Raw genomic sequence first — 68,656 nt, forward strand, 5'->3', positions numbered from 1 at the left:
AATGTAAACTAATCTCACAGAGAAAATATCGATTTTATAAATTACTGTAATGTTCGACTGAAAATTTGCTGAAAATTGCCGTGAAAGAAAAGAAAAGAATAATAAATAAAATTGTACATTTGCTAAAATGGAATACTTCTGCTGAACTGTATCTGTTCATCTATCGTAATATATTTATGCAAATATTCGACAAAATCATGGGTCATTATGGAAAATTGTAAATTATAGATACTTTTGAAAAGTTTCAAATGCAAAATACAAATGCTCAACATTGTAGTTGATAATTTTTTTTTTCTAGATTAATATATAAAATTAGATTGGTGATTGGAATTTTCATTTTGCACAACAGATAAACTCCATTGCGAAAAGTAATGCAATGAGGGAAAACAGCTCGAATTCAGCGTTATTTCTTGAACAACACCAAATGTATACTTTGCAATGAACATGGTGATTGCAGTTGAAAATTTGATAATTATTTTCAAGAAAACGGTTATTAATAATAAAAATAATATTTTTCCTGTGAAATAATTTCAATATCAATAAACTATCCTGATGAAGGAATATTTGTGTTTTTCTTTTTTAATTACAAAATTTACATTTGTCAATACATTAGGATACTGTTTGTTTGATCGATGTTCGTTTTGTGTAACCTAAGTTTCGTCGTTTCCATGGCAGCGAGTGTACAGTATGATAATAGAAATGACCCAGTTGTGAGCAGCCTGCCCTTTTTTATTGCTGATACTGTCAAGTGAAAATTGTGGAGACAGTTTGCCATTGTGGACAACTTTTTCCCGTTGTCTAGTGATTTGCATAAATATATTTTTTGATTTAATAAAAAGAAAATTACATTTGAATTTCTACCAACTGTAATTTGCTTTCTGCTTTGAAAGTATCACTGACTGCATGAAAAGTTGGAATTGTTGTCGAAGGCAAATTTGAAATTCACTTCCAGTTGTGCATGATGCATTTGAAACGACGCGTGCAGCCAACGCTGAAGTGACGCAGTTCAAACTGGTGACAGTTGTGTGTACAAAAACAATTGCAATAGACCAAAAGTGAGCAATTGAAATTCCATACTTATATTCACATTATTATAAAGTAAGCATTGTATATATATTATTTTTTTATTTGTAAACTTATTCCAATTATTCATAAATTATAAATTTTTAAACGTACAACCGTTACAGATAATGAAAATTAAAAAAAATTTTTTTCTTCCTCTACAAATACAGTTTGTTCATTTTCATTTACTGTTCAACTTTTCCAACTGTAGAATACAGTTTAAAAGAAATATTATTAAAAATTAACGGTATATTTGGAAAAATTATTTTGTTTATCATATAACTTTGGAAAAGGTAGTTTTTGATTGGATCAGTTTTCAATAAAGACCGTACCAAGGACATCGAAGGTTACATACACCCACAAAACTGGTCCAATTGAATGCTTCAATTTCGGTTATTATTTATGATGCTTCCCACTCTAGCTACCCCTACTTACTTTCAATTGGTTAATATTTGAAATTTTGTTTATTGTTTTTAAAAATATTTTATCAATCAATCAAGTTGTTGTTGTTGCTGTTCAGTGAACAGGTAAAGTTTGCATTTTGAAAACTGGCTCCCATTTTCTTGCATCAGCATGCATGCTTGACTAGGTTCTTTTTTCAAGATCGATGCATTTTCCTTGTGCGGATTGTCAAAGTATCCAGTTGATTAATGGGACAAATGAAATGAATAATTCTCTACCAGTTTTGTGTTGGTGATCGATTGTAGATTTTTGGACATTTCTTTCCCATATTCAGTGCATTCTTCTATCTGAGTTGTGGAAATTTTGTACTACAGTATGAATTGAATTGCAACATTCCACTGATTCATACGTCAACTTTACTACCTCTGTCAATCGGATGTGGGAGAATTTTGCAAATTGAATTGCAATTTTTAACAGTGTACACAATACAGCTATTATCAAAGCACGCAGTGCAATGATGATTGTTCCAGTTGAATATATTTGCCGCTGCGCGTTTTCACCATTGATCATTGTTGACATTAGCGAGATTAATTTCATTTTGTTTGAAAATTTCCCCATTGCAGCCCAATCGAGCGTTGTTGCACAAGGGGGAAAACAAATGATTCTAAGCGGTGCAATTTCCCTTTTCGCCTGTACAATTATCAATTTCACCCTGGCCAATCACTTGCTAACCGAACTTGAACGTATCGATGATTTATCCGAGGTATGAGATGAAAAAAATTATTTTTCCAATATTGCATACATGTGTAGGGTTGAAATTTCAGTTTCGACGTCTTGTCAAAGAATACACCGTCTCGCAGTCTTATTTGGAAGATTACCACGCCCAGTTGACCATTTTCGCCCCGGTCGACGATGTGTTCATACGATTTCCAGAATATCGTTCCATGACGTTGAAAGAACTGCTCGAACATTTTGGTAACTTTTTCACATTTGCATTTTTATCATTCATGTGGAAAAATATTTTCATGAATCTCTTTTTTACAGTTGATCAGCAAATACCGGATGTTGTCAAAGGATTTAAAGAACGAAAAACTCTCTATTTGAATACCGTAAGAAATGGGCCAATGTACGTTTCTCAGTTTGAAAATAATCCAGGAAATATGGTATTGTTATTCGGTTATCTTTTTTTTATATTTTATTGGGAAAAAAAAAATTTTTTTTTCCCCATTAGTCATATTTTGCCAACAACGGCCGGGTCTGCAATCACGTATCGAATAATTGGGCAATAATAAGTCAAAGCCAATTTTTGTACAAAATTTGCTCACCAATTGGTCAGCAAGCGTTTCCAGGTGTCGCTTTCGACTTGATCAAGGTGAACAAGCAGGAGATGTTCGAAGGGAAACGCTACGACAACCAACAGCTAACGTACCGTATTTATTATTATTATTTTCACGTGATTGCCAATGATATTTGCATAATTTTGCAGCTATTTGCGCGATGTGATGTTACGCTTTCCGGACGTTTCGCTAATTATCTACGGAGGTTCAGGGTGGAACCAATTTCATACATTTTTTCTGCCAGTCAACAAAGCATTTCACAAGCTCTACAAACGAGATGCAGTTGATCGAGATGTAAATTTATGAATTTTTTGCATTGAAATATATTTTTTAATTTCAACAAATAGGTCTTACTGGCTCATGTGACCGGTGCTGGTAGAGTTCTGTTCACAGAATCTTGGCTGTACGATTATGGTCTTCATTATTATCCTTCGCTGAGGTTGGCCATGAATGTTATCGAAGACAATTTCAAATTGATGCTCACGATGCGCAATTTGACTGATCGTAAAACCGGCCGATGGCAAAGTAAGCTGCTTTTTCGAATGTTGCTTGCATTTGGCCCATCTGAAAATTCCAATCCATTCCAGTATACGCTGTCAGTACACTGTTGGAACGGTATGAAAAGTTTCGGAGGGGTTCAGTTTGGGCAAAAATTGTCGTTCCCAATATTCCGGTCCGAAATGGCGTTGTGCATCTAATTGACCAAGTTTTGGGAGTCGTTTCCAACACTATCGACCAAATTTTGATGGAACACGACCAAGCTACGTATGTGAATAATTATTGTAGTTTTTTACATTTCCAAAAAAAATAGAAATTTTCTTTTCCAGCACACTCATCACCTATATCCGCACCATTGGCAGTGCTGTGCAAACGTTTCTCACCGCTACTGGAGGATTGGTCACATTCTTTGCTCCAATTAACGAAGCATTCGATCGCATTCCTGAAGCTGTGGAAAGGCGACTACTCCGGGATCGTGTTTGGTTAGAGCAGGTGAAATTGTTGTATACAAATTTTTATTGAACTTTATTTTCTTTTTTGTAATCTGTACTTGAACTGAAGTCGAAACAATCTCGACAAACATTAGATGATAAAATTATTTCCATTTATAGTTAACATGTTTCATAGTTGAATGGAACAATTTTATTTTGATTTTTAACAAATTTCAATTCAGATATTAAAGTTGCATATTGTTCCGTCGAAAGATTTTACCACTGATCAGATAACGAACGAAACATTAGCGAACACCATTGACAATATGCAACATTTGCGATTTATTCGTGGTGAATGGCCAAAAAATAACATAAGTACATTCTTGTTGATTATTGTATATTTTGAAACAATATTAGATATTTTAAAAAAAAACTAATTTGATCAATTAATCATTGCAGCGTATTATGTAATTGGAGGCGGTGTTAAAGCAGCAATTTGGCAAGAAGATGTATCGGCCGTGAATGGAATTATTCATTTCATAGATCGTGTACTTGGTGTCCCTTATCAAAATATGTACGACATCATTCAAAACGATTCGTCATTACAGTAAGTTGGAACATTTGGTTTTTTTTCTATCGATTCACACATAATTCATATTTTTCCAACAACACAGAACGACATATCGAGCATTGAGCAACATGGAATTACGTTTCACTTTGTCTCCGTGGGAAGTTCTGAACACTAGGCATAATTTCACCTTCTTTGTGCCAACTGACGACGCGTGGGCCAAAATACCGGCACCATTGCGGACAAAAATGTTCGACGGTTCCAATAACAGAGCGTTGCAGTTTGTTAGTTTTTTTTTCGAAAAAAAACAAATCAAATTTGCATTCAATTAAAATATTATTTTTCATTTTACAATATTTCCAGGTAATGAAGCGACATTTGATTCAAGGTTCCGCCCTGCGATTGCCCGACTTGCGAGAACGAACGTACATCATGATGAACGATCAGAGGGTTATGGTGAGACGAGTTGGAAAGCGTAAGCGAATGATTGAATTAATTAATTTTTAATTATTGCTTATCCGTGTCGAGCTCCCATTGGTCATATTTAGATTTTGAATTGTTCTGGCCTTATGGAAACATTGTCGCTCAACTAGTCGAAGGAGGTGAAATAGCGGCGATCAATGGATTTATGCACAAAATCGACAACGTTATGATTTTGCAAGAAGATCTTCACGCGGGCACGGCTACGCTGTCCTGCAATCTGATGATACTTTTTCTCCCATCACTGCTGTTGATTCTCAGCAATCAGTTGCAGTGAGAACCTAATTACCATTATTGCTGTCTTCACAAAAAACAAAATCAGGTGCGATAAATTTATTTATGTTATTATTATTATTATTATTGTTGTTTTTATCTTCATTATTCAAATTCTCTTTTATGCTTGTCCGCTATCGGAAAGCTTTTACTTTTTCAATCAAAATTTATTTACCATGCCACAGTATAATATTAAAGAAGATAAAGTTTTAAAACATGTTTCACTTTTTTTTCTTCTTAATTGTTTTTTATGGGGATGAAGTTTTTCATTTTTCGTTCATTCTATGCAAAACTTTTCCACTCCGTTGTACCTAATTTTCAGTTTCAGTTACATTTCTTTTCTTAAAGATTTCATAGCGTTTTCGATATCAGCAGTATGGTTTGAAATCAATTTTACATTTTCAATAGCTCAGAGATTATTAATTTTCACCTCACATTCCGATATGCTAGATGATTTGGAAGGATTAAAAAAAACCTTTTTTTCATTTAATCTTTTCAGTTCAGCAGACGTCATATTTTAATTTAAAAAAATTCTGCATAAACTTCACCTCGAAAGTGGATGTATAATTTACGTTAATGCGGGTGTTAATGTTCGTGAATAATATGATTTGATCATTTTCAAAATTGCGCACAACCTAGTTCGCTCAATTGGAAATATTAATTTCGAGTCCCATTTTAGTTCATTACACGAACATTTGTACGAAATGAATAATAAATAAGTTTAAATTTCACGTCTACTGTAGACGCGGTCGGATAAAAGTACGAAAAATGAATTTGAGATCAAGAAAGAGAAGAAATTTTTTTTATTTTCAATTTTCAGCTAAATTTATGAATGAAAAAAAAACTTTTTTTTTCATTAAATCCACTCGTGTAGGTTTTTTGTTTTTCACTTTTTTGTAACTTCTTTTCAAATCTATTTGATAAATGCGACAAAAAATGATTTGTTGTGATCAACGGGACTTTGTTTCAGGTGAAAAATTCAATTTGAAACATTGTTGAACTTTATTTTTTTTTAATCAGATTTTCTACAGAAAACGTGACCTACAAAAATTGTTCAATTTTTAAGAAAAAACAGGGTGTTTGCAAGTGGATAGTCCAATTTGTTTGATCGCGGCAATTCTAGAGAAGCTTGCACGGTGTTGTTGTTCACTTTGAAAACTTGTTGAACTGTTTTAAATTCCGTGAACGATTGCATTTTTTTACCAATCAATAAGAAGAAATTTAAATTTGTTTAGTTTGTATTTGAATTTTCACCAAACGACCGTGTTGGTTTAATATTGTCGGGCTTGGGCCGTGTCAGCAATTGGGCAAATAGTCAAGCGGTTGGTTGAACAAGTGAACATTTTTGTTCGATTAAAATAAAAAAAATATGAAATTGAAGAAAAAAGCAATGGATTTTATGCAGTATCAAATTTTCGTCCATCGACTGGCGAGAAATTATTCTCTCCCAGACAAGGGATATTGTGGATGTGAATGTAAATTGTTTTTTTTTTGGAAAATGCGGTTGCAATGGAACTATGGGATAATGATAGTTTGAGTTTCGAAAATGACACACCCACAGAGCATTGAATTGTGGTATTTTGAAGAAGTGAAAATTTCCACTTGCCAGTTTGCTGACCCCGGCTGCTCTGCCGAATGTCGAATGCAAATAATGCTAGCATGATTGATGTATATGTCTGCAGCGGAAAAGTTCTTTCTCAGTTGTTGGAGGTCTTAGTTGATGTTTGCATTGTATATGAGGTGATTTTCTTGAACGATTGACCGAACGGAATTGAGCAGCATTGGCTGACTGACTGGTCGGTTGGGTATGTTTGTTGTTGGAATACTCTTGAGAAATACTGGTCCATTGCAGAAATACAGAATACAGCTTTTTCCAACAATACTACACTCGACTGAAATGCTTAAATTCAATTCCACTGCTTTTCATTTGTTGTTTTTCTATTTTATCTTCGATAAATATTGCCGAATATTAATTTTTAATTTTTATGCTGAATATAATTATTCTATTATTTGTATTTTTTTTTCTTATTTTAGACTCTGTCCGGTGAACAGGATCCAAACATTTCCATTTGCAGGTAGTAGTAGTAGCATTTTTATGTTCTTTTTAAAAAAATAGTTCATTTATTTACGAAAATTTGCTTAATTGAGATTTGATTAGAAAATTCACTTCTTTTCATCTCTTCATTGTTAATTCTTTAGGTGTGAATGAAAAAAAAACTTTTTTTTCTTTCAATTCATATAGAAAAGTTCAAATGATTTTTCTAGCGAATTTTTTTTTCATTAATCCATCTTATTAGTACCAATTTTTCAATAGAATAATTCATATTATTTTCATTAGGCATTCATTTTAGCCTCGTGGATGTTGGTCACTTTTAATTTGTACAGTTCAATATTGGGCACTGTAATACTGTAATGTATTGTAATGCAGGGAATTGATTGTCCAGTGGAAGAAAGTAAAATTTTACTTTATAAAAAGAAAATTACTACAATTTAATAATGCGTTTAATTTCATTTAATTTAATTGTAAAAATTGGTCGAATGAAATGAAGCGAAGAGAATTGTATTTTAAATTTGAAAAACTAATTTTAATATTTGAACGTATATTTTGCTTGGTTTGCTGTCTTTTTTCTCTTTATTTGCTTTATCAGATGTCCGATTTTAGAAAATTTGCGCAGTTGTCGTTGAAATGAGCTTGACAATTTTTGCATTTTACTGCCAATTTTTAATTTTTCCTAGAGAAAATTGTTTTTCTTCTTTATTAATATAATTCAAATGGTATTAGGATGATGAATTTAACATTTCAGCAATGTGGCGCAACTTGTTGTCTATTCTTTTCTTCGGTAATTTTCTGGTGCTCAGTCAAGCCGACGATGCTAACACCGATCTGTACAGTCTGCTTGGCGTTGATCGAACGGCTAGTTTGGAGGAAATCAAGCGGGCCTATAAGAAGATGGTTTTAATTATGCATCCGGATAAAAATTCGGTACAAAAATGGATAACTTTTTTCACGTAGATCATGCTGAATTGTTATTTATTATTTTTTAGGCTGATCCTGAAGCGCATTCGAAATTTGTGCAAATTACTCGCGCTTACGGAATTTTGAAAGATCCTGAACTGCGCCTTACTTATGACAAATACGGTGAAGCAGGTCTCGATGATCAAGTAAACTTGAGGAAAAGTAACACGAACAATTTTTTATATGATTTTATTTTATTTTTGAATATCTTTTATTTTATTTATTTTTAAAACCACACACACGCAAAGAGAAATATATATATAGGTATCTGTATTATCTACTACTTTGAAACAAATTTTGAAGTTCTTTTCTTAAAAATTTCATCCTTTTTGAATTATTATAATTATTATTTTGTTCGTTAAAAAATTTAATTAAACTTTTTTCAGATATATTTGGCGGGAATACAAAGATTTTCATGATGACCATGATAGATTTTTCCTATCTTACCGCCGACAACAAACATCACTGGTTCATTTATTTCCATTCAGACTTGTGCAGTCGTTGTCACGATTTAGCGCCTATCGTAACTTTTTACATTCATTACTTTATGATGCTGAAAATTGTCGTTTAATTTGCGTTTTATCTTTTAATTTTAATCAGTGGCTTGAAATGATGGACAAATTGGACGATGTTATTAGTATTGGCGCTGTGAATTGTGACAATGAACCTCTACTCTGCAGGGATATTGGCATTCAAATGGTTCCTTCGTTCAGAATGTTTCCAGGGGTGATATTATTTTTGTATTTATTCATAAATGTTGGTTCGGTATTTTTATTTTCAGAATAAACGCTATATTGGAGAAGTTGCAGTGGACCAGCTTGTTTCTTTCATTTACAGCACTGCTACAGTAAAGCCACTGGAACTGACTGTCAGTAGTATTTATCATTTTCCGAACAGACCGATTCTGGTCCACTTGTGCAACGATACCGAATTGTGCTTGATGAAGCAGTCAACATTAGCACTGGCTACTTTTCTGGACGAAATTGTCACCGTTGCTACTTTGAATTGCATTTCAAACAAGCAACTGTGCGCAATGTTCGATTTTGATCCTGTTGGAATGGTGAGTAATTAATTCATATTCAGCTTTTCAAATGCTGTATTTGTGCTATAATTCACAGTAGTTTGTTTTGAATATTTGATAATTATGAATAACGAAAAAAAAAGAATTCAAATAATTATTTATTGTAAAATGCGACATTGTTTTTGTTGAAATAGTTGTGAGAGGGAATGAATCGCAGAACAAATGCTTCGCATTTTCAGTTATGAAATTGACAATTGATAAGTAGTGGATTTTTTGTAGACAGATTAATTGAAATTTTGTTTCGCTTAAACTGATTGATTCAGTAATGAAATTAACGTTGTCTGATGTCGTTATTGTTATTAAATTATGGTCATATTTTTTGAACATTTATTGCTCCTCTGCTATAATAGCTGAGAGGCATTAAAATGGAAATGATATTGATTGCACCTTTTCCTCAATTTTTGTTGAATAGAAAATGAAAAGAAAGTAGGAATTCCCTTTTGTAATGTTTTTTTTTCAAAATTAAACTATTGCTTATGAAAAAATATTCTGCGGCAGTTGTGCTTTTTAAGGATAGAATAACATTCAGTAGCAGTTTGGGTGTTTTGTGAAAATTGTTAAAATTTCAATTTTATTTATTTTTAGATACTGTTCAAAAGCAGATTTAATTTGTCCGATTTTGTTCAAGTTCCCTCAAATATGAGCGCCAAACGAATCGCAAGCTATGTGTTGGATCATTTCCCAGTCAAAGCGATCGAAATGAGCATTGATGAAATTGAGGTAGGACTGATTTGGATGTTGAATTTTTTAAAATTTACAATTTGCAAAATGAATTGCACTTTATTATATTTTCACTAATGTCAGTAGTGATTGTGCAAAAAAGTTCAATCTAACATTGCTTTGCTGCTGTGTAGTAGAATTGTTATGCAGATTATTGTCGATTGTTGAATAATATATATGTCTGTTTTTCTTTTTTGCATTCAGAGATTATTGAAGAAAAAATTCTTAGCGGTTAATATGCTCGTTGAATTTTCGAACAAACAGTCGACTGATTTTCATATGCGAAAGCTTCCATATTTATTAGATAAGAAAGAAATTGTGGTAAGATTAATATTATTAATGTATAAATAAATGATAATTGTTGTTGTTGTATTTGTTTTTTCAGTTTCGACAGTTCAATTGCACCATTGCTCCACACATTTGCAGAGAAAAACTTTTCATTCAGAAATATCCAACGTTCATTATTTTCAGCAAAAACGGTGGTCGAGAAATATATTACGGTAGGTGCATTGCCGTTCACGTGAAAAATTGTGCAAGAAAGTGATTTCAAGATTTTTGCAAGATTATTTATTAGTCAAATTTCTGTGCACTGTCGATAAGATAAGCAAACGTTGACATTATTTAGGGCCAATTGATTTGCATAGTATAGTGCATTTTGCTGTGGAAAGCAAGAGTTTCAATGTTTTCTCATTTGGGCCTGACCAATTTCCAATGGAAATTGATTTGTACAAGGAAAAATGGATTGTTGATTTCTTTTCACCGGTATGCAATTTTACAAAGTTTGATAATGCTGCATTGGAAAATATGAAGTATAAATTTAATTGAAGTTTTGTTATTTTTCAGTTCTGTTCGCCGTGTATGTTGTTTATTCCTCAGTTTAAATTGGCTGCAAAAAAGCTGAAAGGTAAAGTCAATTTTGCCACGATCAATTGTGCGGCACATTCTGCACTTTGTCAGCAGTACAACATCAACCGCTATCCAACGACCGTTTTCTACAACAAGTCCATTCCATTTCCATATTTTAGTTATCACACTGAGAATGATATTGTACAGTTCATCGAGGTTTATTGATTTTTTTTCATTCTTTATTCTCGAGTTTTATCTATTTTATACTTGGTTAATTTAATTAACTTGTAGAATATTCTGTCACCATCTGTGGTATATTTGACTTCTGAACGTGAATTTACTGAAAAAGTGCTAAATCGTCCAGAAGAAGAGACTTGGCTTGTGGAATTTTACTTGCCCAACTGTTACTGGTGTATGAAAGCCGACGCTGAAATTCGTCATCTGGCAAAGGTTGATCAATTTAATTGTTGTTCTACTGATTTTAAATGGTGTTTTTCACTTAACTTTGATTTAAAATTTTCCACCAGTAATGGTTCTCCAGTGCAAATCACGTGAAGCTCATTATTAATCCAATTAATCACACTGTATTTTTATATTCATTTGATCAATTGTATTTCTATTTTGATTCTTCTTTTTGTTTCGAGGCTACCATAAATTAATTAATATATATATATATATATATATATATATATTTGTATGTGGAGTGAGAATGTGAGTGTTGCTGTAACGGTATTTCTATTTTATTAGATGTTCGACGGTCGGAGTGATATTAAAGTTGCTCAAATTGATTGCAGTTGGTTGATTTCATTTTGCTCCACGCTAGGCATTCGACAGTTTCCACTTGTACGGGCATATATGCGAGGAAAGAAAGATCATTACATGTAAAGAGTACTGTTTTCGGTGATGTTGATCAATTTTTATAAAGTTCCTTTTCAGAATTTACCAAGCAAACATGATGGACAGCAACAGCTTGAAAATTTGGCTACTCTCGTCCATGAAAATTAACATTACAAAGTTGACACCGGATAACTTTGACAATATGTTGTTGAATAGTGATGAACCTTGGTTGATCAGTTTCTTTTCACCACGTTGCAGTTATTGTCATTACTTCCAGCCGATATTTCAAGCGGTGGCTGCGGTATGTATTTTCAGAGTATTTTTTTTTCAACAAAAAAAATACATCCTAATGATACACAACAAGAGATCCTAATGACACTGAATGTGGAACAAGCAGTTTTTTCAGTGCTTTTGTTCATCTGAAATTAAATATAGCAACTTTTAGCCATGCATATATCGACCGTTTACTTTCATTCTGTGTTATATCCTTGAAACCTGTTGTTCTTGTTTACTGGATGTAACAATGGATGACACACGCACAAAGCATGCATGCGCAACAATATAAGCTGAATTTTCTCGTAAAATAATTTTAGCCACATACTTGATTGTCAAAAGTTATTATAATAAGACCAAAAACAATGCAAATTGTTCTTGTTTAGGAATTGGTTTATCGTGTCAATGCAGGAACGGTCGACTGTGCATTGTACAGAGAATTCTGTCACTCTTTACGCATTTTCGGTGTACCTGCTGTACGATTATTGTACAGTGGTGGGCCAAAGTCGGACGAAGCAGTGCAGTCGGAATTTGGTATACCAATACCACCTTCAGAATTTAATGAGTTTCTGGCAACTGTACTGGCTAATTTACCTGCTGTAAAATATTCACATATTCATTTGACAGAGAAGGATGAACTTTAGTAAGTTTGTTTGCACAACTGCGATATGCTTGCCCGTATAATTTAGATGCCTTTTCGATGACAGTAAAATACAAATTTTGTAATTATGGTTGGTTGTTGTTGCTGTTTACTTCTTATTGTATTTTTAGCAAACAGCTCGACTGTTCTCTTTTCTCATATTTGCTTACATCTCGCTGAATAGAAATGTATTTCAAAATCTGTATGTAATTCATTGCCCAGTTGTACATGAGAAATCATGTTGTAAACTTCTTGATTACCATTCACGACAAAACTTTTTCTGTCATTTAACACAAAATATGTTTTTAGTAGAATAAATCGCTGAAGTTAATCAAATGTAAAATTTCAAATTCTTCTATTCTTCTTCTATCTATCCTTTATCTTCTTATCTTATATTCTATCTTCAAAGTCTTCTATTCTCTGCGGAAAAGCATTTTCAATTACACAGTTCAAGTGAAACTACACTATACGTAGTTGTTTAATAGAAATATTAATTTGTGTAATTTTTCATTATTTCACCCAGTTGATAAATGAATGCTTGCATTCGCTTTTCACAATTAATATGTTACAATTTTCATTTTGCCAGAAGCATACTGTTCTTATTTGTCTCTACGTTTACTTGTTAGTGACTACTGTTAGTGACTTTGTACGCTCTAGCTAAGTTTCGGAAAGAACAGTAAATGAATGATAATTTCCATTTTCCAGCATGTAAGCATCGCTTTCAATTCATCAGCATTACAAACTTTATAAGCTTGCTACAAATTGGATAAACTGAGTATCGTTTGTAAGCATAATCCACTAGTGCAAGCAAAATGTTGATGGAAAGTTTTCAACGACTAATTCGGCAACAGATAAATCCACTCATCGATCAACCGTATAATACTGTAGGTAATAGGGATTTTCAAGTGAAAACAAAATCACAAAAACTAAGGCGTTTCCAACAATTTTTTTCGTTACCTATTAATTAGTTCTATGATTCCACCTGCACTGGAAAATGTGAAATAGAAATTCTACTTGCTCGTTCCAAGCGTGAAAATTTTTCAAAGTAATATTTACTAAATTCCAGTCTTACTGTAAAAATGAGGAGTTCATATTTGTACCTGTATTTCAGTTTACTGTAGGTGACGTTTACTTGCTGACGTTGCGTTTCGCCGGTGCTTTGTTCAATGAATTCATTGTGGTCGTTGGAGGGTTTACGCATAAAAACCCCGCGATATCATGTAGTTGGTGTCTTGCCTATTACAATTTATTTACGACTGTGGTTGCTTCAACGTCACCGTTTAACAATTTTGTGATGCAATAGCACTGTATACATTTATAAATGATGGCACGTGAGTAGATGATATTCACGCCCGTTTATTACAATATATTTTTTGATTTATTTTTATAGGAAGTTCCAGCGAAGTCCCACACGTTATTGTTACCCAAGAGAATGTACGGTCGTGTGGGAGAGCATGAATTCACTGTCTGTTCCGTCGGTTCTATTTGTAAGAAGCTGTGTCTAGCCCAAGACGCCACGAGCTATAAATGCGCCACATTTGATATTGCGCAAACCAATGCTGATCAGTAGCAGTTGAGAGTCATGCAGTGTTTACAGCTAATGGCATTGAATTTATCATTATTATGTTGGTAAATGGATTCAAGGTTGAAATACCGATCGGTACTGCAAGCACGTCCAGCTTTATTCATGGAACTTCAGTGCTCACTCTTCAATTGAAACGTTCTAACGATAAAGAACATGCAGATGAGGCTTTCCTCAGTTTTCAAATCCTTTCTGTTTGTGGCTGATTGCTGACACACAAGTTTATTTATGCAGTGCCATAAACAGAACAGAACTAGGAAGTTGAATTGGAACAATAACAGTTGGGTATTTCATCTTCTCCTACGGAGTTTGTATGAAATACAAAGGAAAGCACATCGCGCTTCAAAGGTTCTTCCATATTGGCATCAGTAGAGAAGACGCTGTGGTCCATAGGTTATTGCAAGCGAAAATTCCGGCAGTGACTGCTCTCTGGACTTTCAGAGTTCGCCAGACACCAGTTGCAATCAATACCAAGAAAAATATCAATGGAATGTGCCTAGTGCGAAGCAGCAAAGAGCACACCTATTTCAGTTTTTCCATCGATACTGTTCTAAGCCATGGGAAATGAGATTTGACATTCATAGAGAGGCAGAAAGGTATGGAAATGCTGATTGACTACAGCAAAGAATCCAGTTCATGTGATTGTTGGTTGCGTGAATGACGTGTCATTTATGCTGAATATGTTCTGAAGGAAGGCACTAGGAAAATTGCTGTGCCTGAGAAGCTTTATTTTCAAAAGTATTGCTTGCAGTTTATTGGAAACTGATAGCTCAGATCATGTCATCGCTGCAACGTTACTTGCTACTGTGATATTTCCCTTTTATTGATGATTTCATGATTCACCACATTTATTTTTATTTGTTTAATTGAAATAAAAATTTGTTTATAATTAACTTGTGCTGGCATTCAAATGTATAATTTGGCGTTTAGTGCAATGCGAAATGGCAGCTGGTTGCTTATGCTTTATCTTGCTTTATCTGCTTTGCATTTTCAAACTTTGCATTTAGTTTTATAATTAATTACTTTTGAATTCTATTCGTGTGGTTTATTAATCTTATTTAAGTTCAATGGAATTTTTGCAGAATACTTTGTTTCAATTACTTCATTTTCTCATTTTGATTTCCAGCTGATGGACAGTGTTGTTTTTTCTTGTTTGCGCGTTTTGCTTTTGAAAATATGAAATTGTTTAGATAATGTATTATTTATGCCGTGAACGTTGAAGCATATTTGAGATGATCGCATTTGTTAGCATTTGAAGTGAAGCATTCCAGGTTTTCATGCGATATTAATCCTTCCAGAAACAAAGTCGAATTGCCTTGAGCATGGTTGATAACCGAAAGCACATTTGGTTTAATTCTGTCAAAGCAGTGACACCAATTCTGCTGTTATTCTTAATTCTGCTCGACAGACGCATCTGCGGTTCGACTGAGTGCTTGGCACGAAACGTTTCGCATCTCTGCGTTTCTTATTTTCCAGTCGAAAAGGTGTCATCTTTTGCAAATCTCTTCCGGCTTAAGTTCATTGCAAGCTGTTGTTGTTATATATATATATATATCTTTTTGTCTTTTCTGGCATATCTTCAATTATTGAGCAAGCTATTATACATTTGTATTGCAATTTGAATCTGACTTATTTGGCCTGCAGTTTTGAACTTTAAATTGCGATGCCGGCGATAGCAATATGTCAAGCTTTATCTTATTAGTAACTAGCAGTTCAAGAATAGTGTTGACATTTCCCTGTAGAATTTGATTCGCAAATGTTAATGCACATTTTCCAAATTTGAGCAATTTGAAATTTAGCGCCATATCATCCATGTAGGATGACATAACTGTGCAGCAAACGCAACCAAATCATTTTCTTATAACTCAGGTGCAACTTGAAGAAATTTGTATATCTGCTGCTGACTTTATGGGATTTTTCGAAGCCAGTTGATAACTTGGACAGTCAAGCCTAAGTTATGAGCGTTTCAACTTATTATTCATCCATATTCGAGGACCAGAGTCGGATGAATAAATTTTTATTCACAGGAAAGTAGACTGTTGTAAATTTTAATTACTAAACAAAAACTGCTATGAGAAATGACATGAAGAAATCGATTTTAATTCTATCATTTTCATGTACATTTAAGAGCAAACTTCTTAACCTACATTAGATTAGTGTGAAACGTCTCCAATAAACTAGACAGAAACAGTTCAGGTGCATATCTCTATTCACACGCACATGCGCATACTTATATCCATTATTATTTATTAATGGAAACTACAAAAAAATTTTTAAGGCGGCAAACTTCACATACACAATGTGTCATAGCTGAAAAATAAATGCCTGTTGGCCATTAATTTCACGGAATATGTTATTTGCATTTCCGCATTATTTGCTAATATGAACAGTATATGTCCTATAAACTTTTGATCAAGGTGAATGCTATGTTTTTGAAAGTTTTCAAATAACATGTGCTTTATTGTTTTCTGTCTTTATTGGTGTGAACCTTGAAAAACAAGAAAATAATTGCAACGTTTTCCATCTTGGAATTTTATTTGATAAAATATTTGGTAGGAAATGAATTGTCATCACATTACTTCCGCTTTGTTGGTTGTTTTTCATTTTGCCATTTTGATACAGTTTAATTTTTAGTTTAATAAATATCATCGCAGATCGCTGTTTTCAAGAATTATCAACTTTTGAAAAGTGCGAGTCATTTGTAATATTTATAGGGCATTTTATTTTATGCATACTTGTTTTGCATAATTTTGCATATATGTATGTTTTAGCATTAAACTTTTCCACTTTTTTAAAAATATTTTCTTTTTCTACCAAGTTGTTGTTTATGTGAAATGCATCTATTACAAGCGTAAAATGATATGAAATGTAATTACTGGTATGAACTGATTTTTTAAACTTAAAAACTTGTATTACACAGATTGCATCGAAGCAGTAAATTTGGAATAAATGATTAATTTTCGATGTAATTTTATGCGAGTTGATTTGTCACTTAGTGAGAAACGTGATTTTTCATTGTTTCGTTTGCACAATGGTAATAAGCTGCTTCACTGAACTTGGTCTAACAGCTAACTGCTCCAACTGAAAACTCAAACAGCAATAATTAATCTTCACATGATAAATTATTCAACAAATTGTATGCTTAGATCTTTGCCGATTCTGATTACATTTTATTTGGGCAAAATTTTTCCATTTGTTTGACAAGATCTGTCAATTTGGTTGAAAACAAATACAACTACTAATGGCATATGTTTGACGGTCCATACACGACAAGAAGCACAAGAATCATGTTTACTGAACACTTTCCGGCTTCTTCTGAGTAAATCTTTCTTAATCAAGTTTACACTGTTTAGAAAGCTGCAAAATGTAAACAGCTAACCAATATTTCTTATCATCAAAGATGCACTACACTCGACAACAATTAGTATCAAAAATTTCAAGTTGCGATAACTGTTCAACTGTGAAGGGAACAATTTTGAATATGGAAATTATGCACAATTATTGATATAGCAAAAAATTGCAATTATTCAGTGGAGAGGTGTGATTTGAACATTATTTGAACAGGAAAACTGTTGTATGCAAATAACTGTGCTCAAAATTGGCTTAATATTAATGTGATATTTGACAAAATTTGAATTTTCTGAAATACTAACCATTTATATTGCAATCCGATAATTGTTATTTTTAAAGAGTGCATTCTTGATTGCAAATTGTAGGAATATTTATAATAAAAATGCAAATATTAATGCATCTTGCTTTGAAGTTACATTTGTTTACTTAAGTTGTAATAATTTATGTATTAATCATTCTGAAGTATATTCAAGAATTGATTAATTGGCTCTTAAAAGTGCTCTGCCAAAATAAAATAATAATGAATTTCATCCGTCAGTTTATTTTATAAACATGCTAACTTTCGAAATTCTTTATAATATAAGCTGACGGTATTTTGTGTTTATGTTTATTTATCTTTTTGTGATCTTTGTGCTTTGTAACAAAAGCTCTCAAAAAAAATTACAGTTTGTACTGAAGCAAGTAAGCCAAAAATTTCTTGTTCAAAAATGTTCAGACGTCACAGAGATGATTAATATAATTGTAGAAAGACTATGTTCTAACCCATTTACTTAGTTTTACAAGTCTAATTTGGTGAAATGTGAAATATGGTGTTTTCTAAAAACAAATATACTGCTTATCAGTTTTGGTTAGTTTAAAGTTTTTAAGGAAAAATATTTTGTGCTGCATTATCAGTTCAGAGTATGACATCATGACATAATAATTCATAGTCAAGTTTATACACTTAGATAAACCAATTTTGAATATGATAGATTGGTTAAGAACGGCAAGCGCTTGTTTTCTTCTCCTTTCTTCCGCCAGACGTTCAAGTGTGCTCAATTTAGTGTCAACACATCTGCAGCTTTCAAGCTAGCTTCGCTGTTCGCATTCATAGTTTCACGAAGGGTTTATTTTGATTGGTTGTTTTGCAAACAAGGGCGGGGTTGCCCTAAAACAATTTAATGAGAATACGGTAGTATCCGCCTGAGCATGCCCGCCTGCTTGTCAGCATTGATTATGTGAATACGGTAATAGTGGCCTGGTGGCTGAAAATGGTGATGCTGAAATAGCAGCAGATGGATGATGATTTTTAAGACATAGAGAAAAGAGCTCCATTTAAACTGAAGTGGAATGTGAGGTGATATTATACTGCTTATCATCAGACAGCCCTAGTCTGTAAAGCTGTGATCGATGGGTTGCGTTCAAAGTGCTTCAGACAAAGGAGCCACAGTTGCCGACCAACCATCTCTCAAACCTTCTGCTGATAGATGCTTGAAAGACGCGCTTACGTGCACAACATTGCCTTGTGCGTGTGGCCAATACTGCTGTTCAAGTTTTGATGCCCCTCTTGTGGAACCGAAACTGGATTGTGAAAATTCAGCTACTGCTGCTTTTGGTCAGCAACTTGGAAAGCGACGTCGGAATCGTAACTTTGATTCTCGTGTCAATTACAAATACGATGTAGTGTCATTAATTGGCAAAGGAAGTTTCAGCGTTGTGTTGAAGGTGCGTCATCGATTATCCGGAGGTACATATGCAATGAAAATGATGCCGGCTAAACGAGGAACTGGCTCTTTCGAGAATGAACTACTCATTTTATCCAGAGTGCGCAATCACAATGTAATACAATTGATTGAAGTTTTCCGTACATCCAACAGGGTGTATGTGGTATTGGAATTGGCAAATGGTGGTGAACTTTACGACAGGATCACCAGGAAAGGATGCTTTACAGAAGCAGAAAGTATTTTTGCTGTCCGGCAAATTCTTCAAGGAGTTGCGTATTTACATCGGGTCGGTGTCACTCATCGTGATTTAAAGCCTGAAAATTTACTCTATGCAACTTGCAGTGCCGATTCGAAGCTTATGATTACAGATTTCGGCCTGGCTCACCTACAACAAAGTGCCGGCGAGACGCTAATGGTAGACCCGTGCGGTACACCCGAATACATTGCCCCTGAAATACTTACTCGACTTCCTTATACTAACAAAGTCGACTTGTGGGCAGTTGGTGTAATTACATACATCTTGTTATCTGGAATTATGCCTTTCGATGATGAAAATCGTACTGCCCTTTATCGACAAATTTTGCGTGGTAAATACTACTTTTATCCCGAGGTAAAAAATTATTTTTATTATTTATACTTGTCTTTCTAAGCTTCTCACATAAACGCTTGCAAATGCTTGAAATATTGCCGTTAAACTGGTTTTAATTAGTCATAAACCCACTGAAGTTAATACTCTCATGTTTTAAAGCTTGAACGTTCAAAATCACTTTATTTAATAAGAGTAGAATTGTCTTCATGTTCAGTAAAACAACGTTCACATTATTGTTTATAAAATGTTCATGTAATGTTTTCTTCCACAGAATTGATAATGGCTGTTTTATTCCAAGCGACAATAAGAAGCTTTAACGATGTCAAACAAATTTTAATTATTGAAGCTCACAGAATTTATGTACTTAGATTAATAAGAAAATGTTTTGAGAAGCAAGGCAATAAAATTAGAATAGCCTAATATTGCAGCCAAGCTTGACAAATAGATAAGAATGGATAATTTGAATCTTTCAGTGATAAGTTGGCAGTTTGAAGATAATCTGTGTGTTTACAATGTTTGCTTGATTAGTTTTACTTTCTGAAGCATTCAAATGCTGCAATTCACATATTCAACAGATGATCTTCTTTAAATTGGAAATGCACAGTTGAAGGGAAATTTTTTCAGAACTCTGACATTTTATATAGCTCAAGGTAGTCAAAGAATTGCTGATGTTTTCCCTAACAAATTTTCCATCCACTAAAACACATCATCCTTGACAACGAAAGAGTAAGCAATGGCAGCAGTTGTATTCAGTTTTTCACTATAGCACATTGCTGTGACAAAATATATTGGCAAAATATATTTTTAATCATTATAATTTATATAAACCGGTTGTTCTTTTTTTTCTTAATACTCATACTCGTTTTGGATGTGATTTACAAGCGAATTTAAAGACAGGATTGCGCCAATTGAAAATCGAATAGGTTTTTCTTGCTTATTCAAATGATTAATTAAATTTCCGCTGCAAATTTAGACTATTTATTATTTTAATAAATCAATTTTCTCCTATAAATGAATCCTGAGTTTCGGTGTTGTTGTGGATAGTTGTAAAGTTTCTGCAGCTTAACTTTTGCTAAAACAGAGATTCCATTTTTTATTATGTTCAAAGGTTTTTTTTTCAATAAAGGTTTGGAAATATTTATGAAAAGTTATTTTTTAACTGTGTCACAATTTTTTAAAAAAGATTGCTATTCAAAATTCACAATTCTCATTGAAACTTCGAAATGCCCTCAAGGATATTTATGCTGCTTAATTGACATCATAACTGCCTGCGCTGCTGCCGGTTATAATATTCTTCAGATTAGCTTTTGCTTTAAAATGTCTTAAATGTCAAAAGAAATTAACGACAAATTTATTTTACTGCTTTGAAATGCAGCAACAAATAGATTGTCATGAATGTTCCTCTCCATATAATTAGATAAATAGAATTTTTGTTGAAAAAATGCATATGCATATGACAATGAAAATATATTAAAAAACTACTTGGTCTATTGTGATAGTTCTGCTTTTTTTAAAGTATGTAAATGCTAAAAAATGTCGTAATTTTCAATTATAAAATACTGAATACGAATCATTGTATATTTACTGGATAAGTGTAAACAATAATTTGAATAATAAATTGTTTGCAGTAACATTTAAAGGTTTTTCATGAGGGCACTTTGCTTATGTGAATGATGTAGAAGTGAAATTTTCCATATTATTTTATGATACTGAATCAAAGCGGTTAATGAAGCCTGAGCTATGAATAAAAATAGTTTCGAATCCTGGTTTAGTTAAATGGCCAATTTTTGCTGATCTAGTTTGTTTGTCTGTAGTTTAATGTCCATCCAACTGGAATTATTGCATATAAAATAAAACGGTTTAAAAGTACCAATGTTCAGGGAAATTTTTATTGAAGCTATTTAAAACTTCACTGACCAGTTTTGTTTCTGCCGGCATTGTATTAGATATTTAGCATTATAATGCTTTTTGTTTTGTCATTGTATAGATGGAAAACTTGATACAAGTTTACGGAATTGAACTAAAAAATTATAGCTGTCGTCTATGTTATAAGCAATAATCCAATGTATAAAAATGAAAAATACTTTCATATTTTTAAATATAATACTTATTATTAATATATATATATAAGCAACGCTTGTAAAAGTTGTTTTATATTGTTTATTGATGAACCGATTGAAATTGGTATTGTGGCTCGTTTTAGCGTTGCTTTTCAAAGCGAGTTCATTGACATCTGTTTTGCAGTGTTTGAAAAGCAAGCAAAATTAGAAATCGTATTGCGGCGTGGCGATTATATATATATATTTCAATTTTGCACTTTTATTCAAAGTTGAAATTGTGAAAATTTTCCCTGCTGGCAGAGCGACAAGTGAAAACAGAAATCTACCCATTGCTTCAAATTTAGCGTAGTTATTTCGCCCAAATATTGACCCTTTGATTTATGTCGCGCTTTTATTGACCTGATTTGCTTAGGGTTTATTACAAAATTGCACTGCATGCCATCATCATACGAAGCATTGCTATCTATACATATGTCATTATTGCTTTCATCATTCTATGCATATATGTGTGCATGTATGTATGTATGTGTGTGTGTGTGTGTGTGTAGAGGGAGGAGGTGGGTGGGTATGTTCACCTATGTTGTTGTACTGCAACAAATCCGCTGTCAAAGTGAATTGGAAAATGTGATTAGAAAAGTCATAGCTGCAGCAATTGGATAGCAGACGTTCACTATCCAACTTGTCAGTGCAATGAAACTCCTCAGAAAAGAATAACATTTGCCTGATTGATTTGACTAGCAGCCGTTTCTATATGAATCATTCGAGCATTGACTTTTCAACTATTTTTCATCCGTGAACGTGCTTCTTTTCGCCTACTCAGCAAACTCTTCGACGAAAATCCACAGCAAGCTTATAACTAGCAATAATTTTTGCGTCAATTTCCAAGAACGTGCGTAATGGAGAACAACATTTTCGCATGAACAGTCAGTCAGTCCTTCCGCGTGTAACTTGAGCTGTGTTGGTTGGGGAATGGCAGTTGCTAGCACTGAAACACAACAACACTCATAATCAGACTGGAGATTTAATATTTTTACCAGGCTCTGACAATTGGCTTTGCCAAATTCTCCAACTCTATGCAAAGCAACTTTGCAAAGAATATAATTATGCGCATGCACACACTTCATCAAGAATCATCTCCTCTTTGGAATAAAATTTCATTTATACTTTTTAACTTTCAACAATCCACTTTTAGCTTGGTGAATTTGTCCCATCTTTACTGTTGCCAAATTTAAAAATTTCCATATTTTTTATACTTGCATTTTTTGCAAACAAGATGCAACATTTGTATAAGAAACAGATGCAATCAATAGTCTTTTTTGACGCTTTTTTAAAACTATTTGGAATTATTTATTTAATCTTGTGCTTTATTTATTTTGAAAAAGTTTAGCTGAGTCACTTTTGCATGTCAAGCAGTGGAAAAATATTTATCAACAAGCAAGTACAGCATGACTTGAGAATGCTTTTTTTTCTTCAATGTCTGCTTGCAAGTGTTGCTACAATGTAAAAAATCAGTGATGTAAAAAGTTACCAACTTTGATAATTTTCAAATGTCACTTGTTTCTATAGTTTATTGTTGTTCACTTTGTTTGAACATTGTCTGTATGATCATCAATTAATTAATTAATATCAGTGCAGAAAGTAATATGAATTTTTCAAAGATTACATGAATATGCAGTAAAATTAGAAGAAGCAAACTGGCATTTATTTCATAAGAGGTGGTGGGGCAATAGCATTTTGCAAACTTCAAGTTTTGGAAGAATTTCTTTGATATTTCAATTTTACCAATTGTTTATAATATCGCTTTATTAAAAGTGAAAAAAATATATAAGTTTGCATTTGTAAAAGCGTATGATATGTGACGTATTTCTTCTATCCTGTCACGTCATATCAGTTCATTGATCATTAGAAACATGAGAATAACTTTTCTTGAGGAAGAAATCAGCAAGCAACTGGTTTTGAGCTTTATTTTTTGAAAAATTTCTAAGCTTATCTGCTTATCGAATTTACCTCGTGACGTAAATTGGAAGCAAATGTTTGGAGGAAACGGCTGCTATTGTTTTCCAACTATTTCTCAACGCAACCGAAATTACAAACAATACGAATAAATTATAACATGCGCACTTGGATTAACGTATTATTTGATAAAATTTAGCCAAAATATTTTTTTCGTTTAGTTTTGGACTGGAATAAGTGAAGATGCAAAAATGTTCGTCGCTTCGCTTCTTTGCACTGACGCTGATATCCGACCGTCAGCTGATTTGGCTTTACGCCACCACTGGCTTTTGCAAGAGATAAGCCGTTCTCATTTGGATCTTCTACCAAGACATTTACACAAGTCACATTCCTTGAATGTGGAAAACAAACGGGTAAGCATTTGTATTCTGAAATTCACAATTTCGCGATATTTTTTTACAGAAATACCGAATTGCATGTGCAATTGTGAACTGTATTGTAAATTTCAACTTCCATAACAATCAATCTTAAGCACAGCATCATTTTGAATATTTCAATCATTAGATTTTTTTATAATAGGGGGAGTTTTAGTTTTCAGAAGTAAATGAGTAATTTTTGTTATTTAAAACGGTATTTTTTCATCTGAGAAATCAGTTTAATTTATTAATTTGGTGTGTCATGTTTTGACAGTTTTGCTTTTGGCAAGGTTAAGTTGTTCTGGTTAAATTAAAATGGGCTACACAAACTGATGAAACAGTTTGGAGAAAAAAGATATTACTTGTACTAGGCTTTACATTAATTTAAACATTTTGATGAATGTTAGCTGTGAAATTAGTAATTTATTATTTTTTAAAATTATTCATGATACATTTGAAATGAAAAATGTGTTACCATATTTTTCATTTCAAATGTACTACGGCATCACGTTCATCATTTGCACCGTAAACTTCAGCTTGTATTTCAGTGGGCTTGATTATTCTAAACTTAAAGAAAGTTTTACTCGAAAGGACACGAAAATTATATTCTACAGTAGTAAAGTTTTATTTTTAATGATTTTCAAGATATTATTTGATCACCAAAATGCAAAAGTTTTATTAATTATGCTTAAATTCAATTAGTGGATGTGTAAAAGTGTAATTTTCCCCCCAACAATTTCCAACCTTTTTCTATTCAATAAATATGTAAATGATTCAATTTCAATCAACCTTGGTCGAATAATGTAGATTTGGCAAAAGCAAATTGAAAGTCAGCTTTGTAGGGCATTGTAATTTGCTTGAATTTGTTGAATCAGCCTTGTTAAGTATGCAATGTACATTTTAATAACACTACACTTTCAGTTGTATTTGCTTGTTGGTTGAAATTTACTATTTTTTGATATTAATTAATCGAAAATTAAACTGACATTTATGCTGTGACATTTGTGGCGATTGTTCAGGCAAAGCTGAATCATTGGAATAATATTTGAATTGACATTATGCTTTTTTAATCAAATTGAACAGAAATGTGTAAAATTTGCTACCGAAACTGCAAATATATAAATATATATATAAACTGTCGATGTGAACTGTTTGATTGAGAAAAATGAAAATGTTTTCTGTTGTTAAAATTGCAATAATTTTTTCCATTTCAGACTCGATCTACTCGAAGCATACGTTCAGTTGCTCGTTCGGACGCCGGACGCAGAATTCAAAAAGACGAAGTTGAACGATTGCACAAAGATCCAGAAATAATGAAAATTTTGGGAAATCAGCAAAATTTATCAATAACGCGCAATTATGGAGTTGTTTGATTAACAGATGAATAAAATATTTCTTATCTTTTGAAATTGGTAAATTTCAATTTTATGCAAATTTGTTTTGTACATGATCAGGGGCCAGAAAACTTGCTTTTCATAAAACTGAACTGTACACGTGTTGTATCGTGTTGCGTAGAGCACTTTTTATGGCTTTCTTTTTTTCAAATCCACTGTCTAGCATTTCTTCAATTCGGCAGAATATTACACAGAAAAACAACTGATTTCAATATTCCACTGATGGAAATGGATTGCCGAATGTGCAGAATACGTCAGCATATGATTGTGAAAAAATGCTTCATCCATGGTAAATCCAAAAAAAAGTAACACCGAAAGAGGTTTGTATTAATTTGTTCAAGCTTGTACTAGTGTACGTACGGTCAGAATTTATTTCATTTTCTTCTTATGCAAATTTTCATATTATTCACGGTTGTTCAAGGTATAATTTGAAATTATCATTTTCCATTATTGAATAATGAAGCGTAGATTGTGTGAAAGGAAAAAAATTTTTTTATATCCGTGCTTTTTATTACTATCGAATGCAGTAAACAAACAAGTCGCGATGCATATAGTGTAAAAGCAGTAGGGCTAATTGACTTTTCAATGGAATAAAGAATTGAAATTATGAATAAATATTAATAAAGATGTTTCAGAGTTGAAATTGTATCAACTAGTAGAAAGTGTTATGAGGTAATTGAACAAAAAAAATACAATTTTTACATTATTGCCCATTTTGATAACTGAGCAAATATAGTCAACTGGTTTGAAATGTCTGGATTCAATTTTATTACAGTTGTAAAATATTTTCAGCAGTAGGTTAGAAATGAATTTTCCCATACGCGTGAAAAGCAGTTAAAATGATCAACTGAAAATGAAATCCACTTTCCAATTGTAGTAATAATAATGCAAAAATTGCTGATAAACGAATCAAATATCAATAATACAGAAGTGAAATAGATAAACGGAAATTGTTTTCACGTTGTTGACATTGGGCGTGACGGTTGCTGGTAAAAGTTGTATGCAAATTCAACCAAGCCGAAGAAAAAGCTGAAAATAATATAAATAAATCGTATCAGTTGACAACAGCAACGAAAAAAACAGTTTTTGATTTGAATAAAAAACAAAATAAAACATAAAGACAAACAATGGAAATTTGTAACATTGAACAGTGGAGAAGTTTGGTATTGTAGAAAAACAATGGCACGTGATAGCTGGCTAGCTAGCTAGCTAGCAGTTTTATTTGCAAATTGATAAAGTTTGATTACGGTATTTGGTTAAATTTCAAACGACCAACACGTTTCGTTGGTGGTTATCAAAAAGTAAACTGATCAGCGAGCCTTTTTTGTGGGCAAAAAGGATTATGAATAAAATTTGCAATATAAAAATGAAAACCCCTCTCGATTGCTGTTCATTTGCAAGGGAAAATTTTGCACTGAATCGCGTTGCATTTGCAAATGCACGCTTGCTTTAGTTGTTCCAACTTTCCACTATGGACACTTTTTCACTGTTTCCAATGGGGAAATGGACTTTTTATTGCTATTTATTTTATTTTTATTGAAACCATTAAAAAAAGATTTTTATGTTTGTCAAATCAATTGAAGAAGCATTTCAAGATGGATGCTGTGTTGGATGGTAGAGTTTTTGGTCGACTGATGCTGCTACAATGCGATTATTACTATTATTATTACATTGAAGAATAATGGTGACATGAAGGATCAACTCTGAAAAGTAAGTTCTCATACGTTTCTTGTATGATAATTGTTACAAATTGATCATTCAGTGGACATTTTTAATAGTTGTTCAACTCAACCAAAGTATATAATAAAAAAAAGTAGAAATTAGTGGAAAAAGTTAAATAATAGTGATTTTTTGAAATATTAGATAAATTGTTTTTTGTTTCAAAGCAAAATTTTATTATTATTTGTTAATACTGGCTTTGAAATGAGAGGTAGAAAAAATAGCAAAGTTTCTGCCATTTTCTGATCCCAGAATAATAATACGAGCGTTATCTGTTCAACCGTGAATGCCTTCACACTGATGACAGGCATAGGCGGGTGGGCGGTAATGGAGAAAATAACTCTTCTCTATTTGCTCAACTTCGGCACAGATTACTAGCCTCGTTACAATTCGAATATTCTTCCAACAACCAGTTGAAAGCAAACAATAAAAACCGAACAAAAAGTATTTAAATGTTCCTGAGAGAAATTTTCATCTTCGCACAAATTATTATTTATTTATTTGTCTGTTTACACCCAAACGGCATCATCGGCATATTGTACATTTCAAAAAGTAACTAACTGTACATCGAGAACAAGTAATTCATGTTTCATTGTTTATTTTTGTAAAATTTAAATTTTTTCTTAAATTTAAAATTTAAAATTAATTTAAATAAAAATAATAAGAGAAACAAAATTTTCAATTTCCCTCCCCATTTGAAATGGGCTTTACAGTTGTTGTTTGGCATACTGTATCGGTGGGGAAGTTTTGGGAAAAGTTTTTCTTTTTTCAATTCAAACTCTTCTCTGTCGAGATATTGATCAGAAAAAAAGTGTCAAGCAATTGAATTAGTTGCAGATTTGCCGGTGAAAATCTTGCGAACGTTGGCAATGGAGAAATAAAATTGCGCATTTTGTTTTACACGAAAATATTCAATAAATATCGACAAATAGAAATGATGCATGGCGAGTTGGAGAAATAAGCAGGAGAAAAAAAAGGGAAAAGAAAAGAAGGGGAAATTATTGATAAATTTCCACTCCCAGTAAAATTATTATTAATAATAATGGTAGTGAATAGAGTAAATAAGGTTGTTGGTTGGTTGTGAAAATATTTTGTTCTGCTTTTCTCTTCGTACAATTGTTTTTCAAACATTTCAATGTTAAAATTTGAAAAATGAAGTATTTTTTTTGAAAATTTACAGAAAAGAAAAAACATTTACTGTAAATCGCGTCGTGTGCTGAGATGAGAAAGTGTGAGTGGTGTTGAAAAATTTTTACAAACACGTTGCAAATAATCGTCCGTTTTATTATAATAATTGAACTTGAGAAAAGTAGAATAATTACTCTTCTATTTGCGATGTTTTGTGCAATTTTTCCAAAAAATGGGTCATTACAGTCTGCAGTGGAAGAAAATTCATATTAGCAGAACAATTTGAAATTGTTTTCACAAAAAAGTAGTATTTTTTCTTTGTTTCTATTCTTCATACAAGTAGAGAAATGTTTAATTTTATTTTTTGTTAATGAAGAAAAAGAAACAAATATGTGAAAATTGTCCATTGAAAAAAAAATTATTCATAATATCTGTATGTATATTTTGTTTCGAACCCCATGCTGTGTGGAGTCGTGTGTTGTTGTTGTTACGGAGGTAGATGATAATAATAATTAATGATAAGAAAATAAAATAAGCAAGAGTAGAAATTTGAAAATATTTGCCGAGGAATGATTGTTTGTCGAAAGTGGAATAAATTTCGTTATAAATTGTATAATGAGCGAGCTGATTTGATAACTCGAAGGCGACGGTCGTTCTGGGCGACCAAATCGCCGGCGGTTTGTTGTACGTTGGTTAGGTTTTCTTGCGGATCAATCATTGCCAACGTTGACTGCTTCACCAAGAGAGTCAGTCTATCCCTATGCAACATCACCATCACCACCACCACCGCCACCATCACCATCACTATCACCTCCTCCACTACCAATATCCAATCTCCTGTTTACGCAGCTGCCAATCGATCGTTTCTGATGTGCGTGTGTGTGTGTGTGTGTGTGTGTGTGTGGATGTCGTTCTTTCTGTTTCTCTTTTCATCATTTTCTCTTATTTCAAAAGGCGAAAATTTTCCACACCAAACGTGTCATCATTCAATGATCAGACGAATAAAAACAAAACAAAAAAAAACGATATTCAAACCTGAAAATCTCTTCACTTTTTTCAGGTCACGAACGATTGGGTTTTTTTTTATTCTTATTTTGTTTTGCCCAATTGATTTTTGTACAATTTTCATTTCAATCAAATCAATAGTACAATTTACCATAGAGATATATTTGAAATAAATTAAAAAATTATCCACACTAAAATTTATCGAAATGAAAAGACAATTTATTTCGTTAAAAATGAATCATTATTCAATTGAAATTATTCTTTTTTTTCAAATATTTTATTTATTATTATAAAATTAATTTTTTCTGTTCAATAAATTTTCATATCTTTCTATAAACAATGAAACAAGTATACTGTAGGTTGTGTTTTGTTGGTCAGTAAATAAGTAGTAGTGGTTTGTCAGTTTGATCGTTTGTCAGTTTGGTAATGAAAAAGAAAAGGAAAAAAAAATAATTCTACAGACAAGTGTAAAAATAAGTTTAAATTTAAGACAGAAATTTTTTTAAATATTTTTTTAAAAATTTAAAAGTAGAAATAATTTATCATTGGATAATTTTTTTCTTTCTTTTTTCTTTTCAAAAAAAATTTTTTTTCCATTTTTCAAGCGTCACAGTTGGATTGGTCGGTCGGCAGAAGGGCACCGGTAATTTGTGATGCTCGTGCAGCAAAACGGCCAGCTTTGACAGTATGAATTGTCCTTAACCCGGAAAACAGGCGGCCAGCCTCATTGTGTTATCGCGCGCGTTCGCGAGTCGATGTAGTTAATAGTAGTAGTAGCGTCGTCGCTTGATGTCAGGCTCGCTTCTTTCAACCAGTGTTCGGACTGACTGACTGACTGACTGGCCGGTTTCTATGGGCAAATCAAGCACGCTGCTGGTGGTGATCGGTATTTGATTTAGCTGGTCCTGCCACGCCTGGCTTTATCCGACATTGGAAAATATAACGAATTTCAATTTCATTTTCTTTCTTCTCAACTATTTTCTTTTTCTTTTTTCCCGCTTTGGATGGGAATTGAAATTCTGCAATATCGTCGATTGGATTTTGTTTGAATTTACAATTTTCAATTTTCATTCGATCATTCAACTTAAACCATTTCTGTTCGTCATTATCAGCATGTCTTGGAAACGGGGCCCCAACGTGCCCGCAGTGCCGCCGTCCGACGCCCAAGCTCGTGAAAAGTAATATTCGATTTTTGAAATTATGACTTTTTTTTCCACTCTACTACTGTATCTGTGAATATTGCCATTTTTTTTGCAAATTATTTCAGGCTTGCACTCTATGTATACGAGTATTTGCTGCACATCGGAGCTAAAAATGCCGCTCAAACATTTCTCCAAGAAATTCGATGGGACAAGCAAATCACACTCGGCGATCCGCCGGGTTTTCTCTGCTCTTGGTGGTGGTATGTTTCATTTAATTAATACGTATTTTTTTCTCTCTCTCTCTCTCTCTTTTATGCTTGCTTCATCATCAACATTCTCTCTCTCTCTTTATCTCTGTGTGTGTTTCAGTGTTTTTTGGGATCTGTATTGCGCTGCACCCGAACGACGCGACTCTTCTGAACATTCGAACGAAGCGAAAGCTTTTCACGATTATGTAAAATAAACCAACATTTCTATTATTATTATTATTATTATTATTTATTGTACAATTCAAATTCAGGGTTTCGTCAACTCAGGTTACGCAGTTAATGGTATACATGGTCCGGTAAGTTCACAGTTATTATTTATTATAAATTTCATTTTTCACAAATCATCTCATCCGGTGTCTTCATTTCTCTTTCTTGTTTATTTATTTTTATTTATTTGTTTCCTTCTTCTTCATCGTCATCGTCGTGGATTAATAGGTGATGATTGTAATTTTTTTGGACTTTCAGCATGTAATAATATTGTTTGCTTGTCTTATTTTAATTTTCCATTTTGCCTTGTAAGTCAATCACTTTTGCTACATAGGCGTCCGTCCTTGCAATCCATGCTTGTTTGTCCTGTGTGTGTGTGTGTTTGTTTGTCGACTTTGGAAATTTTCCTCCCCAGGGGAGGCGAGTTTCAAGGTCTGTACGATATTTTTCAAATAATAATTGCTTTTACTTTATTGTTTATTTCGTCGTCAATCGTTCAACCGGTGTGTGTGTGTGTGTGTATGTATGCATATATGTCTGTCTGTCTGTCTGTCTGTCTGTCTGTTTGTTGCTGCTGTGTTCTTTTCACTTCCAAATGTATATCTATCTGTCTGTCTGCATATCTATATCGGTATATTTTTTTTGATTGTTATGCATTGTCAGCAGTATTGCTTTATCAACAACAGCAGCTTTTTCCAATGATTTTTTGAAATAATTCTTCATTTTAAACTATACAGTGGGGCAGAAAAGAAGAATTTTGTTTTTTAGCTTTCATGTCCAACTGGTTTTCAGTTTGTTCGTCGGTCATGACACTGTTCTAGTGTTTGTACAGCGCGCCGCGACGTCAATCAATGACAACAACACCAAATGAGGCGAAGGTGCAGCTTTGAACATACACACACACACACACACACACACAGTAGTAGTAGTACACAGGGGGTTGGTTGGCTGGCTGCTGGTCGGTATACAGCTGAAGCGCATGCATGCGTACATGCATACTATCTGTATAATATTGCTGCTTTAGCGATATGCTCTTTCTTTCTGCATTTTTCTCTGGTGATGATGATTGATAATTATTTGCCAGCGTGGTCGCTTTTTTCACTAGTACTAACGCAACGTCGTCTATACTTGATGATGCGCACAGCTTTCAAAAATTGGTCATGATTTTATTGATTAAGGAGAAAACTGACTGACTGACTGACTGGCAACAACAAAACAAGCTTATACATATACGCTCCGTTGTCAATGCTAGCAGCTTTCAGTCAGTTGGTTCACACTGGCAGCAGCAAGTAGTTATCATCATTCTCCTCCTCCTCCTCCTCCTCCTCTTTCCTTTGTTCTTTTTTTTAACACTCCATTCAACAACAAGAACACCGTTTTATTATATTTATTTAATTTTTTGAACTTATTAATTTATTTATTTACTGATTACGTATTTTTATTTTTATTTTTGCTTATTTCCTCTCTGCTTAGTTGAAGAGAAAGCGAAGCGTTGTTGTTGTCGTCGTTGTCGTCGTCGTCGTCGTCACATCTTTTAGCTTTCTTCACTGCGTCGTCACACACACAAATTGTTCACACTGCGCTTCACGCTTTCTCTTTCTCTCTCTTGCTTTTGCTTTTGCTTTTGCTTTTGCTCTCTCTCTCTCTCCACGCACGCATACACGCTTTAACTTCGTTGAATGTCGTCGATCGATTTTTCGTTCGTACGCTTTGGGCAAAATAGAGGAGACGATTTCGGCTAACAATTCATTATTCCACGGCTTCAATTTTATCCAACTCTTTCTTCTGTTTATGCTTAAAATACAAAACGGCATCAACTTGAACCAAAAAATAAATATTACAATACAAACACAACAATATCTACAGTTTTTAATTGACTAATCAAGTATTATTAATTCAATTAACAATTTCTTTACATCATCTTCTATGCATTGAACAATAATTAATTCCGTTCTATATTTGTAATATTATACCCCCTTAACTTTTTTTTCTTTTGTTGTTGAAAAATTGAAATTTTGAGAAAAAAAAAATTTCTTTTGCTTCCACCTTTTGAAAGATCATCCACATATAGAGAATAGATAATTTTTGCCCATTTCTGATCGATTTTCACGGTCACTCTTCTGGGTCATCTTTTGCACACTACTAGTACTATTGCTGCTGTTGCTGTTACTACTGGCTGATCAATATTTATCAGGCGGCGTTTATTGTCGTCAACCAACTCTCCAAATTGTCTCCGTCTCTTTCTACAGTAGGAAGAAATTGAAATTTTCAAATATTACAACTGTAAAATAAATTAATTAATCATTTTCAAACACAAAACTTGTCTTCTGATTTGTAGAACGAGTTGTTTTCAGAGCACATACACAAAATTGCCCTTCTCTGGTTTATCACTTGCCGACAATATTTTTCTTATCTCCCATTATTATTATTATTACTATCATATTGTAAAATAGAAATTATTATTCCACTTTTCATTTCACATTGACCTTCACTGAACGACAAATACACTGATTTTGTGAACTTGCACATACAACACATACGTACACTTTTGACATTTTTAACAAAATTTTCCACCCCTTCATTCCACGTCTGAGCAACAGAGGAAATTTTCACACAAAGATCCACTCAACTGCGCTCGCTCATTTCCCCTCCAGTGAACTTTGCACTCGCTACATCTCTCTTTTCAACACGTTTGTCACATTGCAATGCGTGTTGATTACTTTTTTTTCTTATATGCAATTTATTAAATATTTTAAATCAAGAAAAACACATTTATCAATAGAGAAAAATGGTCGATTCATTTAAATCTTTCGCACCTTTGTCAACAGGTACAGTAATTTGATCTGAAGGTATAGTTGGTTGTAGATTTATTTGTATAATTTATCTTTTGCATTTATTACTACTTTTTAAAGATAATTCCTCCATTACACTTGTTCAGTTTAGATGGTTTGAGAAAAAAAGAGATTTCTCCTTTTTCCCCCTTACAAAATAATTTCGATTACCACTCGCTTTGTTTGTTTGTTGAAAATCGTGTGTAACTTTTTTTTTGCCCCCTTTCGCTGTCGATGGGAAAATTCATTTCACCTGGCATTTGACGTTTTGTTTAATAATAAATAAAAGGTTGAGCACAGAGAATTGCAATTTTCTTCCCAAATTGATACGGCACCGCTGTTCTATTCGCCCTGTGCTTAACGGTGTGTAAACATTTTTCGTCATCCTTATGCCGTGTGAATTTTTCAAATTGAAACGTTCTATTCTTATTTATTCAGTGAATGGTCAGTGAAATGTGCAACTGAACAACAATCGGCAAGCCTTTGAAATCCATTTTATCCGAGCAATTTTCTTCTTTTCACTCCATCTTTTCCACATTGTGTACGTAATTTTACAAAATTACTTTTTATTTTCAGGGAGCGGCACCTAGCCCTCTCGCCATGCCTCCGCAGGCACCGGACAGTATGCCTTCAGGCCCTGGTGGTCTTGGACCGCCCCATGGGTTTTTCCAGCCCGGAGTACCGGGTCCGCACATGCGTCCTTCCCCACCTCAGCAGAACGTATCGCAACAGTCGCCGCATTCAATGCTGAATCAGCAGGTAAATTTTAAAAAATCACGCACAACAACGACCACAGTTGTCCAACTTATTCTTTCTTTCTTCTTTTGAATCAATGTTGTCTGTGTGTGTGTTTTAGAATTTCATGGGTGCCAGGTATCCATCTGGTCCACCGTCCAGACCAGGTCCCGCGCTACGTTTGGCGCAGGAACCACAACCTCCATTCGGAGCTGGCCAAGTGCAGCCAATATTTCCTGAGCAATTGCGGCCAGGGGCACCGCCTCCTCACATGATGCCACCCCAGAGACTTCCTCCTGGTGGACCCGGTTCTCACGCTCGGCTAGCTCCAATGCCTCAGAGTGTATGTTTTTTATATGATGATGTTTTTCTCTCACTCTTATATAAAAGAAGTATATATATATCGTTGTTGCTCTTTAGAACTTTTCATCCAATATTCGTCCAATGAACAATCCCGGACTTGCACCTGCTTTACCTCCCGGCACGGCTATACAACGATCATGGCCATCTTCGGTAAGTTTTATTCATGCACAAATGAAAAGTAGCAGCTGGTCGCGTTGTTCCATTGTATTATGTTTCTTCGCCGAACTTATTGTACATATTTTTTAGATGCATTTTGGAGAACCAGGACCAAGTGTTCAATATTCGGTAAATATATGATTTTTTTTGTTGTTGTTTCAATTTTCGTTTTCTTCTCTTGTCTCAGTCTACCCTTTGGAATTATTAACTCGCTCTACCTATGAAGTTCAATTTTTACTGAGGTTTTATTGTACAAACGAAGGAGAATTGTTATAGAACTTTTTTTTCTCCCACTGTCTGACAGATTGCATATTTGAAAATTTTAATATTAAGTAATTTTCAATTTGGAAAATCAAGTTGCATTTTAGGATTCTTTTCTATTTGAATTATTTACTCTGAAACAAAGGAATTTTCGGCAAAGAACAAAATTCATTATTACTGTATTATTTCTATTGTATACTTTTTGTAAAATGTTATACATATATATATATATATATGTGTGTCGTTTGATTTTATACATAACTAATTGATTGATTTTTTTGTCAATATTTATGTATTTATCGTTTTTTACAGGGCCCCGGAATGCCTGTTAGTAATGGTCCCGTGGGCGGACCTGGTACGCCGATAATGCCAAGTCCGCAAAATATGCCTTGTGGTAATTAATAATTGCAATTTTATATAGTTGTTGTGAATATTATTTTTAATGTAAATGTTCTTCTAACAGATGGTGCCCCACCTGATCGCTACGGTATGATGCAAGTTGGCGCCGGACCGCCTCCAATGGGAGTAGTAAGTTGATCACGTTGATGTGCAAGCTTTCAGTTTTGTCGTGGCATGCTTCGGTGGTTATTTTTGTTCTCGGTGCAAGTGAGGTTGCCTATTGTTCCTCCGTGGTGGTTTCAGTTTCTCCTCTTTCTTTCTTTCTTTCTTTCCTTTTATTTTTCTTTTATTTTTCTGCTTCATCCTCTTCTTCATCCTCATCCTCCTCCTCATCATCATCTTTTTCTTCTTCTTCTTCTTCTTCTTCTTTCTTTATCGTCTTCTCTGTTTGGCGCTTTCTTCTTGTTTCTGTAATTTCACTATCCTGTTCCCTTCCTCCTTGTTTCACGATAGAGCGAGGTGCAGATGGAAGCTTTTATTTGCGGTTTTTGTAACTAGTGAAGGAGTTGAGTTGTAATTGTTTTCTGGCAAACAGCATTCGATGTAGCTCTGTGAGCTGTAGCTCTTTCTCTTTCACTGTTGTCGTTCCGGAACCGTGAATAAAAGTTTTCGTTGCAGTTCCCAATGACATCTGAACCAGGAAATGTCGGTATCAGTGAAATGATGATCAATGGGGATGGATTAGATATAAAGAATTCACCATCATCTTCTTCACATGGCCTAAACGGTGGTACTCCTGGACCAGCCGGACCCAATTCTGTGTCATCCGCACCTCCACCGGATTCATGCGCTTTAGATTACAGTAGCACCATACCCTTTCAGTCCAGTGTACGTGCATGCGTTATTTTTTGTCGTCTGGCGAGGGTAGTGCTTTGCGTGTAATGGTTCTTTTTTTTCTCGCTTTCAGGACCAGGAAGCTGAAATTCAGAAGATCAAAGAAAGCATATGCGAAGAGTCGAAACTGTTCGAAAGTAAAGACGGCGTTCCTTCTGAAGGACCGAACGATTTTTTCGGCATGCACTAATTTGATTTCAAAAAAGAAAAAGAAACAAACAAACAGAAGCAATTAATACTTATATACTGCGCATGCTTTCAACAACGTGGACAATGAATGGTTCTGTTCTTCTTTCGTCTGAAGAAAGTCTTACTTTTCGTTTTATTTTCCAAATCCAATCCACTCTTTACCCCTCTACTACCCCTCCCCCTCCCCCATCATCTTTCCCTTTTCTATTTTCATTTTTTTCTGTATCATTTCTTCAATTGTGCTGTCTCGAAAAATTTCAAATCCAACTGCGCTGGAGTGGTTGGTCACTGCTGTTTTTTTTATTATTTTTACTACAATCAGCAGTGACATATACATATATATATATATCTTTGCTACACTTACAACAACAGTTGCAGAAAACTTAATTATCATTAATGGTCCAAAAGAAACAAGCGACGAAGAAAATTTTTTTGAAAAAACAAGATGCGAATGGAAAATTGTACAATTCGAATCAGTTGGAATATTATTAGATAACGTTGGTCGTCCAGAATTGCTCTTCTCGCCTAGTCCGTTATTTTTTGTTGTACACACAACAACAGCAGTTCTTATTCATTGTTCATGAATGTTCTCATTGAACCTGATGGTCCGACAGTTTTTCCATCCATTTTTGCATTCTTCTGTCTGTATCTTTTGGTTATCCGTCCATCTATACAATATATCTATCCGTCCATTCATCTATCTATCTATCTGTCGATCCGTTCGTCCGTTTTTCTGTCCGTCCGTTGGTCTGTTTGTCCGTCCATATGTTGGGTATTTTCTTATTGATTCTCTGCATCTGCCTTGTTCAAGAGGCAATTTGAATGCAAAATCTCAGCCAGACCCAACTATCTAACTAACTAACTAACTAACTGTACAAGGAACGATGACACCAAATCTCAAATTTGATGATCTGAAAATCCACAGTACAACAACATGTGCTGCTTATATATTGCATGGACTATTCTGCGCATGCACACCATCATTAAGTTAATTATTATTCATGCATGTTTTTTTTGTTTTTATTTTCTTTTCTTTTATTTTTCGTTTTATTATTATTATTATTATGTTATCAGTGATTTAATTTGACTGTTGTACGTGAATTTTTTTTCTCTTCACTGTATATTATTTTGTTGTCATATTGTAATAACGCGGTCGAATATTGCTCTTTTATTTATTTCTTATTTTTTTACCACTGCAATGCAGACTGTTGTTTTACCTAATTTTATCCTTATATAAATATAAATTCATATTTATATTACGTGTACAGTTAGTTTTGGTTTTGTGTGTGCCATTTTTGTCATTTATCAACATGATTTTTTCTGTTTTCAACGCGCTTTATTGTGTTCACTTTTGAGCTCCATCCAACTTATACGCGTATTACAACAAAAATGGCATGTTGTTGTTTTTCATATTTTTTTTTCATTTTAAATTTTTTCCCAACATCTGACAGTTGGTTTTTACCCAAGCATTGTATAAAGCTGACGCTACTTTGCAATTTTTCTTTTTTCTTTTAATTCTTCCCTCTCTCTCCCTCCCGCTTTCTCTTTCTCATCGCTTCAACCAACTAGCCAGAATTCTGGCGTCACTGGACAACAGATATGATAGATTATTATGAAATTTTCATTTTATCTCACATTAATATTCATTCATATATGTAGCATATTTCTGCAATGTATCTTTTCTTATCGGTATGTGATGTGTAGTAGTTTATGCGATGTTTTGAGGCGGTGGCTGGAGTTGTTTTATTACATTTTATTGCTTGTATAAATTCTGTTGCCGTCGTCATCATCACAGCATCGTCATATCTGTATTTATTTATTCATTATTTACACAAATTGTTTAAATCTATCTATCTTTTATCTATCTATTTATGTTTTATACTTCCGTCACTGATATTCGTTCAAAATAAGCTTCATTTTATTGATTGTATGATTTACCGATTTGATTTGTTTTCTCATTTCATATTTTCCTCTTTTTCGGACATGAATTTTTAGCTTTCCTTTTCCAAATTTGATTTTGCGCTATATTTTATTGTTCTTTTTTATTTTTTATTTTTCAAAATTATTCATCTTATTCAATTCGATGATGCGATATGGATAATACTTTTTTTACAAAATAATAATAATAATCTTTGTTACACCTCTTGTTTTATCATCAAGCAAGGTTTTATTTATTGTTCGTTGAGCAGTATTCAGCGTGTCCGTCACACTGATACAATGGCTGGCGGGGCATCGCCATTGGAAGAGATGTTTTATCCAATTTTTTACTCTCATTTTTAACCATTATATATATATATGTATGTATGTATGTATTTTATTATTTCAACGTCGTTGCTGCTGATGCTTCTTCACATTTTGTGCTCGTGATGTTTGAAAAATAAAATTTTTATCCTATCAACGAAAAATTAATTGTGTGCAGTTTTGAAATAATTATTTAACCATTCAAAACAGTGCTATTATCGATGCGCTTGCAAAAATTATCCATCTTTTAGTTCTGCTCATCAAATACGATCTTATTGGAAAAATTCCACTAAAGTAATTGTTATTTGTTTCAGAAAATTTTTCAGTGTTATCATTTTTTGTTGGAAAGCAGTTATTAAATACATTATATTTTATGATATGCTTTGTTTCTGCTTGTTGAAGAAAATGTGTTTAATATTGTTGAGCAAATAATATATAATTAGTCCGATGTTAGCATAGCATTTATTTATTACTTTATGGAAATAAATAAATGTCATATTGAAAAACTTGAAAGTAAAATTATAATAATTACTGTAAAGTTCCGTGTTTAATATGAAAATGTTGAATACAAATTGTGATAAAATGAACGAACAACTAATTTTTCAGCTTAGCCGGAAGAATTTATACCTTTAAAATATGGTTACAGTTAAATTTTAAAGTGACCAACCATTTCGTTCGACTTTTCTGTAATAAGTGTTACAAAAATTACAAAATAAAATCAAAATCAACAAATAATTCAATTAATAGATGAATGAAACTTTGAAGGACCTAATTATGCATGAAAAAAAAATTCTACCTGTAAATCATAAACGATAGTAATACTTTTTTTAATAATATTCACGACAGTTGTTTTTTGCATCCTTCCGCTGCGATCGTTTTGATTGAAAACGTCATCAAAGCGACTTGGTTCGTTTCCAAGGTTTCTTCCGGCTTTTCCAAGCAAGCAGCAATCTTTCCAGGTAGCGAACAAAAACGGTGAGTTGTATTTTTGAAAATATTTAAATTCAAATTTCGTCATGTCAATTTTTTTTTGATTTTCATTCAATTTTATGCTTGTTCACTTTTGTCAGCTAGTTGGCTGTAAAATAGGTTGACGAAATTTTTGATTTAATTTTCAACCGTTTCAACCAATTAATTTCACAACGGCAACACTATCGGGGAGAGTGTCTGTTTGTCATGCTAATTTTGTTTCTAGTTTTAATCTGAAATTTGTTTGCTGTTTGTTCTGTGGCAAGTGCTGCAAACTGTGTTGCTTCATTTGACGGCGTTGTCGTATTTGCAAAATAATTTTATTCACAACTGAGCAAAAGTCACACAGGTCGTCGTCGTTGGTTACAGATTCTAATTTTCAAATATGCAAAACCCCTCTGCCTACCTCTGTTGAAATGCTTTCAATTTAAATTGTCAGCTCTCAAAAAATTGAACAGTTCACTATATACTTTTTCAACTATTAATTTCTAATATGTAAGTTTTATATTTTGATTTTTTTGGTGAACTGTTTGAATGATGGTATCTATTAGTTTAGTTGGTTGGAATTTTTCAACATGAAACTGTTTACTGTTGCTATTTTTGACTGGGTTTGCTTATCGCAAATTGACAACAGCGCGTGTATTACTGTACAGTATACGTTCTGTATTGGCTGAAAACAGTTTTCAAGCTCAGAATTATGCACCATGAAAACATTTTAAAATATTTCCCTTTATTATCACTTATTACAGTACTTTTTGTCCTTTCTACTCGAATGACTGACAGTATTTTTTCAATTCAACTGATGATTCGTTTAAATTTAAACGTTAGAAATTCAGTGCATAATTTACGTTCAGCTATGTTTATTTTGCATTCGGCTTTAATTTATTTCTGTTGATGTGAAGAACATTATCCACTTGACCGATGCTGACGTTTTTTTTTGTATATTTCCTGTAAAATTAGTGTATGTACGACTTTGTATTTGCAATTGCAATTTAATTTTACAGTTGTAAAAAAAGGAAAGAATAATTGTCGAAGCAGTGTCATGTTTGGGTTTGGGTTGTTCATTTATTTATTTTTTGATGATTAACAAGAGGCAATAAATTCCTTTTTTGATATGTGCTGGCTGATGTGAATGTTTCAATTAAGTTTTGCTTAAATGTTGTATATTTTTGGTGACGTGATTTATGATCTATATATACCTTCCAATAGATATATATATATATATATCAGTCAGTAAGAATTTTTCATCCGTAAATAGAAGCTCTTTTTTCAACTAGGCGGTACTTTTTGTTCTTTTTCCTATGGTAATTGCTACCTGTAGGGCAAAAATTTATCAATTTCTTTTAAATCATATATTCATTCGCACATGAATGAAATGTAAATAACTGTACTAAATTGAAATAACATAAAAAATGTATACAAGTATAAATTTGCTTTTTTTTCAAATTTTAATAGAATATCAGCGTGAAGTAATAATGGAAAAAGTTGCAGATGAAATGATACGCACACATTCTTTTCAATTGTTAACTTATTCAAAAATATAGCATAGCCGAACCATGAAAGCGAATAGCATTTTTTCATTTTTCGCTTTCAGATTGCTTTAAATTTCTAGATTTGAATATAAAAAGTGATATATATTATTTTTTACGATCATTTTGTTGCTTTTCATAAGCCTTGACACAGTTTTGCTTTGCAATTGGGTTTCGAAACGAATCAGCAGCAATGGAGTTATGAAAAATGTGCTTGGGAAAATGACGACAGACACTGGCTGTGTTTGGGTATTATAATAGCAGTTTTTACAGCAGATGATCGTTATGCGCTCCATTGCAGCCCATTTGGTCAAGGACGAGATTGTTACGAAAAAAAATTTCCGCCAAAACCACCCTTAATTATATACCCTCTGCACCCACCACCCCCCTCCCTCCTTTCGATACGATTAATTTGCACGGACGGACTTGGCCCGGCTAGTTGTTAGATGGCCGTAAATAATGGTGCTTGCTGCTTTTTCATGCTTTGACGCTTTTATGTCGAATGTGATCACCTTATTTTATGAATTTGGCCTTGAATTATTCTTTCTGTACGCCAAATTTATCCCTACTACTGTAAAAGGCCGCTTTTCAAATTTTCTCATTTACATCCAATAATAGCAACCATACTACTATTACTACTACTAATAATAATACTCTTTTTACAATCATCTTTTACTTTATACATATAAAAAGAATATATTTTGCTAATACATATTTATATTTTTTCATGGAAACAATTTCTGCTAAGTCGTCTACTTTTGCAATATATCAGCATATTTAGCAATAGGCGACAACCGTTTTCAGAATATTAATTTTTATCTTTTTAAATCACAACTTTTAAATTTAAAATTTCCAAGTTCTAATGTTCAAGTGTTACGATGCACTGTACACTGACTAAGATAAGGTAAAATATTTTTCCAAATAATGCATTTCTATTTTCAAATATGTTAATTATTATTGGAAGAAAGATGAGAAATTATTGCGCATTTTTTCAACATTCAAATTCATTGAAAAACAAAAAACAACAACAATAACTAATAATTAATATGCTTTCTTTGACTGATTAATTTTCTTGTCGCCAATTTTAACAACAAGCGGCTGGTGGGCTTGTTGACGAAAGCAACAATCAGCCAATATTCCAAGCGGCAAAACGAACGAGTTAAATTTGCAAGTTTTAAATTTAATCCATTATTTTTCTGATTTATTACAATTGTCATACACTTTTGTTGTCGTTGATTATTATGCAGTGCGACGATGTTGACTAGCAGAATTTTAACTTTTCATTCAATTTTCACGTTCATACTGATTGATCTTTTCCCCAATGATGATCAGAGGTAGTAGCTTTTCTCTGCATAGTGCCAAAGCTTTTTCACTCTGCGAATGAAATATTTTATTAAAAATACATTTTTCCTACGAATCTGACATTTGTGCTATGTTTTCACTAATAATCATCCCTGATCGTTCCTATTCAGTAAATTTATTAAATTAAATTATATAAATTTCATTGGAGAATAATTCTATTCATTTGCATATTTTCAACTGAACATAGAATTTACTTATTAATTTATTATTGTTGTTTTTTCATCAATTCCAATTTTGAATAAGGGAAAATATTTGCAAAAAGGAAAGCATAACTTTTTAAACTGTTTGCTTTTGTCGTTCATATTCGTTTGTTTGTTTTTCTTCTTCAACTGAATTTCCTGTGCAATTTTTCAATTTGCATTTATCCTTGGAGAAATGAATGTTATTTATTTGAATAAAATGCGTGTTGGCTGGCGTGTTGATGATTGAAAAACGACTAGACAAGACGTTTCAATCAAATTTAACATTATTTTCACTGCTGAATTTGTGTTTGTGTGACAAAAAAGCAAAAAAAAAGAAATACATACATACATATATATATATTAGATATATTGAAGAATTGAATTGTTACTTGTGTGTGTGTGTTTGGCTTGTATAAATTTGCATCGGTTCTTCTTCTTCTTCTTCTACAGTATCGAATGAAATGTACCTTTTCAGCTTTTATGTTCATCCGTTTTGGCTTTGCATTTCAGAAAACGTTCCATTTTTGATGGGTGTGCTTTTTTTCGGTTCTCATTTTCCATTTGAAACATTTGCATTGCAATTGTCGAATTGTTAATTTGTTGCAGTTGTATTCGGTTGCAAAAAAAAGGAAAAAAATATATGCTTTTCCATTGCAAAATGCAAAATCATTGTTTGTAGTCAAATGCAACACCGGCTTTTCAATTGCACCTACTCGAAGCAGGCGAAACCTACTCCGGTGTTGGTTGTTTTTCGAATATTTGTTCTTCGAATTAGTTTTTATCAAGTTATTTATTACAAGAATAAATTCCATTTCTGTTTGATTTTTCTTTTGTGAACAAAAATTGCATTTGCTGTACAGAATTTCATCCTTCTTTTTTTTTTCGCCACTCTGCTAACAACTGATTACAGTACAAATTTTTGAATATATCAAGCTGGTTGCATGGCAGGTTTCAATATTCGAGATTGGTTTTTCTTTGCTTTTGCTCTGTTGTTGTTTTGCTATCAGCTTTCATCGATCAACTGAGCTAGATTTTGAAATACTGTATTGCATTTGAATTTCTTTTTGGAAAAAATTCAAATTCATCTTTGTAAGTTTATAAATGGTTTAATTGCCAAGTTATAGATTTTGCAAATTGGCAGAGAATATATTGACTGATTCGCATGGCTGGTTATCCATAATACCATTTATCCATGTAGATAGATATTCATAATAGAATATGATCAGGAAATCACAATCTGTAATGTTATTTTTCATTGATGGTACGCATAATTTTAATAGTACGCGTGGAAAGTATTTTGGTTTTAGTCTTCTGAACTGTAGTGCTTGCTGCATGCATAGTTTTTGAACAATCGAGCTTTCTCTGTTCGCTAGTTGTTTGACAGGAAATTAGCAAGCCAGTTTTGAAGCTAAAATAAAATAACCACCAAGCTTCTAGAAGCTTATTCTTTCTTCATCTTCTTTTTCTTCTTCTATCGTATGCTTTGTTTGAGGCATGTTGACTTTTTACTTTGCACTCGAAACCTGTAAACGGCACTTTGTTCATTCAAATGATTCAAAAGAAGCCTTTCTGCTCTGCAGTTGTGCAGAGTTTGAATTGTATATTTTTTTAATCGAATAAGTAAGTTTGAGCTTTGTTAGTCTGTTTGTTTGTTTCGAACCCAGCCGTTGAAGTTGAAGCACGAAGTGCAAAGCTGCACTTGACCGCCGGGGCTTTGTGATAGCAAGCATGTTTGCGTTCTCTTTCCCAAATTGCTCTCAAAATATGCACAAACTTGATGACGCAACAGATTAGCAAATTTTCACTTTACACTGGTGACCCAAAAAGGCGCACATTTGTGCTTCATCAAAATCACAATCAACCATCGTCGTCCAACTGAGGTTACAAAGTTACTGAGTACCAAGGTCCCAAATCAATTCGCAACAGTAAAAGTTCGGAATAAAATAATAAATATGTACATTTTGCTTTTCATATTATTATTATTTACAATTACATTTAAAAAAGCAAAAAAAGTGCATATTTTTTTTCAAAATTTTTAAATGACAAATTTATTCGAATAGTGAACAAACAGTTAGATGCTTTGCACAAGTTTCGTTGTTCAATCGGTGAAACATCTCAAAGTTTGGTCAGGTCGAAGCTTTTTGTTACATGAGATCGATCGTACGTTGTGTAAACGATCATTTTATCGTTTATTTCACTGAAATCGAATCCTCTTTGCCAACTTTTGTTAATATATTGGCAAATAACCCCACGGAAACGTTGGAAAGACACCAAACTCTGCTCCAGATGTCATGCAAAAGTATGTTTCACTTGTCGGCTTCAACTCTTGCTTCCATTCATTCATTCATTCATTCATTGTCAATATTATGTATGAATAGAATTTCATTTTTTAATAATATTTTTTGTGTTTCAAATTTAACGCAGGTGCAATTTAAATTTTAGCAACATCTGATTTTACAAGCACTGACTGACTTTAACAATGAAATCTTTTTGTGAAGGCAATTGTTGTATATTTTTTATTGTTCAGTTTTTCGATACATTTAATTATTCTAATCTTGTCGCCTGTTGCAGCTTTTCTGCTTTTAAGCTTTCGCTTGTTATTTTTGTTTTATTTTTTTGCTTTTTTTTCTCTAACATTTGCAGTTGTATTTTAACTAAGCAAAGTTTCTGTTAATCATGAAAATGATATTATCGTTTGTCGTTTACAAGCTGAAATTGAATTGCTAATTTTTCCATGGACAAATTTTGAAAAACGTATCATCATTTTACTACGATTTTCGCGCGATTGTATTATTATTAGCAAGAAGTGGTTGGTTGGAGAAGAAGAGGGTTTGTTGTTTTTCACTGCTAACGAACGTTATATTATTTATTTTATCTTGACTTATAGCGTCGTGGATGTGCAGAAGAGCAGTTGTTATTAACTGGCATTGAATTTTCATCGTTTCTTCTTCTTCTTCTTCTTCTCTGAGCAAGATTATAAAAATTTTTTCAACAGCATTTGTCCACTTTGGACATTTCAGCGGATAATTAGTTGTCTTTTGTTTTGCATCTGAATTGTTCTCATTATCCTCATATCACATCATCGTCAGTGCTCGAGGGAATCATTTTGTTTAACTCGGATGAATTTCATTTTTGGTTATTTTGCAATGCAATAAATATTATTATTATTATTAATGCAATTCCATTTGTGCAAGGCAACAAATGGACACGCGTAGATTGATTGCACTTGTTCACTTCACCGATTCCATGATGATGATTATTATAATAGATCAAGATATCTGCGGTTGGGCATTTCGCAGAGAGTTGTTTCGCATGAATAAGTTTTGGCACTTCAGTTTTTGATTTTTTTTCTTCGATTAAAACATCTTATCGATACGATTAACTTGGTGAAATGAGAATAGTTCTGTACTGACATTATCTACCACAAAAGTGACACAGTTGACTGCATTCACTGGGTGGGATCAGATCAACACTGAACGGAGAGAGGGTAGAGATGTGTACGTTGAAGTTCTTCGCTGGTATTCTTGTGTGTATCAAAGGTGACAATCTGTCCACTTGTTGCCTTTCTGTCTACATTGGGGCATTCCCATCAGTGACGAACGAAAGCAGCGTTGATTGAAAGCTGTGTCAAGTGCGCGACCACTACGTTCAGGTGGGGGAGGGGGGCATTTTTGCCTTTTTTGTCGACCAACTTTTGCATTCCAGCTGTGGAAATGCAATAATTTAATTTGAATATTTTCAATGGATAAGCAATTGTTGCGGATAATGATTTGCTCGCTTGGGTCATCATCATCATCTTATGCCGTAATCAATTGCCGAAGGCGACGACGCCAGTTGCCAACGTTATCTTTCCCATCTTGGTCAATTGTGGACTAGAAGAAGAAGAAGAAGCGTTTGTCAGTTGTCAATCAGAATGGGAAGAGCAAAAAATGAGCAAAAAAGAAAAAACTCTGTCGACAGCAGACGCGTGTCATCATGGCAGAGGTTGCTGGATTTCGGCCGATGCTTTTACTTTCTAGCGTCACCTGTCGGCGGATGGTGAGGTGTCGAAAAAAAACCTACCTACCTACGATATACTGTTTGCTGAACGACTGTGGTGGACATTGTTTGATTGTCGGGTCGGGTCGTGGCCGGCGACAGTTGACCACACGGGGTCATTCAATATTGTCTATCCGGGGTCAAGCAGGGTATTTTTCTTATTCTTCTTTTTTTGCTTTGTTGCCGGACTGGGCAGCAGCTGGTCAAGGGGTGGTTAAACACGTTTTGCCAATATAGCCAGTGGTGAAGTGGTGTCGTCGTGAACGCATTCTTTTTTTGCATCATCAGGCGACAAAGTGCAAAACGTAATCTCTGTTTAAAGCTAATGGTGTTCAGGGTTCGTTTCCGTCTTGACATTCAGAGCAGGTGCGGTTGAGTTTCACTTCGCCTACCCCCACTGTCAGTGGACCTTTGTTTTCATTGGTCAGATTGAACAAAGGGCGGTTCTTGTGGAAAAAGTCTTCTCTGCCTGCTCAGTGTTTGCTGTTTCGTCAGATTTTAGTCTGTGGCGTTGTGTTGTTCGTCGGCAGTGTTTTGCCATTTCTTGGATTTTTTTTCTCTTGGACGCGTTATTTGATTTGATTTCACTTTTAAATATGCTTTTTTTATTAATTGGACAACAAATGTTGAGCATGTGTCAAGTTGTAGATGAACCTGGCAAGGCAAGACGAAGAAGAGGACGACGAAGCGAATACACAAGAAATCCAATCATCCGTCGTTGTACCAGTGCAATCCGAGTTGATCGTACAATGTCCGAAAACCATCGACGACATTTGCATTGACCTGATCAAATCAGGCATTGTTACTTATACAGGTACCTAGAGACATATATGCATATTTCTTTTTTTTGCCATTTGCTTTTCTTTTTCACGATTTAACTATAATTGGATGATTAGGCGCCAAATTATACGATCGTCGACCTGTTGTTGCTGTCAACCTTACCAAACTGAACAGGTCGAGCGTGGAAATTGCATCCGGTACCACAGTCTTCTTAGCATTAGCTCAAACTTTGGCATACTTTTATCGTATTCAAAAGTAAGCTTTTCCTCTTTTCTTGTTTTCTTTTTTTTTTGGTTTTTATAAAATCTTCGATAATACTTTTTTTCTCCAATTCATAAAACACCAATAAGCGAGCAGTATGCAAAATGTTAAACTTGAGGGGTACAAGCTGAATGTAGAAAACCGATTGAAAATGATAATAAATAAAGATTGTTCAAAGTATTCAGCGGATGATGATGATCTGAATGTAATATTTTTTCCAAACTTGAGATATAGATTTCACTGAATGTCGAGTGTTGAACGATGAGAGAGCGAAGTAGTTAGTGATGTTGTGTTTGCAGAAATGCATATACTGCTTGTTCGTTTCGTTGTTAGCAGCGATGAATCATCGTCCACATTGTTCACTCTGTGGACGTCACGGAAAGTACGGAAAATATGCAAGCAAAAAATAGAAAGCATAATATTAGCTTTTATTTTATACAAAAAAAAGCTTTTTTATTTCAGAATATTTTTTTCATAAATGTCGTCTTTGATAAACTATTTATTTCTAACATTTATCAAGTACAAAAAACAGCAACACCATTCATCATGTGTGATTTTAAATAAGATTTGTTTTAAAAAATAATTTTTTTAATCATCGTTTGAAACTTTGTTGTAAAATGAGAATGACATGATACTGATTTTGGCTTTACTGAACTGAATTCTAACGTACGCACGCTTGATGATTTATTTCTCAGGTGGAAATTTTTCTTCGGATTTGTCAGTTGGTGTGCTGTAATTTTAATTTCGATATGTTTATTTATTTATTTTAATAAACTGACAACAATTTATTTCAGATCTACACAACGACAGTGCAACACCGCTCCTTGCGTATTTGTTGTCGGATACAGAAAGATAGACGTCGATGGTGCATTTGTGACATTGCAAAGCGCAGTTTTGTATCTCAAGGTAGGTTCAATTTGTTTTCATTTTTGCGCGCTACATGCAGCAACAAATGCAAATTGGCAAATTTCAATTTTCAATTAGCTCAGGGTTGAGTAGAATCTGTAGACAGATTTGTGTTTGTATGATTATTTTTTTAATCAAATCAAATCAAATTGATCGAATCGCTTTTGATCTTGTCGATCGTTTGGTTGGTGCTAATTTGGAAAGTATTCAATTTTACTCACTTTTAGTCGTGCTCTATGCTGGTGCAGCATCTCGCGCGTTTGCGGTAATTTTGATTGGTTCGTTGTAAAATTGGGCTAGGCTCATATTGATAGAACCGCCCCCCCCCCAAATTGAAATTCTTTCTCTGAAATTTGAACTCTTATAAAAAGCTTTCCATCATTGTACACTGCTGGTTGATGTTCAATAAATTGCGCTCAGGCACAGGCTTGACCATTCTCATTGCCAGATTCATTCATTGTTTCAGTTCATTTGGGTCGGCATTATCAAAAGCAATATAAAGCAAATGCCCTTTCTGATCCTTTCATTGTCATCGCACTGGTAAAATTTATCAACTTGACAATTCAATAGTAATAATAGCAGCAACTTTTTAATATTGTTTGAAATTCTGCTACAATGAGAACTTGAAATTCAATATGGCTTCATATTATTTTTCAAATATCTACACCTTGTTCAGCTTATTTCTATTCTCTTTTTTCAAGTCGGATATTATTACTATTACTATTACTGTTATTATTGTTGTTCTGCAATTCTACTTGCTATTGTTGAAGAGGCGTTGAAAGAAAAAAAATACATATATACCTTACACCAATAAAAATACTTTAATTTATCTGTATATATTTTGATTTTTGGCAATTCTCTTGCGACATTTTGATCATGCATAATAAATGTATCGCATCTATTTTCCATCATCTATTCATTGTGTTGTAGGCAAATTTTGTAAATTTGGTTAGGCTGTGTTTTATTGTTGTAACTATTCATCGTGCATCAATCAATCGATGCATTTATTCTATTCTTTTAAAGCATTCAATAAATGAATTTACATCAGGTGTTTTATTTAAAGCAAGCTAACACGGTGAGAATGCACGAGAGAGAGAAGTATATGTGTGGGGGGGGGAAGAGAGATGCGTGCAAATGCAACTCAATCCTCATTTACATCATGCTTAGAATGGACGGATATTTGATTGATTTTATCAGTGAAATTAAACAGCGACGCTTTTTTCTTTGGTGCATCTGCTGGTGATGCAAATGACAGCTTTAATTAATATTTCCCACATATTCTCGTATTCATCGATTTGACTTTTCCAGCAGAGTGAAATAAAAAGAAATAAAATTTTATCACTATTCAATTAATTTCTTTCCCCCCTTTTATCTTTTACGATTATGATTTTATTTGCATTGGAATTGAGGGCACAATTTTTGCACTTTGCTCTTTTCTTTTCTCTGTTTGAATACAACAACTTCAGCACAATAAGACGACGATATTTAATAAATGAAATAGTGAAAAAGAAATTGTTCAAAACAAAAAAAAGATTAGATAATTTTACTAAAATGGTTCTTTGCACGTATTGCTGTGCAGATTTTTATCCGTATTCTATATATAGATATATATATATATAACAAATTTGATAAGGTTAAGCTTTTAATGCATTTGCATACAGTTGGCTTATTGCGAAATTTGGTCAATGGTAAATTGAAAAATAGGAATAATGCTCTTTTGCGTGTGATTCAATTTTTTTGATGGGATCGGCGTCAGTCTGTTTCTGCTTGTGACAAGCTCAGCAGATCATATTGCCGGTCACCACCATTGGCCGCATAACAACTAATCAGCCAGGATTTAACCATTGCCGGTCAAGCTCATATCCTCTGCTGCTGCGCAGCTGCACTAGTCAAGGTCATGGCAATTTTCCTTGTCCACCATTATGATTATTATGATTATTATAAAGCTGTTTGACTGTTTGACCCGTGCTGGCCATGTTTGCTTTTTGCATGCTTGCTGCTTAGCAACCTTTGAAAAAGTATACCCCTGTGTGATAAGCTGTTTTTTTAAAGTCTCCAAATCGTAGGGAATTTAGCTTATCGGAAGGAAGGTTTTGTTTCTTTCTACGCTTTGTTGCTTGGAATATGGTTAATTCTGCAAAGTTTTGCACGAAATGGGAAAACCCATTTCTAAGAAGCTGAGAAGAAAGGCAGGCCAGGACGTCGAATTTTTAACGCGTCATGTGTTGCTGCATGTGACTGCCGCTCCCACTATCACAGTTGTCTCAACAGCTTTGTGATAACAATAATGCAAAGAAACAAACTTTTAAAAGCTTTTTTTTAAAAAAAAATACATCTGCTTTTTGGAGCGAGACGGAAATTTTCAGCATCATTTCAGGAAACGATATATATTAAATTGAACATTTTAAAGAAATTCAAAGTTTTTTTTGCAATTGAACAACAAGCAGCATTTCAACAGCAGCACAAACAGAAGGGCATCTATTCTGTTGTGCACTGTGAATTGAATTTATTATTATTATTGTTATTAAAAAAGATATAAAGTCTTTTATTTAAAAAAAGGCGTGGGTTTCATGTGTCGAAAGTGCAGTGCGTGAGAACGACGACGATTAATTTTCAAAAGTCGAATCTGCTTCCACTTTGCATGCTTTTTTCTTTTCTTTCTCTATTTTTTTTGGAATCACTTACTTTTCTCAGTTGACGTGTTGCAATGCATTGCTCTGCTTTAGAATGACACGCATCTGCTCAGTAAAGGGCATTTTCTTTCTTTTATTATTATTATTATTATTCTGGGCTTATGCAAAGAATCCATTTTCAACATCCCCTTCCAGAATAGGGAAATTGTTGGCAGACCAAAATCAATTCCCCTGGGTATTTGGAACGCGGAACAATATCTATATGAACATATGAAATAGTTTTTATTCGTTTCATGATTATGCAATTTGAAATTTATGCACCCTGCTGCTGCTGCTGTGTACTGAATAGTATTGTGGGATGTTTTCTTTTTTTCAGCGGTCGCTGCTCAAATCGGCTTGTTGGCGTTTGTTGTTCGTGCAATTTGATATGGGAGAAGGGAAAAAAGAAAACACTGACCATTGTTGTGTACAAGCGAACGGTTTGATCGTAAGTTGGCAAAAGAAAGCCAAATTATTATTGCCAGTGTTTGAATTGAAATTTTTTGTCATTTCAGATTCCATCGTTGACCATCAGCCAGTTGAAGAAGCGGCTAGCGGTCGAAGATGTGCCTGTGGAATTTGGCGGCACGATGGAGTACGATCGCAACAAGTGGATCCAATTTCGTAAAGTAACGGCGACAGTTGTGAATTTTTTGTAATTTTCAAAATTGATAAATTTGGTTCAATTTTGTGCAGCAATTGGAACCGTTGATGTCGTGTTGTCGGGCGGCGGCGAAAAACTGCATCCAATTGCTCCAGTGTTTGAAAGACACCCAGTGGAAGATCGATTCGAAGCAGATGTGGTTCACGCCGGCAAATGTCGTCGAAGAGCACATCACCAGGTGTGGATTGATTGTTGGTTCATCAAATTGAATTTTTCCAACCGCTCGTATCAATCACACATGTGCATATAATTTCAGATTGCGGGATATTTTGTATCAAATTGAAAAAGTGAACAACATGGAAGTGATGATGGATAGTGGAACTTCTTTGATACAGAATTTGAAAATGGAATTCGAATCGCTCAACTCTCTGCCCAATTACAGGCAAGTGAAATACCGATCAGCCTGGCTATATGTATGTGAATGTGAGAGAGGTAATTTATTTTTTTTTTGGTTTCTTCTGCAGAGATTCATTAACCGAATTGGAGTCGTTGAATGAAGAACTGCGTCGTGTGCTGTTACCATTGAGGTTCATGAGCGGTTCTTGTTTGGAATTGTTGCAGCATATTGTCGAAGTGCACGAATCGAAAGCCAATTTGAATACGATCATCGATTGGATGAACTGGACCAAGTTGACAGTTGTGGAACGATTCGGACTTGCCAGAGTGGAAGAAGAAGAGGCGAAAGTGTTGGAGAGGGAATTTTTCAAATTCAACGATCAAGTGTTGGCGTTGAAAAATGAAGATGCCGACAAGGCGCGCAAACGGGCCCAGTCTATTGTAATCGACATTTGCATACCGATGCCGGACAAAGTGCGCGACGATTTGACTGACCACGTTCAACGGTTGTCGAAACGCGGCGACGAACTCATGGAAACAGTGACCAAGGTGAAAACTGAACTTCACCAAGCTGTTTTGTGCGAAGAATTTATTCGTCAGGTAAAATTTTTCAATTATACTGTAAAAATGCAGTTGACATTTTTTCACAATCGAGTGGCGATTTTAAATTATTAGCTAAAATTGAATCTTCAGGTTATTCGATTTGTTCGATGTTGAGAATAATAAATAATAATATTCACATGTCGAAATGTTGATTTTCAGGCATGCAAATGGGTGCTGGTGGGATTTCAATTTGCCAACCAGCTTACACAACAGTTCAATTCGTCAAACGAGCCGATTATGCGCGGCGATCAATTACAACTCTGCAGTACCTTTTTCGAGAAATACCCTTCCTTGGCCAGGGAACAAATTCACTGCCTGGTTGAACAGGTCGGGCGATTGGATTGTCAACGTCTGAAAAATCAAACTCGAGTGAGTGTATTGTGCTTATGTAAATTTTATTATTGTTCGTCTCTCTTGTATGGTATTTGTTTAAATATTACGATCGTGCTGTTTGAGATTATCGAAACAAAGTGTTCGGAAGTGTTGCGGGCGTTGGATATTCTCAAAGGGCAGTGGGAAAAGCGGTTGAAATCTCACGTAGGCGGTGAAGAATCGAAGCGTGAAGTTGGCGAGCAGAATTTTTACGAAGAACCTCGTGCTCTAGCGAAAGCTAAAGCTAAAACGAACCCCGAAGCCAGTGGCCATGATGATGATGATGATGATAGTGGTGATGATGACCCTGGGGCAATGGATTCTCGTCGGCATTCGTACGCCGGCATTAGCTGTTTGCAAATCAACCCAAATGCCACGCTTGACAGTGAGTTGATTTTCAATTTTCTTACAGTTAATTCCATTCATTTCCCTCCCCCCTCCCCCTCCCCCTCCCCCTCCCCCTCCCCCCCCCCTATTTTTTTCCTTCTACCCCTCTCACCGTCTGTGTGTTATCATCAACAAACAATAGAGAAGAATCAATGTGTGCATTTATTTGCTTTTTTTTATATTTTTTTCAGAAACTGCCTGTTCTACTCAGTCATTGTCCAATGCACTTGCCGACCTGTGCCACTTGGAAAGTTCGAATACCACTTTGCAAATTACTGAAAACATGACCGATCGTGTAAGTTGGATTGAAAGAAAGATCAATTGAACATTATTATAAATACGGCGAACATTATGAATTTGCATATCGAATTTCTTTCGCTTTCTCTAATTCAGTTGTCTATTTATCAGGTGGTCTCGTCACTTTCTGCTGATCTGCTTAGTCAGAAATTTGTAGCACATCGTGCTCGTCAGGCTAAATCCAGCAGTCGATTGAATGCGTTGTCTTTTATTACGGAAAATTGGCTAAAAGGCAGAACGCGTTTTCAGAAATCCCGCTTTTTCAGCTCCAAACGTAGACTAACTCGTCACCAGAGTTTGGATAATTTATCCAGGTGAATTGCGGGCTTTTCTTTTTAATTTATAGGAGAAATATTGAGGGAAAATAAAAGTATTATTATTCGTATTTTAAATTTAGCATAAGCGAAGAACCGGCTACTACTGGTTCGCATGACACATCCGTGCCTAGCATTGCTCAGTATGGGATTTTTTCACCATGCTCTCCTGGTGCTGACATTGACGCCAGTGATTCATCGTCCACCGCAGCGTTGGCATCGTTCGATTCGCCTGCAACTTCTGACAAGCGCTTGCAATCTATGGTTGCCGACGAACTGTTGCAAACCGAGCAAAATTACGTTTCTAGTTTGCAATATGTGATCGAAGTATGCAAATGTTTTTTTGCTGTTGTTTTTTCATCACTTTTCAATGATTGTGCCTCTGCATGTTGTAATTATTTGAACAATTAAGAATTACCTGCCTGAATTGTTGCGAAACGACCTGCCGAATCAGTTGCGTGGTCAGCGTTCGATCATATTTGGAAATATTGAAAAGATTTACGATTTCCACTTGAACGAATTTTTGCCTGATCTCAGAAGCACACTTTCGCAACCAGCTAACAATTTGCGCATAGGTATATAGCAGAACATATATATAGACTTTAACTTTGTTTTAAATTATTATTATTTAATTCAGGTCTGGCTATTGCAAAATGCTTTTTGAAGCATCGAACTAAATTTGGCTTGTATGCATTTTACAATATGAATAAACCCAAGTCAGATGCTTTAATGACGGATTACGGTGGTGTATTTTTTCAGGCAAGTTTAGAAAAAAATTAATTTATGTGTGGATAAAAGATAAAATTTGATTTATTTCTAGGCGAAACAGTTTCAGTTGTGTGATAAACTGGACTTATCGTCGTACTTGTTGAAGCCGGTGCAGCGGATGGGCAAGTACGTGCTCATGTTGGAGCAGTTGATCAAAGCGTGTTCCAATTCAGAACGTGAACAACTAGGATTACTCAGAGATGCCAAAGATATGGTAATCTTTCAACTGAGACATGGAAATGATCTACTTGCGATGGATTTGATTCGCGGGTGCGATGTAAGTTGATTGTCCTTTTCTTTTTTTTTTCATTTCAACGTTCATTTTCAAACATTCCACACTTTTTACTAGTGCTTACTGCATTAATATACTGCACGATTGTTTGTTTGAATTTGGGAAATTTTAAAATATTAATGTCTGATATATATACACGAGGTGAATTGAAGTTGGGATGTAAATTTTGAAAGTGAAAAAATCCACCTAGAGTATGTATATAAACGGTTCTTTTAGCATATTTGAAATTGTTGTTGTGTTGTTGAAAAAATTTTTCTTAAATTAAGTTTTTTGAGTTGAATTTTTTTTATTCCAGAGAAGCAGCAACATGTTTAGTGATTATTAAATATTTTCATGACGGAAATCTTTTAATCCATTGAGATTCACCATCTGTGTCATTTAAGCTGCAGCTTTTCTCAGGAGTGAAATTTTTGTTCACTTATTGCATCCAAATGTCACCATAATTTTGTTGATTATTTGGCGAATTAATTGATAATTATCATGCGTTTGAATTGAAAAGCACAAAACTCCACTGTCCGAACGACACCCTTGAGTAAAATGTGGAGGGAGGGAGGGAGGCATTTTTGAAACAGCTTGAAATTATTGATCTTAAAAATATTTTAATGAATATTCTGATTCTGAATCAAGCGCCGCATTTGTTGAATCTTTGTAGAAGCTTTTCAAATAATACTATTATTGCAGATGGTTTTGTGTAAGCATTTTTTATTGATACCGTTAATTGGTCAGAAGAAATAAATATATCATTTGTTTTTCTTTTAATAGATGATACTCGAAGATAATTAGAATACTCTCAATTTCTGCCGACAGTAATAAACAGAAAACGAAACATTTTCATTATTATTATTAATTTCAACTTTTTTGATACCTTATTTTTAAAAAATATATAATTTTTTTTCAATTTCAATTTTGCTCTGTTGCTTTAACACAGTGTTATTATTGTGTTCCGTTGCACGTTGTGGATATTGTGCATTTGTTAATTTCAGGTCAGCCTTACTGAACAGGGCAATTTGATTCGGCAAGATGAATTTCTAGTGTTGAAATGTAAAGGTGGAACTAAATCTTGCCGGCGGATATTTCTTTTTGAAGATCTTATTTTGTTCGCGAAACCTCGCAAAGCGAAAGCCGGCTCAGCTGACGTGTTCGAATACAAGCAGAGCATCAAGATGACTGAAGTTGGCTTGACCGAAACTGTCGCCAATGCTCCTCTTGCTTTTGAAATTTGGTTTCGTCGACGAACTTCCAACAGTGTATTCATCATACAGGCGGCCGATTTGGCCCAAAAGCAGGCCTGGACTTCGGATATTGCGAAATTGTTGTGGAACCAGGCTCTAACAGACAGAGGTAGGTGTTCATTCTTTTGTTTTGTTTTGTTTTGTTTTCCAATAATTTGTAATGATGACTTTTTTGTCCATTCATTGTAGAAATGCGTATGGAGAAGCTTTCGTCAATGGGTGTGGCGAAAAATTGTTTCGAGCTCAATTCGGCGAACAGAATTGAAAATCGAACTGTAGCATTCAGTCGCGATGCCAAACTACGAAGTACACTTACCGGATATCCGTCCAGACAGGACCGGGCGTTGATTGCAAAGCGTCCTTCGTCGATGATATCCGTGACCAGCAGTTCCAGCAGCAACTGGAGTTCAACCAGTGGCAGCCTGGTCAGCAGCTATCCGCCCGAAAGCATTCCACGTTCTTCTGGTAAGCTGTTTTCAGAGAAATTGTAAAGTTGATAAATTTTCTAAAAGTACACTGTAAGTAAGGGGTTTTTTTCAGAGCATAGAACAAGCAACATTATTTGCACGTCATGTCAATTTATTGTCAGTCAGCTAAGCACAAATTGGTGATTAATGTTGTAATTGAGTAATTGTTTTATTGAAAAAAAAACAATTCTTTTTGATGTGTTTGTTCAAAGGGAAATTTTTACTTGACTTTTTTGTTACGTAGGTAAGCTTGTTTCATTCAGTGATGTCAACTGAGCTCACAAGTCGCAACTGCACAACCGTTTCAATTGAATTTTTTCAAACTTTTTCTCTTTCTCAGCTAGAGCCGGCTTTTGTTTACAAATAATATATGTTTATCCTTTAAGAAAGTGGTATTTGTTCGGATTTGGCTACGTTGGATGAATGCGCAGATCAGTGTGCGAATTTGTGGGGTGCAGAGGAAGATTTGAAAGCCGCTTTCTGTTTCAAAACGTCCAGTCCGTCGACACCTTCCCAAAGCGACAGTCCCACTGATAGCATGTCAAGTGAACATGGAAATCACGATCAAATTCGCCAATCATAATTGGGAAGAATGTTTTATGTCCAATTTTATTTACTCTGAGTTTTTTTTGAAAATTCGTTTGGACTTGAAATTACCGAGTGTTTTACAGAATATCAAGTTGCTTTGTTTTAGTCACAACGATAACAGCAAATTATATTTTAAAAAGTTTGCCTTTTTTTCAATTTCATTGAAAGCTTTCCTCATACTTCTCTCTCTCTCTCTCATTAAAGATTTTGTTTATGCTAAAAAAATTGATGGCCAAATTTTATCACAAGATGTTTTGCTTAACACCACACTTTATATTTATAACTATATTTATCTGTCTATCTATCCACATATATGCATTTATTTATTTATTTATTTATTTATCTATAAATATAAAATAACAATAATAAACATTAACAAATATACATACACATGGGATATTTGAATTTGATTATTACGCACATACGTTTGTACAAAAATTGTATCAATTTAATGTTTCAGATGCCAAAAATATGTTATATATGTTTGTTTATAGATTAAAAGGATTAGAAAGCGAATTTTCAATTTTGAATTTATTTGGTTGGCATTTTTGTTTTAGAATCAGAGAGAAGAGCTGCTTTAAAGTGGAAAATGGGATTTGAAAAATCGACCAACAAACACATGAGTTGAAATTCAGTTGAATGTGTGGTGTTGGTCAAGATGTTTAAAAGCAGAGTTGTTGGCAAGTAGGTTTTTGTAAAATTCAGCTCAAATTTGTCAGAATATGTTCCACTTTGCAACTATAACTATCATGGGTTTAGTTTTTTGACGTTTTATTTGAAAATGCGTTGTCAATTAAGGTGTGGATACAATTACTAGAGGATTGATTTTTTTTTCAAAATTTTCACGCTCCAAATGCCTGCTTAACTGAAAATAAAACTAATTTCATTTTCTGAATAATAATAGGTAGTCATTAATAATATGCTGTGAGAGAATAAGTAATAAGAAGAATGACAATGTGCTAATGTTTAAGAAATAGAATGCAATTGTTGAAATTTTGTTCTCATGAAAGATTTATTTATTCAATCACTGAAAGACAAAATTTTTTTACTTTGAATATATTTTCACTTGCTTCTACATGAAAAAATTACAATATTTAATGAGCAAGTGCTGTTTGTCATAAGAATACCAGTATTTATTTTTCTTGGTTGGTGAATTGATTGATGATTTTCTTCTGCTAGAAATTAACCGATTCAAATCTGACTATTTAAAGCATCGGCAAACGACAGAATGGAATTAATTTATTACTTTTCAAATTTTAAATGATAATTAAGCAATTTATAGATTTGCCGCTTTTATTTCTTTCTAATCAACCTGAACGATCCATGCATTCTGCTTGCCATTCTGCGATTTCTGCTGCTTATTTATTATTGGTTGATCTAATGAGCAAAGAATCAAATTACTGGTATGCTTGGGAACCTGGAACGGAAAAATCTCCAGACATTTGCAACGGATGTTGAGCAACGATCGGCTTGTTGAATGAATCCAGGCAAAGAAAGAAGTTTATCAAGTGTTCAGTTGCGTCGAATCAGAGTAACCGTATACATTTTATTTTTACAACAACAACGAATTACTTCGACAGGTTAGTTAGTATTGAATGGTTTTACAATTTGAATTCCCTTTTAAATATCTATCTTTTTGATGAATGTGTTTTTTCTTCAACTAGACTACACATGAATTATCAATTGATTATTCAGTAATAAATAAGCTCTGTTAAACTTTTATTATTTATTTCAATTATTTTATTTACGCTGCAGTTCTTGTTTCATCAAATATTCAAAAAGCAGGTACATTTTATCGACCAGAGATTTTTTGTAACTCTCTCATTTGGGTTATTCTTCTTTTCAAGACAAAAGAAAAAAATTTTTTTTACTTCCGCAACAGCAAATTATTTGTAATAACTTGATTTTTCAAATATTATTAAGGTGTGAGCGATTGAAAGTTCTTAAAAAGGTGTTCCACTCAAAAATTGTTCAAACATTCGGCAATTAGGTTGGAATTTATGATTTTTCATGTTTTCTTTTAAAAATTTTAAAATTATATATACATATCTATATATAGTATTTGCTTTTATCAGTAGAGCGGATTAGCACTCGAGGAAGCTTGTTGCTTCATTTCCTATCCTGAACTTCCTGTTGGAAATATATTTACATTGATCTGTTTGGAGTACTTTTTAAGTTTCATTTGGCAATTTGATCTCGTCAGAGTAAATTAATCTACTTTTGAATATTGCTTTATCTAACGACAGAGAAAACAGTTGTTTATCGGGAATCTTGTTTCCGTTTCATAAGACAGAAAACTCAGCTTTATAATGTGAACTGCTGCTGAAACATTTGAATTGAGTAATTGTGTATTGGGCTCTTTTTGAATGCAATTAATTATTATTCACTGACTAACCATTTTTTGACTACTGAAAAATCAAGCATTTTTCAAATTTGTCAAATATACTTGCCAAGTCATAATAGAAATGTTGAATAGGAATTATGTTTTTTTCCATAATTTGTTTGTTTCAAACAAAACCATGTACATTCAATTAATTAATTAATTAATTAAATAAATAAATAAATGATGAATTCTGATTTTAGGTCATTATTCGAAATTTGAATAGTCGACTTCAATTTGAATTATGTTTCGACCAAACAACAGCAAACAACATCACTGTTCAGTTGAAACAACACGAAAGTGCTGCAATAAATGTTTGCAAATTGAACACCGCAACTCGTTCAAGCTGAATCAGGGCGGATTATTATTTTTTGGTGAAAATGAAGCCGATCACTGCTTTTGCTCTTTGAACGTGAAAGATGATTTTTCAAGTGTCAATCAACAGCGCAGATATTTAAAAGCAACACCTAAACTGCCACTCAGAGCTTTGGTGAGCTGGAAAGAGTCGACCGTGCAGAATGGTGGGGTACTGTTGAAGCAGTCGTCGAATTGCAGTCGAAAAAATTGCTTTGAAAAATACATCAAATCTATCAAAAGTTCTTGGAAGAATATGTCATCGGATGGAAAGTTGAAACATAAAAGATCACCAGTAGATAATAAAAAAATTGTTCATAAATGTGTGAACACAATGACACTGCCTACAACAAGTCAGTTGCAGAAGGTGGAAAAATTTGAACGTCGAAAATCTGAAATATTGAATATTTATCATCCTGTTAATGATCCATTTCACCTGGCTGCACACAAAGCACCAACTCCCACGGTGAGGCTCTTTTGAAATACACTGAAAAATTTTCCTCTTACAATTCATCTATGAAATATTAATTACAGCTGTTCTATTTGCTAGTGATATTCATTCAAATAGGAATTGGAAAAATTATAATTTCAATTTTCCTAGTGCAAACAAAGTAATTTACAAAAATTGTTGTATTTTTAAAATTGTGATTTCTTCATTGCTTCAATACGGTAGTTTGATAATTTTTGTACATGTTCAAAGTTCTATTTTTACAATCGTTTAGTACATTTGCCTAGAAAAGGACGTTAAATCAACTCTGAATTGCCTAAGCGAACAGAACACGTCGGGAACAATCACTATGCAAATTTATAAGAGAACACCATGTTTCAATGAATTAATGAAATTTAGTTGCGTGCATCAGAGCAGCAACCAATGAAATTCACTGCAAAAAAAAGTAGGCGGAGTTTGTTGAGGGGAAATCTTGTCTACCTCTAATGTAATACAGTATAATATAATACAATACAAGCATTTCTTTTCTTATAGTATGTTGTTGGAAAAGAGAAGATATTTGAAAAGTTGCAAAAAATTGGAGAAGGTGCTTATGCTGTAGTTTTCAAAGGAAGGAACATGTCTGCTTATATGTTTTGTTTTTTTTTTGAATTTTATTTTCTTTGCATTGCATTATTTTTATTGTTTAGAATTGACAACAGTGTTGTAGCAATAAAAGAAATTTCATTCAATTCAGAAGAAGGAATACCATTTACTGCTATCCGTGAAGGTTTGTATTATTTATTTCAAAAATTATTTTATCACTTAAAAAGCTTTTTGTTTTCAAGCTTCTCTTCTCAAAGCTCTTGTTCACGCAAACATTGTAACGTTGCATGAAATTATTTTGAAAAAAAGAACACTGTACTTGATGTTTGAATTTGTGGTAAGTGAATTTGATTTCTATTTTGCAGGGACTGTCCGCAACACAGAATCAGTCTCGATAGGTTGAAAATTGAAAATTGAAACAAAATTATATCATTTCAATTGTTCCGGATAGCGCATTTAGGATACTGACTTGGGCTCTTATTTGGACAGACATCCGGATGGAATTTGTCGCCACAACGTGCAAGTATAAACTACAAACGCTATTAATTGCCCATTAATTGCAAGTGCAAGTTTCTTTCCATTCTAGCTGTTGCTTTATCAACTTTTACGCGGTTTAACCTACTGTCACAGTAAGAAAATACTGCACAGGTGTGCTTCTTTCTGTTTTTTTGTTCAACTTTTGTCTGAACACAGGATAAATAAATTAGCCATGTCTATGCGATTACTGTTGAACTGCAATTGAATTCCAATTAGTGCAAAATTTCACCTAACCCTACTTCACAATTGTATTTTTTTTCAGAAAAAAAAGTAACTTGAGCAACATAAGAAATTGATTTCCTATACGTGTTGTATAAAGTGTTTTTATAGTTTTCTAATGTTTTTGATGATTATGCGCATTATACGCATTATTATTTTAGAGATCTGAAACCGCAGAACCTACTGATCAGCATTTATGGTGAACTGAAACTAGCAGATTTCGGTACGAATACATTGATGAATGTGAAACTTTTAATAAATATATATAAAGAAATTCAATAAAGTAGCGATAAATAACAACTCTGATAACATTTGTGTAGAAAAATGAAAAAAAAGCACCAATTTGCACTGAAACCTTTTGTCTCTTGCATGCAGCAAATGAACTGATGATCATTCTCATTTTAATAGCATACTATTTAGGCTTGGCACGAGCGAAATCGATTCCAAGTCGATCCTACTCTTGTGAAGTTGTCACTCTGTGGTATCGACCTCCGGACGTTCTCCTTGGCTCTCACAAATATTCTACATCATTGGACATGTGGTATGCGATATGCTTAATTCGCGATCGAAGTATCACAAACATTAGCATCATACAGGGGCGTTGGTTGCATATTTGCTGAAATGATCACTGGAACAGTTTTGTTTGCTGGTTCAAAAAATGTCCAACACCAACTGCAATCCATTTTCGAGGTAAATGTTTTGCCACTCGTTTTATTTTTCATGCTTAAAACTATGACAACTATTCACATGTTCATGTAACTAACGAAGGAAGTAGTCGATCAGCTGGGTAGCTGGATCAAAATAACACTTTGCGTTCCAACAAATTTACACAACACATAGGGCAAACACTCTCCAATAGTTGGTGTGTGAACGTTAATTTTTATTCTGAGCCTTGGTGCGTAAACTGCTGACGATCATCACGCCCAACAATTTACGCGACTGCTTTGTCGCTCTGCTGTGCTTTTTATATCAGCTATGCGCTGTTTCCAAAGTAATGAACAATTGCGTAGGAAGTAACTTCCGGGTATACTGTCTCTGCGTCACATCTGCGCAAAGCTGATTAAATTCTGCTTTATGTAAAAATAATGCAACCAGCGATAAAAGTATTCGACAATTATAATTGAAGAGGCAATTGAATGATAGTTGCTTTTTTTAACAGAGGGATTTTAGAACTCTCTGCAGCTATAAATTGTTCAGCTGTTGGTAGAAGTAATTTTGAATCGAAAGTTTTATTGAAATCAACGGGTTACACTTTTGGATTGCGAAAAGGCTTGTTTTTTTTTGCAATAGGAAGAAATATACAAAAAATAGATAGCGTTCAGCTTATAATAGATTGTTTGAGCAGTTGCATGTCAATTGAAATGGTTATTTTTACGCTCCATTATCAATAGAAATGGACAGCATCATTTCAACGTCGTTGGGCGTATGCTCGATTTCAGACAAATATAATAAAATTTGATTTTCTTTTCACATCGCAATTTTTGTTTGTTTGTTTGGCAGTTTTATTTTTGGTGCGCTTTCGTTTTAAATTGAATATGTTTTTGAACTGTGGCCATTTTTTAAATTCAACATTGTTTCATTTGTTGAAATGAAATGTTGCTAGTATATATATATATATATATATATATATATATATATGAAGTTTATCCTAGGATATGAAATGTTTGGTGGTTTTGCATGGCAAAAGCATAAACAACGAGACTTAGGCAGTTGTGATTTGAAATGGGTTTTGCACAAACAAACAAAAATTACGTTGCTATACGTTGCTAAAGTTAGTAATTTTGCAGTGGTTAATATTTGTAATAAACGGGAACGTTGTATAGGGGATATCATTGTAGGCATGCAATAAATAATGCATGTAGAAAATGTTTATTTGAACTCTGTTTCTAAATTTAACAATTAAGTTAATTTTAAATGTTCAAAGTACTGCTTATATCTAGTGCACTTTGAAAGTTTTGTCTATGAAAACGAAAATGATTCATATTATCAACATGTAATATTAGCTAACAACTATTGCTGATGAAAGCTATTTGAATCAATTAACATTTCTTTAATTAGATTAGATACTATGTATTATTTGTTCAAGTGAATATTTTCTTTTGCATTCGAAAATTTTAATCATTTAGTCATTTGTTTGCTTTTCTTTACTGAATTTAACCACCCATGAATGGAATGATGTAATTTATTTATGAAGCGATAATTTTGGAAAGTTAATTCGACATGTAAACTACATTAAATCTCATTAAATTATCTGTAAAATGAAACTTTTAAATGCATGATTTAAATAGAAAATTCTTCATAATTATTATTTTGATGTCGAGTTGCTTTGGCTTTGGCAAATGAACACTGTTGCTTGGATAAGTAGTTTCAGATGAATGATTTGGTATTTTAGATTTTAGGAACACCGAGTGGAAAATTTTGGAAAGATTTAAATTTGGAATTTTCTGCAAGTAAGTCTAGATAATCGAATTATAAAAGTACTGGAAAATTTTCAGCTGGGTCTATTTTTATTTGTAAGGTTTTATGAAAAAGAAGCTGCTCCCAAAGTCATGGAGCAAAGTGAGCACAAAATTTTCTCATATTCCATATTGTGAAAATCTGTTGAGCTTGTTTTTGAAAGTAAGTAATTTGCAACAAAAAAAACATTTCATAATTTTCTTGTACTTGTGCAACATTGCAGCTAGAACCCAGTGAACGTATCACTGCGAACGATGCACTACAGCACTGTTATTTTGAAACACTTCCGAAAGCAATTCATCACATTCCGCAGAGTAGGACAATTTTGTCAACCTGAACTGTACATTAAAATGTTTTCTTATTTTAGCTTCATCAATTTTTTCAGTTCCTGGAGTTTATTTAATACCAGACATCACATGTGATAATAGTCATCTTTAGTCTGAGACGTTTACTATATTTTGAATCGCATAAACTTTTCACATATATGCTGCTGATTCAGAAAATGTTTCATTCATTGAAATTTTAATAATTGTAATATTAATTTCAAGCATGCTAAACAGTTGCGTCTGTTTTGCTTTTTCCGCCTCTTTTCTTTCTTTCTTTCTTTCTTTTTCTTTTTTGAATTTCTGCTCCACTGATTCAGCAACAGCGGACAGCCTTACTACCCAGCAGCGCAACATCACGCATAAACAAGCCGACTCTTACAGCTCTTTTCATCATATTTATTTGTATATTGCCAAGGTCGTTAAACATTTTCAAAGCAAAAATTGAGATGGGAGTGCCGAGTCGTTGGACCATGACTTTCTCAGTGCAGAAACTTGACTAGTAAGCAGCTGCATTTTCAACGGGCTTTTCAAACAGCAGTATCAACTAAGCAGACATTGTATGCAATACGCGAAGAAGAAGAAATAGCAACCTTTTGTTAATAATGTGTCAATGAAGACAAATAACGGCATCCAAAAACAGCGAATGTGTGAATGTGAATTTGATCTTTTTGCAAACAACAACTATCATTTCGATGTGATGATTTCTATTAAATAATATAATAAGAAAGGTGTTTATTTTTTGAGCTATATCATGTATTTTGATAAGACTGTTTGATTTTATTTTTTATCACCATGTCAGTAACAGTATTTAGTATTTCCATTTTACGGTAATTAAAATTCTTGTTTTTTACAATTTTTTGCATATTAAAATTACCATTTTAATTTATTGTTTCTTGTTTTTGTTGTTGCAGTGATTAATGTTTTGCAAAGAGGTGACTTCTTCTTCTTTGAAGCGAATTATATGTTACACTCTTGACATTCGTAAATTACCATATGATAATTTCATCGTAATATGATGTAATATTTCACAATTAGTGGATATGTTCCAGTAAATCTGTTTTATTTGCATTTTATACTGTGCAACAATTGATAATTTCAAAATTATGCAAATGGACGGACCTGCGTGAGTATAATTGTGAATGTAAAAAATTTTTTAAATAAATATTTATTAATAAATTATTTTAGTATTTATAAATTATAAATGATTTGTTTTTTTGTAATTTAGCGAAAAATAGTATTTACTTTCAGTTTAGCAATATTGGTTACTGTAACTCGGAGTGTAGAACCTGAATTTCACTTTTGACAACTGTATGATCAAATGTCAGTCTTGTTACTTGCGAGTAAGTCTGGTCATCGGCTGCGTGGCATTCGCAGTGTGGCATAATGTGATAAAGTTTTATTTGAAAATCGAGCAATATAAAGCGGGTGAAAATGAGCACTGCGAGAAATCGTCGCACCGCAAGCGGCTGCCTTATATTGCTGGTTGTAAATTGCCTTTGGGTATTTTCTGCCGAATGCTCTCGCGTAATAATGGCCGTCGTTTCTGTTGTTCGATATTGTTAATTTGTTTTGCTTTTCATGCAGTATCTGTTTGCACATGACAATTTTAAGCGACCTCTGTTTGTTACTTACGTTAAAACTGGCATGTTTTCCATTTATCTGCTTGGTTTCGTTTGGAACAGAGAATGGCGAATGATGTGTCGAAAAAAGCGAAACAAAGTATGCGAGAACAATATGACTCAGCGATTAATTGATTTTAAAATTTTCCATACACAAGGGATGGATGTGAATGTGTTTCTGTTTTGTTTTAGAAGAAACCGTCCAACGTCGAGGCGTGCGACAATTCCATGGCCAATGTTTTACCAGTTTTGGTTGATAATTTTTTAAAAATCAGTTTTTCATTTTTGAACTGTCAGTTTAATTTGTATCGTTTTTTATTCTTGTAGTCTAAACCGGAATTCCAACCGACAAGATTTCCTTCTGCCGAATCTTCTACCGAAGAAAGTAACGAGATGACTGCTTCGGAAATGTCCGACAGTGAAGAAGCAGTTGTTTCAGGTTTCATGAATCAAGAGCTGCTTGTTTATTTTATTTATATTATTTTTCTTTTCTTCCTTGTTTCATTATTGTTTTACAATGGAGAAAACTAAATTTAGAATCGTCCCGGCAAAAGGTTGTTCGTTTCAGCGACGTACACGAAGTGCGACATTTACCAGGTGAATGAATTATTTGCTGGGCTATTTTCTTTTCACTTTACATTTGCAATTTCAAATTCCCCATTCATCTATCGTCTTTGTCAACTGTTGAACCGAGCTTTTAGTCAGAGCTGTAAAATTTATTGCCGTCAGTTGTATTTTTAGCTTTTCAACAGGGTTCGTTTTCTCAGTTCACTGATTTTGCATTTGTACAAATTTTACCCATCTCATCCATCAATTTAGCAATATTTTCCTCAAGCTGTTCGAACACTCGCAAGCGGCTTGTTTTAACTTTACTATTTCCTACTGCCGCCGTAGTTTTCTTCTTCTTCTTCTTCTACTTCTTCGCTTTTCCTTTCTGCAACGTTTCCAACGCAGTTTATTCTGTTTTAGCAATTTTGGAACAGGTTTTATTTATTGAATATTTTTTCAAACAATATAACTTTCTACCCATTAATTCACGTCCCACGGACGAGTAATAACGTTTACGCATAATTTGATAAATGATTTGCACATTCTTCTTGTAAGCCTGGCACACTTTGTCTGTTGAATTGCAAAAATGTGTTTTCCCTTATTTTTTTTTCTCAAACCCGACTTGCACACGAAACACATCTGTTGGCTATTCTATTGCTTTTTTTCATCGTTTATTTTTAACTTGGGATAATTTTTATCGATGTGGTGCAATTCTTTCTTTTTTTTCACTTAATTTATTGGCTAATTTTCCTCGTACTGCTGCTATTCGAATTGATGTTCACGTTGAATTTGAATGTTGTTTATTTGTAAAATGATAACTAAAAAGATAATGATATATTTTTGAAGATTTAACAATTTTTGGGTTGGTTTTTTCTTTAAAATTAAATTTTCCTTCATGATATCGTGATATGAAATTTCACCAAACAGATGAACAGTAGTGTATTGATATGATGGAATTTTGCTTTTCTAGAAGAAGAAGCGTTGGATGCATTTCTTTCACGTCTTCCCTACGACATCTGGGTTCGTATTAGTCACCAGAATCCATTCAAGTCGAAATTGAACATTTGGCAAACGATGAAATTATCATTTCAATTCAGCATTCTGGTATTTTTTCTTAAATTATTTTAATTCATTTATTTAGAAGAAAAAAAAAGGAAATTGATTTGTTGTTT

General features: G+C 33.6%; 12 protein-coding genes across 12 annotated transcripts in view; all 12 read left to right on the forward strand.

Annotated features, from left to right (window-relative positions):
* Window positions 1–2,122: 2,122 nt before the first annotated feature.
* Tsp_05681 (putative fasciclin domain protein) lies at window positions 2,123–5,055 on the forward strand. The gene is made up of 13 exons (XM_003371980.1): window positions 2,123–2,227; window positions 2,289–2,439; window positions 2,509–2,590; window positions 2,814–2,894; window positions 2,951–3,095; window positions 3,149–3,326; window positions 3,389–3,566; window positions 3,629–3,791; window positions 3,973–4,105; window positions 4,190–4,337; window positions 4,405–4,582; window positions 4,662–4,773; window positions 4,847–5,055. The coding sequence occupies exons 1-13, from the start codon at window positions 2,123–2,125 to the stop codon at window positions 5,053–5,055; spliced, it is 1,863 nt and encodes a 620-aa protein (XP_003372028.1).
* A 2,418-nt stretch (window positions 5,056–7,473) lies between these two features.
* Window positions 7,474–12,468, forward strand: Tsp_05680 (DnaJ protein subfamily C member 10). Its single transcript, XM_003371981.1, has 15 exons — window positions 7,474–7,504; window positions 7,856–8,004; window positions 8,097–8,213; window positions 8,332–8,369; window positions 8,454–8,793; window positions 8,849–9,127; window positions 9,734–9,868; window positions 10,073–10,189; window positions 10,254–10,368; window positions 10,494–10,630; window positions 10,712–10,930; window positions 11,006–11,164; window positions 11,462–11,595; window positions 11,651–11,852; window positions 12,211–12,468. The coding sequence occupies exons 1-15, from the start codon at window positions 7,474–7,476 to the stop codon at window positions 12,466–12,468; spliced, it is 2,430 nt and encodes an 809-aa protein (XP_003372029.1).
* Window positions 12,469–13,282: 814 nt separating this feature from the next.
* On the forward strand, window positions 13,283–14,034 carry Tsp_05679 (hypothetical protein). The gene is made up of 3 exons (XM_003371982.1): window positions 13,283–13,369; window positions 13,531–13,725; window positions 13,855–14,034. Exons 1-3 carry the CDS (start codon window positions 13,283–13,285, stop codon window positions 14,032–14,034), a joined length of 462 nt encoding a protein of 153 aa, XP_003372030.1.
* Window positions 14,035–18,786: 4,752 nt separating this feature from the next.
* Window positions 18,787–24,220, forward strand: Tsp_05678 (serine/threonine-protein kinase H1). The gene is made up of 2 exons (XM_003371983.1): window positions 18,787–19,710; window positions 23,924–24,220. The coding sequence occupies exons 1-2, from the start codon at window positions 18,787–18,789 to the stop codon at window positions 24,218–24,220; spliced, it is 1,221 nt and encodes a 406-aa protein (XP_003372031.1).
* Window positions 24,221–30,477: 6,257 nt separating this feature from the next.
* Window positions 30,478–34,641, forward strand: Tsp_05677 (single-stranded DNA-binding protein 4). The gene is made up of 4 exons (XM_003371984.1): window positions 30,478–30,542; window positions 30,632–30,766; window positions 30,876–30,960; window positions 34,390–34,641. Exons 1-4 carry the CDS (start codon window positions 30,478–30,480, stop codon window positions 34,639–34,641), a joined length of 537 nt encoding a protein of 178 aa, XP_003372032.1.
* A 6,731-nt stretch (window positions 34,642–41,372) lies between these two features.
* Tsp_05676 (conserved hypothetical protein) lies at window positions 41,373–41,935 on the forward strand. The gene is made up of 3 exons (XM_003371985.1): window positions 41,373–41,382; window positions 41,416–41,482; window positions 41,644–41,935. The coding sequence occupies exons 1-3, from the start codon at window positions 41,373–41,375 to the stop codon at window positions 41,933–41,935; spliced, it is 369 nt and encodes a 122-aa protein (XP_003372033.1).
* A 3,246-nt stretch (window positions 41,936–45,181) lies between these two features.
* Tsp_05675 (conserved hypothetical protein) lies at window positions 45,182–45,964 on the forward strand. The gene is made up of 3 exons (XM_003371986.1): window positions 45,182–45,332; window positions 45,698–45,862; window positions 45,921–45,964. Exons 1-3 carry the CDS (start codon window positions 45,182–45,184, stop codon window positions 45,962–45,964), a joined length of 360 nt encoding a protein of 119 aa, XP_003372034.1.
* Window positions 45,965–47,719: 1,755 nt separating this feature from the next.
* Tsp_05674 (conserved hypothetical protein) lies at window positions 47,720–48,110 on the forward strand. Its single transcript, XM_003371987.1, has 2 exons — window positions 47,720–47,885; window positions 47,968–48,110. Exons 1-2 carry the CDS (start codon window positions 47,720–47,722, stop codon window positions 48,108–48,110), a joined length of 309 nt encoding a protein of 102 aa, XP_003372035.1.
* A 3,856-nt stretch (window positions 48,111–51,966) lies between these two features.
* On the forward strand, window positions 51,967–58,005 carry Tsp_05673 (putative RhoGEF domain protein). The gene is made up of 17 exons (XM_003371988.1): window positions 51,967–51,989; window positions 52,028–52,130; window positions 52,206–52,334; window positions 52,387–52,532; window positions 52,611–52,786; window positions 52,821–53,290; window positions 53,453–53,662; window positions 53,750–54,050; window positions 54,244–54,347; window positions 54,461–54,663; window positions 54,747–54,990; window positions 55,076–55,238; window positions 55,301–55,410; window positions 55,484–55,708; window positions 56,707–57,064; window positions 57,145–57,420; window positions 57,809–58,005. Exons 1-17 carry the CDS (start codon window positions 51,967–51,969, stop codon window positions 58,003–58,005), a joined length of 3,438 nt encoding a protein of 1,145 aa, XP_003372036.1.
* A 1,482-nt stretch (window positions 58,006–59,487) lies between these two features.
* On the forward strand, window positions 59,488–65,327 carry Tsp_05672 (serine/threonine-protein kinase PCTAIRE-2). The gene is made up of 10 exons (XM_003371989.1): window positions 59,488–59,590; window positions 60,675–61,210; window positions 61,279–61,355; window positions 61,882–61,961; window positions 62,020–62,114; window positions 62,854–63,074; window positions 63,130–63,223; window positions 64,926–64,983; window positions 65,052–65,152; window positions 65,214–65,327. The coding sequence occupies exons 1-10, from the start codon at window positions 59,488–59,490 to the stop codon at window positions 65,325–65,327; spliced, it is 1,479 nt and encodes a 492-aa protein (XP_003372037.1).
* Window positions 65,328–66,747: 1,420 nt separating this feature from the next.
* On the forward strand, window positions 66,748–67,540 carry Tsp_05671 (solute carrier family 35 member F5). Its single transcript, XM_003371990.1, has 5 exons — window positions 66,748–66,855; window positions 66,901–67,107; window positions 67,128–67,187; window positions 67,263–67,374; window positions 67,473–67,540. Exons 1-5 carry the CDS (start codon window positions 66,748–66,750, stop codon window positions 67,538–67,540), a joined length of 555 nt encoding a protein of 184 aa, XP_003372038.1.
* An 871-nt stretch (window positions 67,541–68,411) lies between these two features.
* The window catches only part of Tsp_05670 (solute carrier family 35 member F5), a 1,796-nt gene continuing 1,551 nt past the window's right edge, over window positions 68,412–68,656 (forward strand). Inside the window, exons 1-2 of the mRNA XM_003371991.1 lie at window positions 68,412–68,421; window positions 68,455–68,588. Of these exons, the coding sequence (XP_003372039.1) occupies window positions 68,412–68,421; window positions 68,455–68,588 (144 nt within the window). The remainder of the gene's footprint in view (window positions 68,422–68,454; window positions 68,589–68,656) is intronic.

This window comes from Trichinella spiralis (assembly GCF_000181795.1).
Source record: "Trichinella spiralis strain ISS 195 chromosome Unknown Scfld9, whole genome shotgun sequence".
In the NCBI taxonomy this organism is placed as follows: Eukaryota; Metazoa; Nematoda; class Enoplea; order Trichinellida; family Trichinellidae; genus Trichinella; species Trichinella spiralis.

Excerpts from the sequence above, each read along its gene's own strand:
- Tsp_05674 (XM_003371987.1), top strand. The coding sequence starts at position 47,720 with ATGAACCTGGCAAGGCAAGACGAAGAAGAGGACGACGAAGCGAATACA. Across the intron at positions 47,886-47,967 it reads AGGCATTGTTACTTATACAG|GCGCCAAATTATACGATCGT; the intron begins GTACCTAGAGAC and ends TTGGATGATTAG.
- Tsp_05673 (XM_003371988.1), top strand. The coding sequence starts at position 51,967 with ATGCACCCTGCTGCTGCTGCTGT. Across the intron at positions 53,291-53,452 it reads GCGAAGAATTTATTCGTCAG|GCATGCAAATGGGTGCTGGT; the intron begins GTAAAATTTTTC and ends GTTGATTTTCAG. Across the intron at positions 55,411-55,483 it reads TAATGACGGATTACGGTGGT|GCGAAACAGTTTCAGTTGTG; the intron begins GTATTTTTTCAG and ends ATTTATTTCTAG.
- Tsp_05678 (XM_003371983.1), top strand. The coding sequence starts at position 18,787 with ATGGGTTGCGTTCAAAGTGCTTCAGACAAAGGAGCCACAGTTGCCGAC. Across the intron at positions 19,711-23,923 it reads AATACTACTTTTATCCCGAG|TTTTGGACTGGAATAAGTGA; the intron begins GTAAAAAATTAT and ends TTTTTCGTTTAG.
- Tsp_05681 (XM_003371980.1), top strand. The coding sequence starts at position 2,123 with ATGATTCTAAGCGGTGCAATTTCCCTTTTCGCCTGTACAATTATCAAT. Across the intron at positions 3,327-3,388 it reads TAAAACCGGCCGATGGCAAA|TATACGCTGTCAGTACACTG; the intron begins GTAAGCTGCTTT and ends AATCCATTCCAG. Across the intron at positions 4,583-4,661 it reads ATAACAGAGCGTTGCAGTTT|GTAATGAAGCGACATTTGAT; the intron begins GTTAGTTTTTTT and ends CAATATTTCCAG.
- Tsp_05680 (XM_003371981.1), top strand. The coding sequence starts at position 7,474 with ATGCAGGGAATTGATTGTCCAGTGGAAGAAA. Across the intron at positions 9,128-9,733 it reads ATTTTGATCCTGTTGGAATG|ATACTGTTCAAAAGCAGATT; the intron begins GTGAGTAATTAA and ends ATTTATTTTTAG. Across the intron at positions 11,165-11,461 it reads AAATTCGTCATCTGGCAAAG|ATGTTCGACGGTCGGAGTGA; the intron begins GTTGATCAATTT and ends CTATTTTATTAG.
- Tsp_05679 (XM_003371982.1), top strand. The coding sequence starts at position 13,283 with ATGGAAAGTTTTCAACGACTAATTCGGCAACAGATAAATCCACTCATC. Across the intron at positions 13,370-13,530 it reads TAGGTAATAGGGATTTTCAA|TCTTACTGTAAAAATGAGGA; the intron begins GTGAAAACAAAA and ends ACTAAATTCCAG. Across the intron at positions 13,726-13,854 it reads ACAATTTATTTACGACTGTG|GAAGTTCCAGCGAAGTCCCA; the intron begins GTTGCTTCAACG and ends TTATTTTTATAG.
- Tsp_05672 (XM_003371989.1), top strand. The coding sequence starts at position 59,488 with ATGAATCCAGGCAAAGAAAGAAGTTTATCAAGTGTTCAGTTGCGTCGA. Across the intron at positions 61,356-61,881 it reads ATTTTCCTAGTGCAAACAAA|AATTGACAACAGTGTTGTAG; the intron begins GTAATTTACAAA and ends TTTATTGTTTAG. Across the intron at positions 62,115-62,853 it reads ACTTGATGTTTGAATTTGTG|AAAAATGAAAAAAAAGCACC; the intron begins GTAAGTGAATTT and ends ACATTTGTGTAG.
- Tsp_05677 (XM_003371984.1), top strand. The coding sequence starts at position 30,478 with ATGTCTTGGAAACGGGGCCCCAACGTGCCCGCAGTGCCGCCGTCCGAC. Across the intron at positions 30,543-30,631 it reads GACGCCCAAGCTCGTGAAAA|GCTTGCACTCTATGTATACG; the intron begins GTAATATTCGAT and ends AAATTATTTCAG. Across the intron at positions 30,767-30,875 it reads TTTCTCTGCTCTTGGTGGTG|TGTTTTTTGGGATCTGTATT; the intron begins GTATGTTTCATT and ends TGTGTGTTTCAG.
- Tsp_05676 (XM_003371985.1), top strand. Across the intron at positions 41,483-41,643 it reads CGCACACATTCTTTTCAATT|TTTTGCTTTGCAATTGGGTT; the intron begins GTTAACTTATTC and ends GCCTTGACACAG.
- Tsp_05671 (XM_003371990.1), top strand. The coding sequence starts at position 66,748 with ATGAGCACTGCGAGAAATCGTCGCACCGCAAGCGGCTGCCTTATATTG. Across the intron at positions 66,856-66,900 it reads CTCGCGTAATAATGGCCGTC|TATCTGTTTGCACATGACAA; the intron begins GTTTCTGTTGTT and ends CTTTTCATGCAG. Across the intron at positions 67,375-67,472 it reads TGAAGAAGCAGTTGTTTCAG|AATCGTCCCGGCAAAAGGTT; the intron begins GTTTCATGAATC and ends AACTAAATTTAG.
- Tsp_05675 (XM_003371986.1), top strand. The coding sequence starts at position 45,182 with ATGAGATCGATCGTACGTTGTGTAAACGATCATTTTATCGTTTATTTC. Across the intron at positions 45,333-45,697 it reads GCTCCAGATGTCATGCAAAA|TTTCTGTTAATCATGAAAAT; the intron begins GTATGTTTCACT and ends AACTAAGCAAAG. Across the intron at positions 45,863-45,920 it reads GTTGGTTGGAGAAGAAGAGG|CGTCGTGGATGTGCAGAAGA; the intron begins GTTTGTTGTTTT and ends CTTGACTTATAG.